Raw genomic sequence first — 71,137 nt, 5'->3', positions numbered from 1 at the left:
TCCTTTGTGTATAAGTGGGCAAAAAACATCACTTTAATCCAAATGTCACGCTATGTGAAGAAACCAACACTGGACGTGTAATGGGAAATGTTTCCTTTTGGTGGATGCCAATAATGTTAATGGTACGGATGTATATGTGGTCTGCAAATTGTCATATTTTTTTATGTGGAGGAAAGAATTTATGTTATAAACAATACTTGATTGCCCAAAGTTTTCAATTTTTGCCATCTCATCATAATCCAATTCATGAAATAAAAAATTAGTAGTAAAATATAAGGGAAAACTGAAAAGAAGCTCCTACCAAAACGGTTCCTAAAATGGATTCAGGATTGTTACTGGTTTACATAAAAACAATTCAGAACAAGTATTTTAGCCAAAAATGTAATCTTTCAAAAGACGAGTTAAGTAAAGAAATCACAATCTTGCAGTTTAGACCCCTTACTGATCTTTATGACTCAAAATAGTTGTTACTTGTTACCCAACCCTTGTAATTTATACAAAATAACATAAATGGTTGTAACAGATTATATTCTTTGTTACTGATAAATGATGTCATTGATATCATCCCAATCTCTTATACATGGATTGCAGGTTTTGCTTCGGCTTCAACACATAATATCTATCATGATCTTTCATATCATAACTCTACCACATTGTTTCGAGCACCACAGGAACAAATCCACGAGCAAATAAGGGACCGGGAGTAGTTTTCTGTTCTGTTATTTAGGAAACACCTTCTTATCTATACACAAACATTGCCTCATGCATAATAAACCAACCAATTGAGCTTTTTCTTACAAGTGTTAAGAGTAACAAAACATTCTGCATATTTATGGAATTGTTAGGTACTTAAAGCATTACTGTTTTTTACACATAAGTCATTTCGCTCTACTCAAACAATTACAGTTCATTATTTCCAAAATTCCTTTAAATATACCTCTCAAGTTTCATTTTTTTCTCCACTTAAAAGAAATTATTCATTAATGTAATTTCTTATAAAGACTTATTGATTAATGACATTCTATTTCTAACAAAAATAAATTAACTTAGATTTTTTTTAAAACTGCTTAGAATTATCCCCATATTCTCTTTCCCAGAGAGATCATATCTAAATGATTTATAAAGTAAATTACAATAATTTTGACTCTTTATTAACAATATATTTACAAGTATAAAACTCTTAAGATCCGACACTGATAAATAGCTAGATTTCTCAAATATGTTGACTAGGAGATTTCATTAATACATACAAAATAAATAAATAAATAACTCTCAAGAAGTGAGAAGAAACTAAAGGGAAGCAGACGTGACAATGCACTTCTTTTTTCTTTGCATGAGTTATCTTGATCTTTGCAAAATGTTTCTGACTTTGTAGTTTCAAGAGCTCCTTTGATTTTGTTATAGTTATTGGAGTATTGTCAACTAAATACAATTTTTATAAGTAGTTGGCTGAGAAGCACATGTGTATTTTCTATAGTGCTCTTATTTTATATATATCGCACACAGAATGTCAGAATAAAATATTATCCTCCACAAAGCTTTATTAATATTAATATCACAAGCATATTGTTATAATATACTACACATGATGTATCAAATTGGATTGTTTTTGCATGAATTAGGACACCAAAAATAAAATAAAGCTTAATGGTATTTACCTGCTGATTCCATTGTCTTTTAACTTGATTTAAATTCACTTGAATTCTCTTGAATGTTTTTTCTCCTTCCTCAAACATGATTGGAAAGTGTGCAATCTGACAAAAGTTTGTGTTATGTTTCAAGACATATATTTATAGAGAAAGTGAGGAGGAACTTACCCTTTCATAAAGGATACAATGGCTCATTTATATCCCTTCACGAAGAATCCAGTCTATTCAAATCATACTTTTTTCCCGAAAAGTTACAACAGTTTCATCCATCATGAATCTATTTAGTTTTAGGTTAACCATTTTCTTTTTAAAGGCATTAAACATGTAATGCTTAATATTCATTGATCATATAAAATCAATATCCCAAGACATATCAAAATAATATTTAACCAATGTTTAAATAACCCAATAAAAGACCAACACTTCTCATAAAATAAAATTTTCTAACAAGAATTTTTCAACTTTCCTCAATTTATTAACTTTCAACGATACCTTCTAAATTACGCGCAAGACTCTCTACCACTTCCATATTAGACCAACTAATTGAGCTTCTCTTACTAGAGTGTAAATGTTAAAAGCGGCAAAGCATTCTACATTTCCCACACAACGGAACAAATTCAACAAAATTTAAAAATGCTTGGTCAGGCATAAGTTTCAAAGACTATCACAGATGACTTCCAACACAATAATAACATGAGCACCTTAAGTGGACCAAAATTATTGAAGATAGTGCATATGCCGTTGTCATCATCTATGTCATAATTACATAGTTTCCCGAACAGGTGTCTCTCTCATCAAACTCCCAAGAGAACCACCGCGATCAGCAGGTCTTAAAATGGGACTATTCTTTTCCTTCTCATTCTCACTAAAACAATACAGAGGAGCCTGCCAATGTGGATCCTCAAGCACTGCACCAACCTCAAATGTCATCACGTGAGCAGTGTATCCTGCACGCACAAAATGTGAATCGGGTTCACCATCATATCAATGCTTACTAACTTCAACAAATGCCCAAGGAAATGTGTAGATATAATAATATGACTAACAAAAGTATCAATTAACTGACAATACTAATAACTATCAAATATCTAATTGATATAACCAAAAATAGTATTTATAAGTAGGGAGAAAACTCTCACTTCATGAGAACTTTTGGATAAGTTAAACTCAAATTCTAATAACATGTTTGGTCCTACATTTTGAAATTTTGGATGTGATTTTTCACATCACCAATGATTTACGGAAGCTAATAGTTATAGCTCCCACATTGGAGTGTACCGGGAGTTATCACACACATACACATGTCTCCATATTGGTGAGATATTGTCCGCTTTGGGCCCAACTCTCACGGTTTTACTTTTGGACATCACCCAAAAGGTCTTTCAACCAATGGAGACAACTGTGTGTATATAAACATATGTCCATTCTCTTATTTAAACGATGTAGGACACATCCCAAACATGATTCATTCATTCTTAACGAGTTTCCAAATACATTGTAAGATGGCAGTAGTTGTTGTCTATTAGCCTACCCATTTTAGAGCCGAGTTATACTCAAATCCGAAGATAATATCAAAAGTTATTTTAGTGATAGTCATGAAGTCTATTAGCCTCTCCTATTAATTATGAATCATTATCATATTACTTATAAATGTTTAGTCATACAAATTTTATGGATATATATTAACTAATAATATAACTAAAATAGTATAGGAAAATAAAGTTAACTTTTGAAGTTGAGTTAAACCTAAATATTGACTCAGAGAATAAGTATTAAGTAACAATTAACAATAGTAGTATCCCAGTAATTGTTGTTGAGTGTTGAGTCTATCACTCTATCCACATAGCATTATTAGTAGAAAAAATGTGTTGAAGATCCTTTCTTGCCTAAAATAGTTAGTAGCGTGAAAGGTAGCTTTTGGGTTAACTTAGACATATAGCAAGAGTAAGTAAGAATTAAATTAAGCATAGGCATAGAGGGTTGTGTACCTGTGTAGAAGATCCACTTAACAGGTACACGAGTGACGACATCCTCGTAGTAGGTAATGAAATCAACCTTGTCCCAGACGTTGCAGAGGAAATTATCAACGCGTTGCTGACCCAAATAGGTGGCGCCGTCGAGCCAATTGGGGCGGAGAATACCGACATCTAGGTGCAGGACTTGGCACTTAGAGTGGGAGGGGTCGAGCGTGTAGATGAAGGAGGTTCCGTTGTTCCATTCGAGGTCGTAGGTGACGAGGTGGTCGAGCTGATTCTGGATGATGTTGAAGTTGCGGCCGTTGGGCCAGTCGTACCAGAGGTCCAGTTTCTGCAGAGTTCCGGTTCGGTTCATGAACATTACCGAGTGGAACTGCTGCGGCCAATCAGCGGCTTTTGGCTCCTCTCTTATGGCCGTTGATTTTGAAGGCCGGAATAGAAGGAGGAAAGCCACCAAATACATTTGTTCTCTTGCACTTGCACTTGCACTTGCACTGCCCATTGCACCGAAGAAGATAAGAGGCACTGTCACGTCCAAACTCTAATTCCCAACATCGAATATAATGTATGAAAAATATTTTCTATTATCTCTCTCATTCTGGATCCATTCCTTTTTAATAGTAGCTTTAAGACATTTATATACAAATTAAAAAATACAATAAATTTTTTATTTTTATTCTATAGTAAATAAGTATTAATTGTCAATGTATAAATTAATAAGTAAGAATGTAACTGACAAAAAATAAATAATATTATCTTAAATTTAAAAATGATAAATAAATAAATAAACGAATTTCTACTTAAAAAAAGACAATTAAAAATGCGGAAATAGTACATCTTATACTTCTATTTCTTTTCTAATTATCAAAATTATTATATAATCTATTATAGAAACATCATCTCTATTTGCTTTTTATCTTATCATCTTGTTTCCGGGAGCATATTGAATAGAACTTATTTTAAGAAAAATGAGAAGTTTGAGGAAACACCTATATGTACCTATAAGATTATTATTATTATGATTATTATTATTATTATTATTATTTTATTATTTTATTATTATTATTATATTTAAGTTTCCAATTTTTAACTTCGTTATACAATTTAAATATTTTATTATACTTAGTTATTAATTTTGTTAATTTTTAAACAAAATTAACAAAACAAGTGATCTTAATTTTTTTTTTCTAACTACAGATTTAGTATTATAAACCTTATATTATTGAATTTGTCATTTAATAAAATTAGTGATCATTCTGAAAGATCTTAAACAAAGAAGAATTTTTTTTCATAATAATGGTTCTCTTTATGGCTGTCAAATACAAAAATGAATAAAAGATAAGAAATAAATTATTTAAATGTCACTTTAATTATTTTTAAACCAAATTAAAAATTAAATTTTATCCTATTATGAGATTAACACAATTAATAACTACGAATTAAGATGTATAACGAAGCTAAAATAAAAACTTGGATGATATAAAAAAAAATAAAAAAATCTTTTTATAGACCAATCAATCACTGTCATTTTGTGTTTCCTTGAAAAAGTTATTTTGTTTCCATTTAAAATTTTCACTTTTAATTTACAAAATTGTAATCTCCTTTTTAATTCGTTTTTTGTTTCCAAATATTTGTACAAGAGACAGTACGTGAAAACTATATATATATATCCTATGTAAATCTTTGAAAACAAAAAACAAAATTAAAAAGATGAAAATTTTGTAAACTAAAAGTGCGATACAGAAGTAAACATACCATTTGCTACAAGCCTACTAGAAACAAATAATTCTAAATACGAGATCAATAAAATTTTAAAAAGACACAATCATTTACACTTGAAATTCATTCTATTTTACCATCTAAACAAAATTCTTCTAAATTTATTTTTAATATCATTTCCAAACACATACCAATTTTTTAATCATCATGTCCTTTCAAATTATTTCTAATCCAAATTAACACCACATAAATGATATCTATACTTAATAGATATAAAACAGATGAAGAGGGAACATTCCAAGAAAGTCATAACTCACATCCAGTTTAGACCCCTTTTACTGATTTCTAGCAGCTAATACAAACCTTTTAAGTTGCAGTTCCCCAGCCCTTATTTAGTTATTTATAATTACAAAATGGTGGACCAGATTTCGTTCATTGAAACATATGATAAGATCATTCAATGTCAACCTACTGATTTCCAGAAACAGGACCATCTCGCCCTTTCTTAATATCATCCCAGCCTCTTACCCATGGTTGGCCAGGTGTTGCTCTTGCTTCAGGAGCAGAATGGCTATCAAGGTTTTTCATAACTCTTTCCTTCACTGCAGCAAAGACCTATAAGCAATAGATGACTGACTGACATGAGAATTGTACCCAAAGGGAAAACAAAATCAATCAAATGATCATATTTCATTGTTCACTTATTAAAATAAAACTCACCGGGTTTGCACTAACTGATTCTGGGGGTTGTTCCTGCCCTGATATCCACTTCCATAAATCTGGATTCTCCTGCAGAGAAGGAATAGAATTTTGAAGTGACTCAAGTCAATCAACACAACTGCCTCAAATTGTTAGCACCTGGTTGCTATCCCATTGTCATTTTCCATCAAAACTTAGCAAAGTAAGTGTGCGAGTTAAAGTTAACTTTTGAAACCAACGTTTTAAAAGAAAAAGGAAGAAACCTCTTACTTTTGATTCAACTGAAGTTTCTTTGTAACTCACTCAACAAAACATAAAAGAAAAATGTCAAACATGCAAGTATCGCATTCGAGATCAGCTAAATTTGGTTACAAGATGAAAACATGTAACCAAACATAGTCTAAACCCTTTAACAAAACCAATACAAAGAGTCACAGACATGATTTCTCAATTCTCACCCACCCTTCTAAATTTACATGCTCAAATCTAGTTGTGACCGCAAAGGAGCAAAAATTGAGAAGCTCAAGTCCCACTAAATGTGATGTCACTATCAAGAACTACCAATGGTGCAAATCATCATTACATTTACATCTTTTTGTTGTGTACAAAAGAGAAGAGTGGAAGATGCTGACACTTTCCATTCAATCATTCTAAATATTGAAATTAATCTGATTTCAAGTAGTGCCGTCGAAAAAATTTTCTGGACCTTACACGAATGAACATATCAATGAAATCCTTTTCACGAAACAGAACAGGAAGTTGCATCTAAAACGTCTAAATTCCTGTAGCCAGGCTTTGTCCTACAGGTGAACTCAAGATTATGATATTATGGATTAGGCTTATATTGTTAAAGGCCATTGATAGTCTTATTAAGAGTCTATTTGGATAAACTTCTCTGTAAGCACTAAGAATTTGATAAGACAAACTTCTTTATTTTATAAGAACTTGTATGAGAAGAAATAAGAAAAATAAATAAAATAAACTTCTCCATAAACCAAAATTAATTTATACATAAGCAAAAAAAATATTTTGAAGAAATTGATTTAAGAGAACTTTAACAATTAGCTTATGTATAAGTTAATTTTAACTTTTAAAAAATTATTTCTTTTTTTCCTATTTATTTTATTCTCTTAGAAGTATTTTTAGAGAAATTTATCCAAACATATCCTAAATATCAAGTTGTCCTAAACCAAACAACTCTTGTTTTCACTTAAAACTTCCATCTCTTATGCCAGTTAACTGAATTTGGATCATCCTCTAGTCTCAACCAAGAAAAGATAGTTCAACAAAATATCATATCACTGACAGAAACAAACTTCTCTAACTGATAAAAAAGGAAATAAGATCTTAAGCAACCTGTATCAAATCTGTCATATAACATTTTTTGATTAATTTTTTTTTATCATAAAACCCCTTTACAGAGAATTTTCATTCGAGTAACGGTAAGACAGTACAAATGCTTTATGAAATATGCTAGTCCAAATAACTCAACATACAGGAATCAGGATAGATCATAGAGGCATTCAAATTCCTCAATAACATTAAAAAAAAAATCCAGAAGGAGCAATTCTAACAACTTAATTTTTCAAAATTAATATGAACCCAAATCAATGCAATAAATGATTATCACGCGAAGATGAACATAAATAAAGTACCAGGTCGAGAACATAAATGAGATCCCTCATTCGATTTTCATCCAAGGAGTGAATGTTGTCCTCAACCCATTTCCCTAGTACCAAATCGAGTTCCAGGAACCCTCGTTGTTTGCTTCTATATACCAGCCTGTTGAGAAATCAAACAATAAAAAAGAACTTTAAAAATATAGCAACAGTTTTAGCATAGAAAGCAAAAAGGGTAAAGCTTAAACAAAAGCGAACCGATTAAACAGGCGTCTTTTGCTTTCTTCGTTAGACAAATCGATTTGCAGGGATTGAGTTTGAGAGTGGGACGAGAAAGGGGTAAAGATGGAATAAGAAAAAAGAGGCCTGCAGAAAACGATAAGGTTGGTTAATAAAAGGGAGAATGAAGAAGCGAAGGTGTAATTGAAGGGTACCTGAGAGTCTGAAGGGGGTTTGTGGAGGCAGCGACGGTGGCTTTGTTGGAATTGATGACTCTGAAGACGTTGATGGCAGCTTTTCTGAAATTCGCCATTGGAAGCAGAAGTGGAATTTAAATTTGAGTTTATTTGATATGTCTAGTGGGATTGGGAACACTGATGCGTGAAGACGATGATGCTCCACCGTTTTGGGCTGTGGTTTTAATTAATAACTCGCCACTGCCCAAACATCAAAAGTATAAAACCGGATGCATTTTCACCATCCAACTTTAATTTTTTTTTATAAAAAAAAAATACTGTTTAAATATTTATATTTTTAAAATTTTTAAATTTATGTTATTAATTTTATTATAATGTATTTTCGCATAAGTGATATAAACTTATTAAAATTATATAATAATAATGTATTTTATTTTCTAGATAATGATGTATTACTTAACGATTTTCTATACGGTCAATAACAATTTCATTATTGATCTACATTTTATTTAGTCCATAAAATTATATAGATTCTTCACTATTAGCAGGTAATTATTAGTAATTTGATCACTCATATAGATCACATTCAGTCATAATAAATATCGATTATTTACAAAATTATCCAAATTTTTCATTTCTTTTTTCTTCTAAATCAGACTCTTCACTTTTACTATAGAGTCATTAACAATTTGATCATTCATCTAAATCATATCCTTGGCTATTCACAAAATCATCAAAACTTTTTATTTTTTTTTTTCTCAAACCATTAAGTAATATATCATTGTCTAGAAAACTAAATACATTACGACAGTGTAAATTTAATAAATTCATGTCACATATACGAAAATGATATTACAAAAATATTAATGATAAAGATTAAAAAATGTAATATATAAACTTAAAAAGTCTAATTTTTAACCATAAACTATAAAATATAATTTTATATAATAAAATCATATGAACTAAAAATATATTTTAATTTTTTTTTAATAGATCTAGTAAGGAATGAAGTTGAGTTAACATATGCATGATTTTGAGTTTGAATTATGTTTTCTTATAAATAAAAAAAATATTTTTATGTTAATATTTAAAAAAAATACTAATTAAAATATATTTGAATAACTTTTATAAATACTCTTAGATTAAAAAAATAAGGAAAAGTTTAATAAGTTTTTCTATAATTTAGATAAATATATTTTCAGAGAAACTAATATGAAAGAATACCTATTAATTAACTTTTTATAAGTTAATTTTTAAAAAATATATATATTATTTTTTTATAAAATATTAATGGAGAAATCTATCTGTACCGATTTCTAATGTATTTTTTTTACACATTTATAGGAAACCACTTTATTTTCACATTGTAGTATGGCTTGTAACAATATATTTGATTTTTACATAATATATTTATAAATAAAAAAAAAAGAGTTTTGAGCATAAAGAATTAATTTCATATTGATATTTGTAAAGAGTATTTAAGAAAAAAAAAAGTGAAATGAATAGAAGAGAATTCATTAAGAAATAGAGTAAAAATATAAGTTATGTCCGAGAATCATAATTGATTTCTATGAATGATTAACATTTGTTTGATTACTTAAGAATCAAATTTTTTTATTACATTAAATATGAAAACTATTTTGGTAAAATGTTTATAAATGTTACCTGCATAATATGACATTTTATTGAACACTTTTCATTTAACTTATGAATGTTAGATTTACTTTCCTTTTTATGGGAACAATTTCGTGAAAATATAAGAAAAAATTATTCTAAAAAAATAATATTTTCCTATGAATACTATTTTTTTTAATTAGTAAACCAAATATGGAAAAATAATTTTTATAACTTCACATTTTTGGAAAAATTAAATGAATCTTTGTAACAAACACCCCCTAAAGATAGTTAATTAGGTTATTTGACTGAAATTAATTATCCACAAAATATACTAATAATATGATTATAAAAAATAATATTTTTTAACGCGACTTTCTTCCTATAATATATATATATATATATATATATATATATATATATATTTATATATTTTTAGTGTGCAACTCACTAAATTTTTCTTTACTTTTTTTATTTTATATAATGGTGTAATTTTATTTTTCATTTCTCTTTCTTTATCCTTCATGTATTCCAAACAAAGTGTAAATCTCTACTTTGTGGGTGATTAGTTTCCTAACAAACTATCATTAAAAAAACACCATCTTTAAATGATTTACCAATGTAATTCATCGGCTATCCCGATCCAACCTTATGACAAAACCTTTAAATAAGTTAAAACATTCGCAAAAGAACTCCCAATTCTAGGAAAGCAAGATAGTAGGTTTTGACAAACATGCATCAACTTCGTTAGAAAATAATCAAAATATTGTAAAAACACGGATAAAAACATACTTTTGTTTGTCCTAGAGAAAGTCCAATGATGACCTTACCACTGAAAATAAAAAGAAATTAAAAAAAATGTCTTACAACATGATATATTTATGATAGGGGGAAAACTTTAAATTGCTGGTGATGAAATTATCCTTGATGACATGAATTTGTTCATCAAACTGGTCTCAAATACCATTAATTCTAATGTCACAGATTAAATCATGATGCACTGGCCATCTATCAATAACAAAGACTCTCTTAATGTGTTGTTTGCTCTTAACACAAACCATAAGTTACCAAACTTATAATTTTCCTTTCTTTAATAACCCTTTGTGCTTAAAAGTGAATCTCCCTTCTTTCTGCAAAAAACTTGCCTGTAATTGCCTGTTCAGGAAGAAGGGAAAGCCAAACTCCAGTATCAGCCCCTTCCTCAACTGTGACACTTCCTGAATAACCTGTTAGAGCAGTTTTCACCCAACCAGGGCAATAACAATTTATGTAAATTTTTTGACCCTCTTCCCTTTCAGAAAGCTTCCTTGCCATGTACCTTGTATAAACATTAACTGCCAATTTTGACACTGCATAGTCAGTGAACGTTTGAGGCCACCCATGTGATTTCCAGCTTCCATCTTCTACTTGTTGTAAAAAAGTAGATAAGAATTCATCAATCATTTCCTCTGACAAGGATTCATCATCACTTAGTTTCTCCCTCAACTCGTCATTTTCTATTCTCTGTTACATAGCCAACTTATATATATTCAGTTTTACATCTACAAGAAATTATATACACAAGATTTAACTACACTACTTGTCATCAATTTTTGAAATTGCACATTTTGTTACCCTATTATTAGTTGACAACTAACATGACATATTAACTACTAACATGTTACGTTGATTGCTAATATAAATTAATAATATGACATAAAGTGTCAAGTTGACAGTTAACATTACTTTAACAGTTAATTAACAGTGTTAGAGAGTCCACTAACATGATGATAAAAGTGTAAAATTTTGAAAGTTAAAAAACAAAATGCATAATTTTTAAAATTTGGAGATAAAATTTACAAAATCACAAAACAAAACATAAGTGAGAAAAGATACAAGTAAGTCTATATGAAGAACCAATGGCTCCATTTATTTAATAACAACATATATATAGAGTATTTTACTTACATGTCGTTTGCCATTCATCCGACCTACACGTGAGCTCACACTTACAATACGAGCACCAGCAGCGGATGGCTTCATCAATGGAATCATTGCTTCAACCATTCTCTTGGTGCCATAATAATTTGTTTCAATAACCTTGCGAGCATTTTCAACAGTCAAATCAGACCCTTGATTGAAATTAACACCAGCGTTATTTACCTGCAGATAACAATATTATTGCTTATAAGCATATCATAAAATCAATATCAAATTATTTATATTTTTTTAGAGTTCAAATATATTTTCATAATTTAATTAGTGTTGATCACCAATTAAAGTGAAGTAAGATTGCAAGGAAGTAATTACGTTTTAGAAACTGACCAGAATGTCTAAACCACCATAATTTTCCTTCAACCACTCAGCAAATTGGTTGACAGATTCAGAATCCAATATATCAAGTTGATGACAAGCCACTTCTGCGAAACCACCTTCTTGCAAGACCTTGACAGATTCAACACCAACGCCAGTGTCTCTTGATGTCAGTATAACAGTCACTCCATGATCAGCAAGTTGTCTACAAATCTCAAACCCAATTCCTCTGTTTCCACCAGTAACCACCGCAATGGTTTCCTTAGACCACCACCTATCATATGATCAATACCCAATTACACGCTAAATATATTACAAGCAGGGACCCATCTAGAATTCTATGGAAAAAAAATGATAAAGAATATTAGATGCATTTAAGTTTTTTTTGTTGTAACTTTTTTAAACTGATTGAATTAGAGACTATGCTAGTGTGAAAAGTTTTCACACATAGTAGGAATCGAAAGCACCTCACTAAATAGATTGTTTCTACAATGTATGAATGTAGAATGTGTAATTAATATATCAACCTTTGGGGTTATGGTTGAGTTGAGGGGAGCCATTCTTTCAAATCATAAAACCCTTTATCAATAGAATTTGTATAAAAAATTTCAACGATTTTCCTCTTAATAAAAATAATCAAACAATTTATCTTAACGTTACAATTAAGTCTAATTGTACAAAAGTAAATTAATATAGACATAGAACTATGAGATGGGGTAGATAGCTTGGACAATACATCAAACCTTTGGTGATCAGAATAAGGAATGGTTCTCAAGAGAGAGATTTGTTGCAATCTCTTGTCTTTACCCTTTGATTTTTCTTTGTGCCCCATCTCTCTATTTCTTTGTTGATTTAGCAGCAATGAAGTTAAATTGAATGTTGGATGTTGTTGGAGTCTGGGATGGGACGTGGTTGAAGTTGAAAGAGATGTAGTTTGTTAGCATGTTTTTGGATTCCTGTCCAAAACAGTGGATGCAAAAGCAATATATACCTTCTTCTGCGTATTTGTCTCGCTTTTGACGTGGTTTTGAAAAAAATATGTGAATCTTAGACGCTGTTCCAAACACTTTCTGTAACACATACGTTCTCCGCATGCAAAGGAGCAAATTGTAGCCCTTGCATGCCACGTTGTTGGTCCAAGCACCTATGTTGGCCTTTGGTCAATGCATAGAACAAGACTTTAGGTAAAGAGATCAACCCATTTTTGCTCCACATTCTAAGGGCCATTTTCCAATTTTCGACTAATTATTTGTCAGAACAGAAATTTTAACAACAAATTGTTGGTTTTTAAGGATTTGTTGAAAAACAGTATTAACTAGTGGAAGCTAAGTGTATGTATGTTTTCTTTCTTTCAATGGTTGATTTCAAACTTTTGAAAAATAATATTCAATTTAAACCAACAAAATTTTAATTTAGTCATTTTTTTTGTATTAGTTGTCTTTTATAATCAGACATTATTTATCCAATTTCACACCAATAGCATGATTATCAAAAAATTCTATTTATCTTTTTAGTTAATCTTCACAAGTGTATCATTCAAAATATTGGATGATTTATTTCAAAGTATCATATTTCACTTCAAAAATTGATATTCTCAAATATTTTAATTGATAGTTCAATCATGAATAATTATAAAATTATTTTATACATTAATTTAAATTAATTAAATGAAGTATTAAATGATTTTCAATTTTTTTTTAAATTTACAGATTTAATCTATACATTAAGAATTTTAAATTCAACGGTTGGATCGTTGAGATTTGATATAGAGCATGAGTTATTAAACAAAATAAATCTAAATAGACTTACTTTAAATAGATCTCTTCTCATATGAAAATTGAATATTACCGCATTTGAGTTATAAAATTTGCTAGTAAAAACTAAAAACTAAAAATTTATATTTACACATGCAAGACTCATGTGCTCCATTTTATTTTTTATTTTTTTGTTGCTGAAAAAAAATATAATAACTATTAAAAGTTTATTAAAAAATTTTAAAATCTTTTTAAGATAAGATTTTTTTTTATAAAAAAAATAAGAAAACTATATCACTTGTCTTTTGGATTTAATATCATAGATTGCCAGGGTAAAAAGTTTTATATTACCAAATGATTGAAAATCACCATTAATGTAACTTCTAAGTAGTTATTCTAAAAGTCAGCAACTTATTATAAATGGTAAGTTGTAATTAGAAGACAATATAAATTTCTAAACAAATTTTCAATAAAATTTTCAAAACACTTTCTATATTTCATATGAACCAAATTATAGGTTTCCAACAAACCACATGCCTTATATATTCTAGAGGTGACAAAACTAGTTAATTCAAATTGATGAATGTAATTCTTTTTTTTTTAAACAATTAAAAAATTTAATTAAAAGACCTATAATATGAATTTATCTTTCAACTTTAATAATACAATACAAAAATATTACATTACAAATTATTAAAAATCTTTCTTTTTGGGTCAAAATAATCTTTCAATAATACAAAATTTAATAGCTGATATATTACAATACAAATATTAGTAGTCCTTTAAAAATAAAATTACACCTCAACATAGTCTACAAAATAAGCATAAACTAAACTATAATATCATCAAATGAATTACAAAATAAATTAAAAATAATATTTAAAAATTATATAAGCTAGTGGAAAAACTCGCCCCACCTACATTTGACCCGATGTGCTGACAAGTCTGGTGTATCACAACCTACTTTACCACCCTATACAAACATTTCTGGTTAATGGTGCACCAAAGCACTTTATTCATGCAAACAATACTCCGATCATTTATAGTGTGTTTGTATTATCATGAAGTGATATTCAATGCCAAAGCTACGTGAGAGACAAATTACGTTGAACGTGCTTTGGAATTCAGAAATATAGGAAAATAAACAAGCATTTAGCCCAAACAAATTGGTTGATACCATCCTATTTTATAAAGTAACTTATTTATTTTCATATCATAATTTTTAAACCCACGTTACATTATATTTCTTTATCTTTTTATTTTTTTTCATCTCATTGCTCCTCACACATGTATTTTCATTTTCTTCCAAGAGTATCACTCTTAATTATTCCTAATTTGTAAATCATAATAAAAAAAGTCCTAATAATAATCTTTCTATATCGTATATGTTACATTTCTTATTTAATAATTATCTCTTCTAGTTTTATAATTTTAAATAAATTTTAATCAATAAAAAAGTGTATTTGAAATAGTGTGTTAGAAAAAGTATGTGATTAATACTTCTATAAAAAAAAATCTATAAAATGTCCGATGCTTTGTCTAATAACATATTTTTTTATTATTGTCATTATTTACCGACCTTACTTACTTCTTTGTCACTTTTTTTATAGGATATTTTTTATTTTAATTTTATCTAAAGCAAAAGAATAATAATATTCTTCTTGATGATGGAGATAAGCATATCTTCCTAACAAATTACTTTTTGAGGGGAGGGGGACCATTTGAAAATGGAAATGTGTGTGTGTGTGTGTGTTTTTTTCCATCTTTGTTGATACGTAATCTCTTTAGTCGGCCTTCAAATTCCCTGCGTTATCTTCAAAATTGAAGGAATTTCATCAAAGAATCTTTGTATTTGGAGAGGATTTATATGCTTGAATGATAGCAGTTAGCCAACCTCACACCTCACCCGTAAGCCAAGCAAAGGAACAAAAGCAAGGTATGGAGAAAGGAGAAAATGAAGCTGATGATATAACTAAATCCAATCATGGCAAACTATGCTACTCTCTTCTTCCCTGATTTGAAGAGATGTACAACAAGGCAAGTCATAAAGGCAAAGGGAAGGTGACGCCTTTCTTCCGGGTTCCATTCATCGAGTTGCATGTGTGCTGGTAATTTACTTAAGTTGTCTTACAACTTACAACACATAGTTCGCACTTTAATATATAATAAAAAGTGTGTCTTTTCCTTTTCTGATACACAATAAATCTGTGTTGATTGCTATCTACGGTGATCATTTATGTAATTTTGAACATTTGACTCGAACTGATATAAACTAAAAATTTCTCGTAGATGATTTAAGTGAGACTGAAGAACGCAACCTATACTACTCGTCAAAGCTGAGGTAGCAATTTTGTCTAAAGTGATGAAAAAATTAGGTGAATGGCTAGTTACTTTCTCAAATTTATGGCATAGTAAGGGTATGTTTCGATTATAGCGCACAGAGCATAAAAAAATGCTAAATTACGAGTTTAAATATGAATGAATACGAACGGGATGAGATATTTCACTCTTATGATCCAGTTCGTCCAAAACTGCAGGTCATCAATTCGTGATATTGTGTACAGGATCTATCTTTCATATCATATGGCAAAGTTCATAAAATTGTAAATCGAGACACCATATTTTAATTAAAAAAATCGTTTTCATATATGATACATCTGTTTGTACTACAAACAACGGCACCCTTTTTAAGCAACATAACTTCGAATCCAAGTTTGTATTACTTGACACAGCTTTCAGGCTTCACGTGAGTCCATAATGAAAAGGATGGCTCCTCGTTGCTTGTTATTTTTCCATCTAAGAATGCTACACTTTAGTTGCTCAACATTTAGTTCAGATAAGCATGGGGAAATACTGAGCCTCTGACTACAAAATCGTTTTCCTCGGAATGAATGATTTTCTAATATAACCTCTTATCGCAACCATCAGCAATTCATGACTCACTAAAGTATCATCAACCCAATTGCTTGAGGAATTTTATATAATACTCAACCATGAGGTATGACCTACTGAGTTAAAGAATTTTACCTACAATGTGAATGCTCACAAATCTGGAAGTACCTTGTGCCTAGGGCTAACCTGGTACTTAAAATGGCTTTTTGGTTGTCTGGAAACACCTTGTGATAGTACCCCCGAATATAAACTCTAATCCAGATCCAGATTCTTCTTCATTTTTTCGTAAACCACGTAAGTAATGCTTGCAGCTGGCACAACTTTGAGGAGATTTGGAAAGAGTCCCTTGTAGAGACCTGTAAAGCCTTCAAGCTTGAAAGTTCTCCAAAAGGCGTCAAACATCCCCTTGTAAGCATCGGAAGTGTTGAAAGGTTGTGCCTGCAGTCTGAGAAGGATGGTAATGCAATATTGTCAGAAAAGAACGACCATAACATAACAAAATCAGATTCAGAGAACACAAATGATACCATCCTTCACTCCAATATTCTTTTGGGGGAGGACAGAGAAACAACAGTATTACTGACAACATTATACCTTGTTCGAATAACCTGCAGTGGATAGACACAAGTAGCTCCAACAGCCCCAGAAATTGTCCCACATCCTAGTTGTACTAGAGGACCAGGTTCTAGGAAGGAGAAAAAAGAGTAAAAGGCCTCACTTCGAGGAAGACAAATTTAAGAGTCAATATCTACTGTAATTGAAGCTGTTAGAACAAATAAAATCAGCAAGTTCAGGAGATAATGTGGCGGCAGTAATAACATACCATTATCATGAAGAATATATCTCTTGGACATATCTTTCAAGGTATCATAAGCAGTGAGATCAATGGCTGCATAAGGAATCATGCCAAGCAGAGATGGAACAAGCCCTCTGTAGAAAGCTCGAGGTCCCTCTTGAACCCATATATTCTTTGTAAGTGTTCCTAGCTTAGGGCCTCTTCCACCTTCAGAGGCACAAGTCTGTAATCTAGTTTTAATAAGATCCAGTGGATAGATAGCAGCCTGTGCGACTGCACCAGCCATACCTCCTGCAAAAAGCCTCCCAGCAGTACCAATATCTGACTTGTTGCCTTGAGCCTCTCTAATTATATTTTTCAACGTTTCAAAAGCATAAAATTTTATGGCACTTTCTGGCGCTACCTTCACAACATTCAATCCATTTCCTCGGAAAAATCCTGACAGACCATCTTGCGTCCATATCTTCCTTACTGCTGGCATAATAGCAGCACGTGCAGTTTGAACTTGTAAGACCACCTTTAGACGATCAAGAGGAGCAGTTGCTGTCCGAGAAATACCTCCTGCTATTCCCCCGGCAATAAAATATTTGCTCCGGTTCACATGCTTGCTGATGCCTTCAGGAATAACAGCTTGCTCTCCAATGTCAACAAGGCACACCCTCTCCCAATGATGATATATATTTTCAATAGTTGCTTCATGAGGGTAAAGTAGAAGAAAATCTCTCCATTCTTCAAAAGTGATAATTCCATTATTATCCTTATCAACATGCTCCACAAAGTGAGCAAGCTCCTCGTCATCCAATTCAATCCCTGCAGCATTGAAACTGCACAAGCTTATGATAAATACTATCTGGAAAAACAAAAACCATAACATGGAAGGAGCTTCCGCAAAAGGCATAAAGGAATGTCATCTTCAAAATCCACTAAAGGGTACAGACCACAGCAGATTATTGCACACAAAAAACTATGCAAGCAAATAAGTAACAAACACATTACAGAATCCATCATCAAAGATTGAAGTAGCCTTCCCAAATCTCACGCATCATGCAGATCCAAAGAATGACCCCAAACGAAAAAATACAAAACAAATCCACCGTATATCAGTTAAAAGAGACATATCAAAGAGAGCTCGCCAAAATTGTGAAGGAATATAAACATTGCAATTTGCAAGTCTCCCAACATTGTTCGAGCATAATCGTAATGATTGGCAACAAATGTCCAATAAAAAGGAACAAAGCAAAACCACTTCCCTGTCATAGAATCCACAAATCTGTTTCCTACTAAAAACAATCTTACCTTATATTATATTCGCTGAAATATTGTTATTAGCCAGCCAAAACATCAAAAGCCAATGTCTTACCTTATAGCTCTGTTTGGATGGGTGCTCCCAAACTTGATTTTAAATGACCTTGATTTTGTAAATTTAAATTTGAAACAAAGTGATTTATGTTCAAAAGTAAGTGATCCATGCTTTCATGAAAGTTTGTGGTCAAATTTAGCATAAAATTCTCAACCAAATAGAAAAGGTACATTTTTTCCACTTTTACTCATGCGAACTGTTAGGAATGTATTCTTAGTTTATTTTAGTGACTCAAGGTATCTGACCAAGACTAATTCCTCGAGACACAAAATCTATTTAAAATATTAACCTCTCCCTATAGATGCTCGACCATACATACAGACTGCGGACTGCGGATTAAACCAAGACTGTACACTCTTAAGGAACATGATTAGCAAGAACATATACTTCATTCTAAGAAACATAAACCAAACAATTAATTTTTGCAAAATCCTATTGGACTCCATTAAAAGCAAGTTTCAGGACATGAATGGCTCCTCCAACCTGCCATAAGTAAGTTCCGATAATCATGTCATATTTTACATTTAAAAGGTCTTGTAATAAACAAAGATTAATTGTTTAAAAAGCATAGCAATTTGTCCCTAAGCAGGGAGAGTTTGTGCAATCTCAATTAATTTAGTTTTAATAAAAGAAAAGCATTACAAAGTAACAGAGAAGACATAGCAATACCAGCTTTGCAAAGAGCATCATAGAGCTCTTCAGGGAGAATGTTGCCATTGTGTTCGACATCGATGGCTTGGAAGATGCGGTAAAGCTCCAATTCCTTATCGTCCATGTAACGGCGGAACTCGTGGTACTCCACCCTGCCGTCGCTGTTGGCGTCGCAAACCTGGCAGAGTTCCCTGGCGTACTTATACTCGGGCGGAATCTGCAGCGCCGATAAGCCCGCCTCTATCTGAGCGAAGTCCAAATAACCGTTATTCTTGGCGTCGAAGAAATTGAAGAGGCTCCGAATCCGAACCTCCCTCTCCTCCTTGGTCTCGCCCAGAGCCACGAGCACGTGATCCATCGAAACGACACCGCCCCCACTCATACGACCATTTCAATTCAGATCTGAGTCCCAAACTGGGTGTCGTGAGAGAGCGATACTAATCACAAGTTAGTTGAACAGTGCGCTGGGGATCGAGAAACGACAGGTGGACGAGTGCTTAACGAGTAATTCTGACGGTTTTGGCTTCGGATTTTTATGCCACGGAACGTGTTACGTGTGTGTCATTGGTATTTTCCTCGCGAGGAATGAGCGAGCCAGGAGACAGGAGTTGGGGAAAAGGAGAATTTTATTGGATATTCCTCTCCAACGTTTCTGCCTTGCCTCCTCTTTCTCTATGTTTCTGCTTTCTTTTTATTTTTATTATTATATTATGCTTTTGCTTTTCATTATCCCCTTTACTCAAGGTATTTTTCTTCTCGATAAACTTTTAATTTGATTAGTGAGAGTGTAAGGCAATTATTATTCAAAACTTGAAAGATGATAAGTTAATAAAAGAAAATTTCCATTGACGCATTTTTAAATGATATATACCATTTTTTTTATTTTTAAGTGAACATCAATATGTTTTATTTATTTATCTTAATGACATATATAATCTCTTATATAAAATAATAGTATTTATATGTTGTTAAGAAATAACAAATTATTAATGTAAGTGCTAACAATTGAATGAAACTTGATCTCTTATTCATTTCAAACTCATAAAAATATTATGTGTGTTATGATTTAAATAATATATCAATTTCAATAAACAATTTCAAAAAATGAGTTGATAAATTGTTATTTTCAAAATTAAATAACAATAAAAAAAATTTCATAAAGTAAATAAGAACGGTGTATATAATTCAAAAACTAAAGATAGACATGTATATAATTGAAATAATATAAATTGACTTTTATTTTTTTTTTCTCCTTCTATCACTTTAACTACTAATGTTATTTTAAGGGAAGTGAGCGATTTTTTAAAATTAAAGAAGACATGTGTACCTCAAAAATAATGAGCGCAACTTTTTCATTAAAAAAATCCTTAAAAATTACTTCCATCAGTCAAGTTAGACTCTAAGTAGATGCATTAAGTAATCGCATTAATGGAGATAAGGTGACAAGTTAAGTACCATATTAGATATTATCGTTCACATTACATAATTGTCATGTCATAAGAACCAATCTGAAGTGATGCCACGTTGGCAAGGACAATTATGAAGTATTTATGAAAAGTATCTTCTAAATTGTCAATAATCAAATTAAAAAGTTAGGAAGAACATATGAATAGTGTATGGGAAATGTCAGCAATGAACTTTATAAGACATTCTTTTAAACACATTTTCACTAATTAGTTGAAAGTTATTGGAAAATACATAATTTGGCAGGCCTCACATTTTATTTAATGACTCTCTTTCCTAATATTGTAATTTTCAATAAATTCTAATCAATAAGAGTGAGTGTGTTATATGGTGTGTTGCTAGCACTTTTATATGAGATGAAATTGAATCTAAAAAGGGGGAACTCATGAACATCATCTCTTTCACCTCCATCATCTATAACCACCTCATGTTAGGGGAATTTGTGAGAAGGATTAGGTTACTTATGGGTTGATTATTTTTGGGTACTTGAGTTACGGGTTCGAAGCCATATATATTTTTTAATAGGTGAAAAATCTTTGATTAAATACATGGAATGTTGCGATTTTTGGTCTTGTTTAGAATAAAGAGTTTAAAAGGGTCTTTGATTTGGTACCAAAAATAAAAATAGTGTGCTAATTTTATGTTGCCATGTTTGTTGGTGTTCTTCCTTTATTTTTAATAGTTCTCAAACCTTAAAGAAGTGAAATAGATGCATGCTTATGCAATCAGGAAAAATTATGCGCAAAATGTGTATGTTTCAACTTCCATTATTAATGTTTTTATGCAAATTTGGGACATATTTGTAGAACGCAATGTGTTTTCGAACTATCACAAAGTATGAGCCTATAATTTGGACAACAATTATATCTACTTATGTTGCTCATGGTGTTACTAGTTTGCCACTTAATCTCTAAGCTCATATATTAGATAAAGGAATTCAACTTGAAGCAATGACATTAACTTTTGTATTAACAACTCTTCCTCATTTGAATTTATTGATGAAGCTTGGAATATCTTCAATTTTATGCCCTCAAAATGTGGCATTCAACCCTTGGTGGGTCACTATGCTTGCATGGTATATGTTATTAGTTGAGTTAGGAAACTCTCAAAAACAGCAAGATTCATTTATGAAATAACAGTTGAACCAAGTGCCAAAGTTTGGGGTGCTTTGTTACATGAGCCTTTTATTTTATGGTGATGTTGATGTGGACAAGTTTTTTTAATCATTTGTTTGAGAAGGTTTTTGTTGTGCACCAGAGGGCTTTCTTACACACACACATCTCCGCAATATAAGATATTGTCCTCTTTGGGCCTAAGTCCTCACAATTTTGCTTTAATTATTGCCCAAAAAGCCTTTTACCAATGGAAACAAATGTCTGTATATATAAACTCATGTTCATCTTCTTATTTAAACGATATGAAATTTTGCTTGCATCCCAACAATCCTCTCCTTAAACAAAGAATTATGGTTTACCCTCCCTTACAGTGAAAGTTATCAGTCCACAAGTATATTTGATGGTGACTCATAAAATTTAGTCACGCTCTAAGTACTTGCATAGTCGCTCCATCGTGTTAACTCACGATAGTGGGACACACCTCCTAACCCTCATGTTATTAGGAAGACTATCTTCCACACATGAACCCACCGTTGGGAAGACTTTTGATACTAGGGATCTTATACCCAGGTCAACCTGCCAACTACATCATACTTGTTGAGTTGATCACCTAGTCAAACCAATGTCTCTAATACCACTTGTTGTGCATTGGGGGCGACCACACACACATGTCTCCATAATGGTAAGATATTGTTTGCTTTGTGCCTAAACCCTCACAGTTTTGCTTTTGGTCAACACCTAAAAGACTTCTTACCAATAGAGACATATGTGTATATAAACTCATGTTTATCCCTATATTTTAAGGATGTGAGACATTATTTGTATCTCAACAATACTCCCTTCAAAAAAATGATCATAGTTTATGCTTATGGCGAAAACTATCAGTCCACAAGTATATCAACCCATAGAGTTCTGTCACACTCTAAGTACTTGCATTGCTGCTCCATCATGAACTCATAGTAGCGGGGCATGTTTCCTAACCTCCAAGTTATTAGGAAGACTCTCTTATATACATGGACTCACTATTAGGAAGACTTTCGATACAAAGGATCTTATGCCTAAATCCAACTGCTAGTTTCATTATACTTGTCGAGTCGAGCTAATCTCCTAGTCAACCATCGACTTTGAAATGTGTATGTTGATTGTTACTGGATAAAGACAAATATGAAAGTTATGATTAACTTTTAGTGACCAAGATAAATTTAATTGAATTAGTGCACAAATCAATTTCAAAGTTTCTAAGCATTTATAAAAGGTATAAGAAGAAGGGTAAAATACTATTTGAGTTTTTGAAATTGTACATTGCTGACAATTTAGTCCTTGAAAATAAGAAAAATTTGAATAAGTATGAAAGTTCTAGTTTCATTTAAATCTCCAAAAGTAACTACTTATTGTTATTTAAATTTCTAAATATACATTAATATTATCATTTAAATCACGTGTTTTTTCTAAATTTGGAATAAAATAAGTAACATTTTATATTTTTAAGATTTTATTTTTATTTTTATACTTTCAAGGATCAAAGTATTAACGACATACATTTTTAGAGACCTAAATGGTATCTTATCCATAAATTAAAAATATCATTTGAACATAATTATTCAATTTGGTCTTATCAGGAGTCAATTTTTTCAATTTATTTCCTAGGATGTGACAACACTTCAAATTGCTCCTAAGGATGTGCCATGCCAAGTGGGACAAACATTGCTTGTTGGTGTGACACTTAATGTGCACCGTCAACTCCATTAATAACATCAACTATCGACCATCCACTCAATGACCATCTTAAATATGGAAGTAACTTTCAAGGACTTTTTTAAGTTTATCATCTTAAAAGGGTCTAAATTATAACTACCACACACTTTTAGGACCAAACTAGGGGTTTAACATTTTGTTTCTAACATCAATTTAAACACCATAAATGTTTCTGAAAATGCATGCCATTGACACTTTGATTCCAAAAAGCAAGGAAATTCATAAGAAGACACTTAAAGTTCTAGTTATTTCATTTAAGTTCCTAAAGGTGATCACTAATTGTCATTTTTAATCCCTAAATATACACTAATATATTATCATTTAAGTCACATGCTTTTTTGAATCTTGAATTAAAGTGAATAATGTTTTACACTTTCAAGAACTTTTTTTTTTGTGGAACTTTTGTACTTTCAAGGTTCAAAGTGTCAACAACATACTATTTCAGAAACTCAAATGGTGTTTTACCCCTTCAACATTCTTCAGTACAACGTTAATTCAGACTTCATATAACACTCTCTTAATATGATATTAGAGTCTATTCTAGCAATTATTGATTGTTAATAGGCTTATCGTGACATCCACTATCGAGTCATTATCAGATTTATTCATAAATGTATTATCCTATAAATTTCATACTTAAGATATCTAGTCCTTGATATGAGGAAATGTATCAAAGATCACACATCAACTAGTGATATTTCTATAATAGTATGTACAAGTGAGGGAGAATACTTTATATTATAAACCAACTTTGTAGTGATGAGTTAGACACTAAATTTGTCTTCTTAATAAGAAAATGGTTAAAACCCTATTTTAGTCCCTTATAATTTTTTTTTGTTTCAATTTAGTCCCTCATTAATTTTTGGTCTCAATTTGGTCTCAATTTGGTCCCAAACTAATTAATTGGTTTCAATTTAGTCCTAAATTAATTAATTGGTTTCAATGTGGGACTTTCTGTCCAAATTACTTTAACGGTGTTAACTTTTGGCCACGTGGATGCCACGTAGATGCATACGTGGCATCCACGTGGATGAGAATTTTTTTGAAAACACCTGGACCCAGAACGGCCCGTTCTGAAACCAGAACGGGCCGTTCTGGGTGCACTTTTGGTGTGTTAATTTTGCATCCGGAACGGCCCGTTCCAAGTGCAAAATTAACACACCAAAAATGCACCAGAACGGCCCGTTCCAGTTTCAGAACGGGCCGTTCCGGTTTTATTTTATTTTTTTATATATAAAATATTAATAATTTTATAAAATATATATTATTAATTATATTTTATATATGTTATTATATCCAATAAAATAAATATATTAATATTTTTTATATATTTTATTTTATTATGTTTATCTTATTAATTTTTATCATTTTATTCCTTTAATCTTAAATAAGTTGCAAAAAATTATAAAGTGATATTCCTTTTATCTTATTAATTATTATATTTTTTAATAAAATTAATTAAGAATATTGGTTTAATTGCATTTTTTATCCCTCAAGTATTACAATTGTGCAGTTTTGTGATCTCTAAGATTTTAATTGCATAATTTTAGTCCTTAAAGAATTGCAATTGCGCGATTTTTGTCCTTCAATTTTTAATTGAACAATTTTAGTCCCTCAAATATCATAATAGTGTGATTTTTGTTTCTCCCATTAAAAATTAATAATTTTAATATATATATATATATATATATATAATGTTTTAAAATTAAATAATTATTTATCTATTCAAATTAACGTATATTATAATTTTCGATATTATATCAATAATATTATTAATATATTTATAGATAAACTAATAATTTGATAAATATAACTTGTTATATATTAATATACTTTTACAAAAATATAAGTATATTAATTAGAAATATATATTTGATCTTATATATTTATATTTTTGTAAAAGTATATTAATATATATTAAGTTATATTTATCAAATTATTAGTTTATTTATAAAAAGGGTAAAAATATTATTGATATTAATTTATCAGTAATATTAAAATACTAATAATATATAAATTTTATTTATTTAGTAATAGTAAATATATATCATTTGATACATTAAAAAAAAAATATACGTTAATTTAAATAAACAAACAATTATATAGTTTTAAAACATTATATATATATATATATATATATATATTAAAATTTTAAAATTATTAAATTTTTAATGAGAAAGACTAAAATTCCACAATTATGATATTTGAGAGATTAAAATTGTTCAATTAAAAATTGTGAGACTAAAATTACACAATTATAATCTTTTAAGGACTGAAATTACTCAATTAAAATCTTAGAGATCAAAATTGCATAATTATAATATTAAAAACACAATTAAGTAAAGAATATTTTATTCACAGTTCTGGAACGGGCCGTTCTGAAACCAGAACGGCCCGTTCTGATTTCAGAACGGTCCGTTTTAAAAGCAGAACGGCTCGTTCTGCTTCACTGGTGGTGTTTTAATTTTGCAACCAGAACGGCCCGTTCCGGTTTCAGAACGGGCCGTTTCGGGTCCAGGTGTATTAAAAAGAATTTTCTCATCCACGTGGATGCCACGTATGCATCTACGTGGCATCCACGTGACCAAAAGTTAACTTCGTGTAAATAATTTGGACGGAAGTCCTACATTGAAACTAATTAATTAATTTGGGACTAAATTGAAATCAATTAATTAATTTGGGACCAATTTGAGACCAAAAATTAATGAAAGACTAAATTGAAACAAAAAAAGATTATAAGGGACAAAAATAAGGTTTTAGCCTAAGAAAATTATAAAGGAAAAATTAAATAAGTTTCTATATAAATTAAAATTAGCTTAAATAGGAGTTAATTTGTAAAAGATCTCTTATATTTTCTTATCTTTTTTTTTTTTAATTTATGCGTAAATTAATTTAAATTTATAGAAAAAATTATTTTAATTTTTTTATCCCCATTAAATATTTGTGGAGAAGCTTATTCAAATAGACATTTTTTTTAATTGAAAAAATGCGATAAGTTTAAGAGAAGAAAAATATAAAAATGAAAATTAAACTCATAGAATTTTAAATGTAATAAATGTAAACTAATAATGTTTATGAAAAAAAATAAATTAATGTAATGACTAGATTTTAAGAAAACTAGGTGGAAAGTATATTAAGGAGAAGTTACTGATATTATATTTTTAAGAAATGATGGATAAACAAAACAATGATATATACACCATACATGCATTGATTTAAAACATTAAAATAACTATAAGTATAGAAAAAAATGCATCGAGCAAACAAAAGGTGGACGTGCCGGAGTGGTTATCGGGCATGACTAGAAATCATGTGGGCTCTGCCCGCGCAGGTTCGAATCCTGCCGTTCACGTTTTAGTTGACACATTTTTCTTAAAATTAAGGATCGAAAATTTAACTTTTGTCATCAATTAAATAATTTATAGTGATAGTTCCTTTTCTATTCATTAAATATATCCTCTATAAACTTCATAAAATATCTTTATAAAAAAATCATGTTATACTCGTTCAAAATCTACAATCTATTTACATCTATTATAAAGTGATTATATTATAATTTATTTTTAGATGATTTGAACTCAAGATTTTGAAATCTAAGATCAAATATAACATGAGTTGATTCAATAAATATTAATTTTTAAATATTTTTATTAAATAAACATAATTGTATGGAGTATCTGGACTAAATTAGTAAAATGTAGAAATACAAAATGTGATAATCTTACTGTTATATATTAATTTTGATATTTGATGCTTATACTTTTATTTGTCAGAGGGTTGATGATATATGCACCTCCTTTTTTCTATAAGTACACTTCTTTTTTTTTAAAAAAGTAATTAAATTTTTAAAATATTTTATAATTTCAAATTTTATATCCATAACATTTAATTTAGTACTTTTTTTTACACATCTTTCCTCTTTTTTTCAATTTTTATATGCACCTCCTTACCTTTCCTTCACCCTACTTATTTTGGTAGCATGTGAAAATTAAAAGAGAAAAAAAATGTATGTGAAAAAGAAGAAAAAAGTAACAAATTAAAAGTTGGAAATGTAAAATTAGAAAAATTTAAAAAAAAAAAACTACAATATTTTATAATTTAAAAATAAAGGAGGTATACTTATAAAAAAAGGAAGTGTATATATCATGAGCCTTGTCAGAGTTCATGAATAGGGGGCCTATGGCCCATGGGCCTGAAAAAAAGCCCAGTCAACTCCTCCACGATGTTCGAATTGAGAAAAAAAAAAAAAAATGAAGGCGCTATGACTAGGAGAACGAATTTTATTGCACGAAGTGGGATTTAATGCGGTGGAGTAGAGGGAAATGACGCGAGAGTGTTACGTGGCGTCCGCTCATTGGCCCATTTCACGTGGCAGTTAATATGATTGGTTGAGACATGTAGAAAGAAAAAAGCAAGAAAGCGCAAGCGCTGTGTCACATTCTCACTCCCTCTCGTTGGAAGAGCGAAATATATCTATTTAGATCTCATCTCAGAACAGAGTTTCATTTCAATTCAGACTTAGGGTTTGGCCTTCGAGAGAGCGAGAGATGGGAGAACGAAAAGGAATCCCAATGGCTTTGGGGCTCTTGGCGATGCTCCTCTTCCTCATTGCTTCCTCTTCCTTTCACTTCGTTTGCGCTTCCGATGACGCTGACGACGCGGTAATTCGGAGATACCTTCACATTCATTTCCTCATTGTTTATTGTTGTCATTACTATTATTGTTGGATCTCTGATCGCGGAATGTTTGTGTCGTTTAGATCTTCTACGAGTCGTTCGACGAGGATTTCGACGGACGCTGGATTGTATCCGGCAAGGACGAATACCAAGGTAAATTAGCTTCTCTGCGTAGATCGGTGCTGTATTTTTAATAGAGATTGTTTCCTTTATCAACTCTGTGTTTCGTTTACTTGAACATTGGTATTGACTAATGCTGTACATTTCATTCAAATCGGTTTTAGCTGCTACGAGTGTAGAAATTCCTTTGCAGATTCCAAAATAAGGTTAAACTTAAATTAGTGGTGTTTGGGTCCACCTCCACGTGCACTTTTTGAGGTTTCATGAGTTCACACTCTGATGAGAACATTTCATTTCTGTGAGAAATGGGAACGGTGAATAGAATTCATTAGATCTTGATTAAACGGTCATGATTTAAAGATAAATGCAGATCATTTTTTACGTGGTCATAAATAAGGGAAATAAATCAAATAACTTCATCTATGTGTTGTTGTATGGTCTAGATTTATCTCATTATAAATGTTTCCATTATGCACGCACTCTCAAATGAGAAGTTATTTGAGTTAATTCTAGTCAGATTTTTATGGACGGTCACAGATCAAAATAATTTTGACCATCCATGTATAATTGTATGAATAAGATTAATTTTTATTGTACTATCACCTGACACGTATCCTCTCACTCTTTATATGCATGAATAAATAACTTTTTTTTTTTGTAAAGTTCAACGTTTGACTCCTCTGTTCCAGCAGCAGGGATTCATTTTGCAAAAGGGTTGTATGCCCTCAACCCATGAATATGTTATCGGTCATTGACTTGGATTTAGTTTGCAATGATTGTGAGTTGATTCCCCAAAGTATTATTCTGTTGGTCTCCAATCATTATGTAGAGAAATTGATAAATCTCATAGATAAATTTTCCAGTTGTCTGTACTATGATATGATGAAATGTCAAAATATGCTTCACTTATTTATATTTTTAGATTTATGTGTCTGATCATGCTGTCCTTAAAGTTGGCTTATAAATATTTTTCCTCTATGCTTTATTTATATTTTTTCCTTCATTTTGAGTACATATTTGAAGCAAAGAAGTATATATGTTTTTCTATTATTTTTCTGGTACAAAAGCCTTGGAGGTTTTAACTTAACACCTCTTGCAAACTACTCCAATCCTGTTATGGTGGTTTGATAATATATGGTACGATCAACCGAATTTTAAATGTATAATTTTATTTTGTATTTTGGGTTCTAGGTGTCTGGAAGCATGCTAAGAGTGAAGGGCATGATGATTATGGACTTCTTGTTAGTGAACAAGCCAGGAAATATGCTATAGTCAAAGAACTTGATGAGCCTGTCAGTCTTAAGGATGGAACAGTTGTTCTTCAGTTTGAGACTCGCCTTCAGAATGGCCTTGAATGTGGTGGTGCATATATTAAATATCTTCGACCCCAGGAGAGTGGATGGAAACCAAAGGAATTTAACAACGAATCTCCGTATTCTATCATGTTTGGTCCTGATAAGTGTGGGGCTACAAACAAGGTGCACTTCATTTTGAAGCACAAGAATCCAAAGAATGGGGAGTATGTTGAACATCATCTCAAGTATCCCCCTTCTGTCCCATCTGACAAACTATCTCATGTATACACCGCAATTCTGAAGCCTGATAATGAATTACAAATTTTGATTGATGGGGAGGAGAAGAAAAAGGCAAATTTCTTATCTTCTGAGGATTTTGAGCCTCCTCTTATCCCCTCCAAGACAATCTCTGATCCTGATGATAAGAAACCCGAGGACTGGGATGAAAGAGCCAAAATTCCAGACCCAAGTGCTGTGAAACCAGATGACTGGGATGAGGATGCACCCATGGAAATTGTTGATGATGAGGCGGAAAAACCCGAAGGATGGTTAGATGATGAGCCAGAGGAAATAGAAGACCCAGAGGCAACAAAACCAGAAGATTGGGATGATGAGGAGGATGGTGAATGGGAAGCCCCAAAGATTGATAACCCGAAGTGTGAGGCTGCCCCTGGTTGTGGTGAATGGAAAAAACCAATGAAGAGGAATCCAGCTTATAAAGGGAAGTGGAGTGCCCCTAACATTGATAACCCCGATTACAAGGGCATATGGAAGCCTAGGGATATTCCAAACCCTGACTACTTTGACCTCGCAAAACCTAATTTTGAGCCTATTGCTGCTATTGGCATTGAGATTTGGACAATGCAAGATGGCATACTATTTGACAATATTCTGATAGCCAACGATGATAAAATTGCAGAATCCTATCGGGAGACTACATGGAAGCCCAAGTTCACCATTGAGAAAGAAAAACAGAAAGCTGAAGAGGCGGAAACCAGTTCAGATGGTATTTCAGGCCTCAAGGTAACGAAAGAATTCTGTGTTTTTTTTTTCTCTTTCTCTTTTTAGTCTCCTCAAGCACCCAATTATCTTATTATGATGTTCTTTTCTGACCTTGCAGAAGAAGGTATTCGACCTCTTATACAAGATTGCAGACATTCCCTTCTTGAGCGATCACAAAGATAAGATATATGTAAGTACCGAAGTATAGAATAATCAAACTAACATTTTCCTTCACTTTTTGGTACCGATTGTGTTTCTTTTATTGGAATATGAACTATGCTTAATGCTTCTCCGCAGGATCTCATCGAGAAAGCCGAGAAGCAGCCAAATATCACTATTGGAATTATTGTAGCCGTTGTGGTTGTCTTCGTGTCAATTTTCTTCAGGATCATATTTGGTGGCAAGAAGAAACCTGTGAGTAGTAGTGAAATTTTCTCCCAAATTCTTATTTCTTTCGCGGAGTTATTCATTATGATTGTTTAAATCTCATGATCAAGTCCCTTGCGCAGGCAAAGGTGGAGAAGAAGAACACAGAACGAACAGAAGCTTCCAATAAAGAAGCTGGTTCCAATAAAGAAGCTGGTGGAGAGAATGAAGAAAACAAAGAGAAAGAGGAAGCATCTAATGCTCCACGTCGGAGGACAAGGCGAGAAAATTGAAATGGTTGACTCTTAGAAGGGACAGCTGTCAAGTACCATCATCCGATAAATTTTGGGTTTAGTTTCATTTTAGGTGCACTCTGGTTTCATTCTTCTACTTTTTTTTTTGGGAAAAAAAATCTTAAAGGAGTGTAGATCTTCTCCTTTTGAAGAATGAGTGTTTTAGCACATTGAAGTTGTACAATTATTTTTTGTCTATGTTTTTCTCTAGTAATGGATTCTCTTTTAAAGCAAAAGATTAGGATACTTAACCTTCCCACAGAACAAAATTCAAATTCAATGCAGTGGATTAATTATCACTTTCATAGATAATAGTAAAAAAATAAAAATTGTTATGTAACTAATATTTATTACTACACATTATAAACTTTTTAAAATGTTTTAATATAAATTTCAAATATGAAGTTTACATCAAATGGAATTTTGTCAAATTGTGTTGGAGGATTGTGAAATTATTAAAGGAATATTTATCTGTTATAGATTCAATTAACTGAATTAGAAATTCCCGAATTACGAGATACTTTAATAGAAAAAAAAAAAAAATATATATATATATAGTTTTGTTCCTTGAATGGTTTCGAGCCTTGCCTACTATTGACCATAATTGGATGTGGATGATTGGATCGCCCCTCTTAAAAGAACTGGCCAATGACAGGAATTCTGAAGTTACCCCTTAAATGATTACTCGCAAGATAATAGATACAATTTCTAAACGGGGTGATGGTATGATAGTAATTATTCTTATGGGTATGCATTATGTAATATTATTTAATTATAATTAAGCTATTTTTTTTAATCTTTATAAGTTTATGAAGCGATAAAAATACTACTTTCAAATGAATTAGGAACGCAAGCCTAAAATTATTTCAACAGTTAAATACAGACTCAAAATCGGTTTTTACATATTCTTTATTTTTAATTTTTAGAATATTTAACAAGTATCTATAGTATGCATAAAGGATATAACTTCTTCCCTCTAAAACATGTATTCAGCAATTCCCTCTAATAAAATAAATTACTATTGAAAATAGTTAAAAAATATATATATCAAAATTGCTACTGAAAATAATTAAAAACAAACAAATATATCAAAATAAAAGAAAAAATTAAATATTATATAGTATTTATATATTATATCAAAATAAAAGTGTTCCGGCCAAGGGGAGCATTAGGGTTTTTTCCTAGGTCAAACCTCAAAGCCAGAGCATTCAAAAGTGTAATCTGCCTTCTTAGCCTTAGGGTTTTAGGTTTTATAGTTTGTTGTCCATGGGCCTCATGGGCCCCGAGAACGTAGGGATTTCCTTAACTGCTTTTATTCGGGGAGCGTCCTGGAGACTTCGTATCGGGATACGACCGACCAAAACTAGCCTGAGGGGGCCTGGTCGCGTGATGACCGAGAGTGCCTCCTCTGACCGGAGAGATCGGTATTGGGACGACCTCCCCTATGTCAATGGGCCAAGTCGGTTAAGGACCGAGTAGCCCTTTATGAGGTCGGTCGAGGTAATACTCGGCCTGTCACAAGTAGAGAGATCAGGTCGGATCCCGACCTGGACGGTCCACATGCCCTTCAGCCCTGAGTCTATAAGGCGAAAGGGCTAAAATGCCTGCTCCTTTGAGGTATCTCGGGAAACAACCGAGACACGTGTCAGACATATTCCGACCTGGACGGTCCACATGCCCTTCAGCCCTGAGCTTATAAGGCGAAAGGGCTAAAATGCCTGCTCTTGTGAGGTATCTCGAGAAACGACCGAGACACGTGTCAGACATATTCCGACCTGGACGGATTCCTACTGAGCTCGCTTGGACTGGGAGGGTACGTTTGATTGATCGTTTCGGAGAGGGAGCTTTGAACCCTAGCAATCCTTCGTTTGGGTCCCCCTAGTACGTTGTCTTTTCCCCTTCTTGAAAAAGTGAGAGAGGCATTTATTACAACGCCGCCATGGCGGGGCATTAAATGACTCCTCCTCCACGTGTCATAAACGTATGGAGGGGGTTAATCCCAGGGTCCTTTTAATGTCAGAAGGTGTAACGTTCCACGCGCGCGCCGCTTGGGTTTTAATGTACCCTCTCTCTCGAGACGCAGCGTTTTGGTGTGGCTTCTCATATACACTTCTTGCTGCCTATAAATATAGGCATGCCGGGGGTGTAAGACGTTTGCTTTTTCCCTCCCATTTCTCTCTTGTGGCGTCTTGTCTCAGTGGTGCGTCTTTGTCCGTCTATCTACTCCGGTGGTTCGCGGCGGTCTACGGCGTTCCGGTAGCGTTTGTTGAGTGGGGAAAGGTTGTTTTTGGCTTTAGGTACGCCCATCTAAACCATTTGGCCCTTTCTGTTTATAGAGAAAATTTGCTTCCCCCTTAAGTTAGAGATATTTGCTAAAATGGCGTTAGTAAATTATGGAGAAACCTATAAGTGGGCTAGGGACGATGTGCTCCGCTGTGAGTCTTCCATAAATTCTTGGGCCGCCATGGATAGTTTTTGTAGGGAACATGTAGTTTGTGGTGTAGATAATGTTATCATTTGTGAGCCTTGCGTAGACCATGAGCCTGTGTGTATTAGGGGGGGTCCTAGCGAGCGTTTCACCTTTTGCTACGCTACTTTAATTTCCAAACTGAAAGTGAGGTGGCCCTTGTCCGATTGCGAGAGAGGGGTACTTCAATCGTTGAATGTGGCCCCGACTCAGCTTCACCCAAATAGTTGGGCCTTTGTGCGTGGGTTTGAGGTTTTGTGTAAAGGTCTAGGCCTGATTCCGACCTCTGAGAAATTCTTTTACTTCTTTGAGAGTCGTGTAAGCAAACGCAGTAGTTGGGTCTCGGTCCATGGGGTTGCTGGTCGGGGAATCCTAACGTTATTTCAATCGTCCTATAAGGACTTTAAGAAGTCTTATTTCCGAGTGCGTTGTACCCCGGGTAATGAGAGCGTGTTTGAAGGATACCCCTTATATTGGAGTCAACAAATAGTGAGCTATGGTGGACTCCCAGCTGAGAAATTTTCCGTGATAGATCAAGAGGAGATTAAAAAACTCGAGGATCTCAAAACTATTTTCAACACTATCAAACTCTTCGACTTAGAAAATAGGCCTAATGAACTGAGAGTCTATATAGGTATTCGGTCCCTCGCCGATCACCTTATAAATTGCCTAATTCACACTGTTTATATTCGTTTATCACTAATGTGTATTTTGATGCAGCGAATATGGCCAGCATGAGCAATCGGGAATTGAGGAAACTTTGGAAATTGCAAGAGGCCTCTAAAGAGGTCGGGACAGCTGTGGTCAGGGAAAAGGCGAGAGATACTGGCGTCTCGCTCTCGAAGGGCGTGGTCGGCGAGGCCCCCTTAAGCGCCGTCGGGAGGCCGAGGCACCTGTTACCCTCGTGAACTTGGAAACTGAGATCGGGGGAGATGATGCCGAGAAGGAATTAGAGGTTCAATCGGCGGAACGAACCATTAGCATGTGCATAGGCGAGAATTGGGAGCCCGTGGATCATGGGAATGAGCAGGGGAGAGTCCCGTCTTTTTGGGATGAGAAATTCAACCATTCCTCCCACATCCGTCAAACCGACCTGCTGGAAGGGGACAAGGGCGACTTGGAGAAAATGAGTGCCTTTTCTATTGCCAAAGGTGTGGAGTCTTTAACAAATCGCCTCTCGGCCTTGTCCCTCATTAACGAGGACAAAATTCGTGGTATGGCCAGGGAAATCAAGCTGCAAGGGAAGAAGATCAGCACCCTTGAAGAGAGTGTGAGTAAAGGTAAGGCTGATATGAAGTGGATCGCCAATGAGCGGGATAAGTTGCTAGAAGGCCGACGTGCGTTTGAGGATGAACGGAAAGCCTAGGCGACCGAGAAGTCAGTGATGGAGAGGGATCTTGAAGAAGCTCGCCTAGCGCGAGATAAAAATGCTGATGCCGCTCAAGTCTTTGAGAGTGACGTGGCAACAATGAAGGCAAAGATTGATAAGTTGCGATCCGATCTCCATGCTGTCAAGATGGATTCGCTGAAGAAGTTTACGCAAGGTTTTGACGCTGCCACTTCCCAAGTGAAGTTTCTCCATGGCGATATTGATCTTGGCAGAGTCGGCTATTTCAAAGAAATCATAGATGGCGAGCTCGTGGATCCCCCCGAAGATGACTGAATTTGTTTTTAGGAACTATGCCTTCCTTTATGTGTTTTTGATTGTTGTTTGTATTTTCGTTGTAAACTTTGTTCGTACGATCTTGTGGTATTCATGAAGTATGTTTTTTTGGTCTTTATCATGGCTTGTTGTTGTTGTTCAAATTCCGGCTAGTATAGAAGTGAGAATTTTCTAAGTTAAAACATGATTTTGCAAAACTAATCGTCCAAATTCTGACTAGAATAAAATGAGTTTTTTCCAAGTTAAAACTTGATTTTGCAAAACTAATCGGCCAATTTCCGACTAGAATAAATGAGATTTTTTCCAAGTTAAAACTTGGTTTTACAAAACAAATCGGCCAAACTCCGACTAGAATAAAATGAGTTTTTTCCAAGTTAAAACTTGGTTTTCCAAAACAAATCAGTAAAATTCCGATTTAGAATAAAGTAAGATTTTTTCAAGTGAAAACTTGGTTTTCCAAAATGAATCGGTCAAATTCCGATTAGAATAAAGTAAGATATTTCCAAGTTAAAACTTGGTTTTCTAAAACAAATCAGTAAAATTCCGATTTAGAATAAAGTAATATTTTTCCAAGTGAAAACTTGGTTTTCCAAAATGAATCGGTCAAATTCCGATTAGAATGAAGTGAGATTTTTCCAAGTTAAAACTTGGTTTTCCAAAACAATTCGGCCAAACTCCGACTAGAATAAAGTGAGATTTGTGCCATGTTAAAACATGATTTTGCAAAACTAATCGGCCAAACTCCGACTAGAATAAAGTGAGATTTTTTCCAAGTTAAAACATGATTTTGCAAAACTAATCATCCAAATTCCGACTAGAATAAAATGAGTTTTTTCCAAGTTAAAACTTGATTTTGCAAAACTAATCGTCCAAATTCCGACTAGAATAAAATGAGTTTTTTCCAAGTTAAAACTTGATTTTGCAAAACTAATCGGCCAATTTCCGACTAGAATAAATGAGATTTTTTCCAAGTTAAAGCTTGGTTTTACAAAACAAATCGGACAAACTCCGACTAGAATAAAATGAGTTTTTTCCAAGTTAAAACTTGGTTTTCCAAAACAAATCGGTAAAATTTCGATTTAGAATAAAGTAAGATTTTTCCAAGTTAAAACTTGGTTTTCTAAACAAATCGGTAAAATTCCGATTTAGAATAAAGTAAGATTTTTTCAAGTGAAAACTTGGTTTTCCAAAATGAGGAACTAAGATAAACGTTTAAGTTTTTGCAACAACAAGCAATCGCCTTAATGCCGATCTCAACGAAACCAAAAATATTCTAAGTTTAAAACTTCAAGTTTTTAAACCAAAGTTCCGATTGCCAAAAACATTCTAAGTTAAAAATCAGGGTTTTTAAACCACAGAAGCCGTTCGAATGCCGAGTTCAACCATGAGACAATGATTCTGATAAGACGGTGTTGAACTATGTGATCATTTAAAATCCGACGTCACGGGAGGATTAAAATTAAACCTATTTGAAAACTCACTTCCATAAAGGAATCGTAAAAAATTCGACCTCTTTTTGGAGATTAAAGAATATGCTGTTGAAAACCACAGCCTTTCGCGATATTATCGCCCAAATGCCGATGGAAGTAACTAATGAGACAATAATCCGAGTTTTGGACTTGAAATGCAAAAGGTCGTCCATACGCCGACTTGCGCTACCATTGAGAAATAATCCAAGTTAAAAAATTCAACATCATGAGGAATGATCGCCCCCAATCTGACTCTTTTTGGTGAGGAAAATGACCAAGTTACAACGTCTAATGAGTTATTTATACTCGCCCAGTCAGATTTTTACCGATCAATCACGAGTTTGTCTTCAAGTTATTTATACTCGCCCAGTCGGATTTTTACCGATCAATCACGAGTTTGTCTTCGAGTTATTTATACTCGCCCAGTCGGATTTTTACCAATCAATCATGAGTTTGTCTTCGAGTTATTTATACTTGCCCAGTCGGATTTTTACCGATAAATCACGAGTTTGTTTTTCTTCTGTATAAAAAATGTCAAAAAATAATATGAGGGATAAGAGTATTCATTGATTAAACAAATTATTGGATTGCGGTGCCTCGTTAAAAACCTTCTCAGCAAAAAACCCTCTTATTTTTTATGGGGAAAAAATACTGAGTTAGGAAAAAAGTGCACCTTCTACAAATGAAAAAATTAACTGTAATAGAAACGTAAATTGGCCGCGTTCCAAGTTCTCGGTATCCTCCCTCCATCCAAGGTCCTCAGTCGGTACGCTCCTTTGCCGACCACATCATCAATTTTATAAGGGCCGACCCACTTAGGTGACAGTTTGTTTCTCATCTGAGTTAGTTGAGCGCGTTTCAACACGAGGTCTCCTACAACGAAATCTCTTGGGATGACTTTCGTATTGTACTTGAAGGCCGCTCCTCTCTGGGCTGCTACTTGACTTATCCTTGCTCTCTCTCTTGTTTCTGAGATCAAGTCCAGATCCACTCGTCTTCCCTGGTCGGATTCCCCCTCAGAAAAAGCTGTGGTACGTACTGACGGCTCTGCAATTTCAATTGGGATCATGGCATCTGTGCCATATACCAGATTGAACGGAGTGTCCTGGGTCGACGAATGAACAGTCGTGTGGTATGACCATAGCACTCGGGGAAGCTCCTCCACCCATGAAGCACCTGAATCTTGGACGCGCTTTTTCAGTCCTGAGAGTATGACTTTGTTAGCCGACTCCGCCTGGCTGTTAGATTGGGGGTGCTCGACGGAGGTGAACGTCATTCGGATGCCGATCCCTTGACAGAAATCGCGGACTCTTGTACTCCAAACTGGGTCCCATTATCATAAACAAGCACTTGCGGAACGCCATATCTGCACACAATATTCCTCCACAGAAACGCCCTAACCTTCTCTGCTGAAATGGTTGCAACTGGCTCCGCCTCGATCCACTTGCTGAAATAGTCTACAGCTACTATCAAGAATTTCAGTTGTCTTACGGCTATCGTAAATGGGCCGAGAATGTCAATGCCCCACTTGTGGAAGGGCCAGGGAGACAAAATTGAATGAAGACGCTCAGTTGGCGAATGGTGCAACGTTGCGTGTCTTTGGCATCCATCACACTTTTGGACCCAATTGACGCAGTCGTTCCTCAAAGATGGCCAAAAGTACCCTGCTCGGGCAACTTTGTACACTAGAGCTCGGCCTCCGATATGACTTCCACACATTTCGCTATGTACTTCATCCATCACTCTCTGTGCTTGCGACATGGTCAAACACCTTAAGAGAGGAGAGCTAAAACCCCTTCGGTACAACCTTTCATTGATGACTACGAACCTGACCGACTCCCTTTGCACCAACGATGCCTCTCTTTTGTCTTCCGGTAATTCCCCCCGAGTGAGATATGCGATGTACGGTCCCATCCACAAATCAAGCTCTTCCTGGATGAACAGGACATTCCCTTGCGCTTCGTTTATACTCGGCTGTGTTAACGTCTCTTGGATGACCGGCCGAGTAGCCCCTGGCTTCTTTGTACTTGCTAGTTTGGACAACAGATCGACTCGTGAATTTTGCTTCCTAGGGACATGATTCAGCGAAAACTTGGTAAAGCCAGCCGACAGGACTTTAACCTTTTCCAGATACCGAGCTAATTGGGGATCCTTCGCTTGGAAAGTTCCCGCTACCTGCCCCGTCACAAGTTGTGAATCGCTCCTGGCCGAAAGGCTTGTTGCACCCATTTCTTTTGCCAAGGCTATCCCTGCCAATAGCGCTTCGTATTCTGCCTGATTGTTGCTAGCCCGAAACTCAAATCGTAGCGACTGTTCCAAAAGTATACACCCTAGGTCCTCAAGGACGATCCCTACTCCACTGCCACCTAAGTTCGAGGCTCCGTCGACTGATAGGATCCACTTACTTTCTTCGAAAGAGTCCTCCTCAGCCGATGGGGTCAGCTCTACCAAGAAATCGGCCAACACTTGAGCTCTAATGGCTCCTCTTGGTTCGTACCTGATCGCAAACTCAGACAACTCGATCGACCACTTCATCATTCTGCCAGCAAGGTCGGGCTTTTGCAACACCTGTCGGATAGGGTGATCTGTTCGGATTACCATTTCGTAGCTATGAAAATAGTGTCTGAGCTTCCATGCGATTATCACTATGGTAAGTGCCAACTTCTCGATCTTTTGGTAATGAACCTCCGCTCCTTGCAACACTCTGCTAACAAAATAAATAGGCAGTTGGGAGTTACCTCTTTCTTGCACTAAGACCGTACTGACGGCGCTCTCGGACGCCGACAAATATACCAGCAAAGGGAGATCGGTTTGTGGTTTGGTGAGGATTGGCGGTGAGGTGAGAGCCTGCTTGAGTTCGCCAAATGCTTTTTCACATTCCTCTGTCCATGCGAACCGATCGTTCTTCCTCAAGCATTGGAACAAGGGCAACGACTTGTCAGCTGCCTTTGAGAGGAACCGAGAGAGGGAGGCCATCCTCCCTGTCAACTGCTGGGCTTCTTTTATCATCGCGGGACTTCTCATATTGATTATCGCGGAGCACTTATCGGGATTTGCCTCAATACCGCGATGAGTCAATAGGAACCTGAGGAACTTTCCTGCTTGGACGCCGAAAGAGCACTTTGCGGGGTTCAACTTGAGCTGGTAGCGTGCTAGGGTGTCGAACGACTCTTGCAAGTCAGAAAAATGCCGAGACACGCTAGGCGACTTGACAACCATGTCGTCCACGTATGCCTCCACATTTCTTCCTAGCTGATCGGCCAGCACCTTGTCCATAAGTCTCTGGTACGTCGCCCCCGCGTTCTTCAAACCGAAAGGCATCACCTTGTAACAGTAGGTGGCTTGGTCAGCTATGAACGCTGTTTTATCTTCATCGGCAGGGTGCATCATGATCTGATTGTACCCCGAGTACGCATCCATGAAGCTCAATAATTCATACCTCGATGCGTTGTCGACTAGACAATCTATGTTGGGCAGCGGGTATGAATCTTTTGGACAAGCTTTGTTTAAATTGGTGAAGTCCGTGCACATCCTCCAGTTCCCATTGCTCTTGCGTACCATTACGACGTCCGCTAGCCACGTCGGGTATTGGATTTCCCGAATGTGACCAGCTACCAACAACTTCTTCGTCTCCTCAGCTATGGCTTTCCTCTTATCCTCCCCAAACTTTCGTCGTTTTTGAATCACCGGCTTGGCATTGGGGTCGACCATGAGACGGTGGCACAGAAAGTCGGGGTCGATACCTGGCATGTCGCTGGCACTCCATGCAAAAGCCGATACGTTGCTCTTCAACACAGTCAGCAACCCTTCCTTGTCTTCTTTAGCCAGAGATACACCAATCTTGACCGTTTTGCCTTCGGCCAATCTAACTTCCTTCACATCCTCCGCCGGGGCTGGTCGGGAATCGAAGTGAATCATCCTCGGATCTAACTCGATCGATTGAACACCTCGATCAATCTGCGTCACATACAGGTGCCTCCTCGCCCTCAAACTGTCCTCATAGCATTTCCTCGCGACTTCTTGATCGACACATAGGACCCCGACCTTTCCGCTTGGCAAAGGATACTTCAGCTTCAAGTGAGGTGTGGAGACGACTGCTCCCAACTTATTCAGCGTGGGTTGGCCTAATAGTATGCTGTAGGACGACTGGGCGTTCACCACCAGGTATTGGACGGTGATAGTCTTCATGTCGTCTCCTTTGCCAAAGGTTGTCTCCAAGTCGGTGTACCCCCTGGCCGTTACCTGATCACTTGCAAAACCAACTAACGTACCTGCATATGGCATAAGGCGATCGGTCGGAATTTTCATTCCGACGAAGGCCTCCCAGAACATGATGTCTGCCGAGCTACCTTGATCCACCAACACTCGTTTCACATTGTACCCCATGACTATCGCCGAAACGACTATAGGATCGTCCTCATGGGGAGACACACCCTCAAAGTCGGCGTCCGAGAATGTGATGGCTGGCCGAGTAGGTCGCGCCCAATCTGAGACCGACAGCACTGACCGAGAGTATCTCTTCCGAGCTGCTGATGTCGGACCTCCCCCAGCAAATCCCCCCGCTATGGTGTTGAAGTCTCCATGGACAACTTGCTGGTGAGTCTCTGTACTTTTTTCCGAAAGATCTCTCGGGGAAGACCTCCCTTCGCGCCTTCCTCTTCTTGTGTCTTCTCCTTCACGCCTGCGTCGCCTATCAGATGAGCCCTCATCCTGCTTCCCTGCAATGAATTTTTTCAAACGGCCCTCCTTGATAAGGCCCTCAATCTGCCTACCGAGAACGAAGCAATTCTCCGTAGTGTGTCCATGGGTATGATGGAATTCACACCAGTCGGTTTTGTAGGGTCCCAACTGGCGGTCAGTCGCCGCTGGGAACTCGAAAAGTGACGCGCTATTAACGTCATGCAGTATGTGCCGCTTGGGAACGTTGAGTGGAGTGAACTTCTCTTCTTCCTTGCTGCGTGTCCACTCGCCCCTCGGGCGACCAGCATGATCGGCCTGTCGGTAGTTGCTCTCCTTCATGTTGTAACGGTCGCGTCGCTTATTCCAATCCGACCGCGGTCGGAGATGCTTGTTGGCCTCCTTATTGTTGCCTCCTATTTCTCGGCTCTCCGCTGCTCTCTTGCTGATCTGCCCTTCCTCCGTCTTAATGTGGCTCAGCGCGAAGGCTCTCACCTCCGACATCGTCTAGCAATTGGCCTTTTCCAGCGCGATGTCGAAAGCTCCGGACCTCAGGCCTTTCTGGAATGCGATGACGGCCATCCTTTCATCCAAAGACGTTATCCTCAAGGCGACCTCGTTGAACCTTTGTAGGAAATCCTTCAAGGACTCCTCACGCTGCTGTTTGAGGTCGAATAGGTCCGATGTGATCGGGGGTTTCTTCTTGTTAGCAGCGAATTGTGCCATGAAAAGCCGACTAAAAACATCGAAGTCGATGATTGACCGGTCGGGGAGACCACTAAACCAATCAAGCGCTGCCTTTTTGAGCGTGCCCATGAATAGCTTGCAGCGGACTTCCATGCTCCCTCCGCAAATCAACATCTGAGCTCAGAAATCCGTCAAGTGCTGGCTAGGGTCCTGCGTTCCATCAAAGGAGTCGACTTGGGGAATCCTATGATCCCTGGGGATGATCTCGGCTTTTATGGCTTCCGAGAAGGGTCAGAAATCCCTGGGGACTTCCATCATGGCGTCCTCCTCCACTGTCCTGGTGTTGGCCGCTATTCTGGCCTGCATCTCGTCTGCGCGCCTCCTGATCTCTTCGTTTTCACGTTGGATGGCCTCCTCTTTCTCCCTGGATCGCGCATTCTCCTCCCTTAAGCCATTGATCATGGCCATCATCTCCTCCATGGTAGGGGGTTGTGAGTTGTTGTTGTTATTGCCGCCTCTCGCCATGGTAAAGTGTAGGTTTCTGGTATTTCTTGGGGCGTAGGAAAAGTTTCACCGTAGCCCCACGGTGGGCGCCAAAATGTTCCGGCCAAGGGGAGGACTAGGGTTTTTTCCTAGGTCAAGCCTCAAAGCCAGAGCATTCAAAAGTGTAATCTGCCTTCCTAGCCTTAGGGTTTTAGGTTTTATAGTTTGTTGTCCATGGGCCTCATGGGCCCCGAGAACGTAGGGATTTCCTTAACTGCTTTTATTCGGGGAGCGTCCTGGAGACTTCGTATCGGGATACGACCGACCAAAACCAGCCTAAGAGGGCCTGGTCGCGTGATGATCGAGAGTGCCTCCTCTGACCGGAGAGATCGGTATTGGGACGACCTCCCCTATGTCAATGGGCCAAGTTGGTTAAGGACCGAGTATCCCTTTATGAGGTCGGTCGAGGTAATACTCGGCCTATCACAAGTAGAGAGATCAGGTCGGATCCCGACCTGGACGGTCCACATGCCCTTCAACCCTGAGCCTATAAGGCGAAAGGGTTAAAATGCCTGCTCCTTTGAGGTATCTCGGGAAACGACCGAGACACGTGTCAGACATATTCCGACCTGGACGGTCCAAAAAGAAAAAATTGGATAAAAATATTTTAATAATTACTAATCATTTATACAATATTATAAAATAAACTGCTGAAAATAATTAAAATAAATAAATAAAAGGAAAATTTTGGATAATAAAAATATTTTAATAATTATTAAATTTCCTGAATATAATAAATATATCAAAATAAAAAAAAGATAAAAATATTTTAATAATTACTAATCATTATTACATTTTCACAATATTATAAAATAAAGTGTTATTGAAAATAATTAAAAATATATATATCAAAACAAGACATAAAATTTGGATAATTTTTTTAATAATTACTAATCATTATTAGATTTTCAAAATATTATAAAATAAAATGCCACTAAAAATAATTTTTAAAAAGTAAATATATCAAAACAAATATATTAATATAAAAGATAAAATTTGAATAAAAATATTTTAATAATTACTAAACATTATTAGAGTTTAATAATATTATAAAATAAATTGCTACTAAATAAACAAATATATCAAAATAAAAAGAACAATTTAAATAAAAAAATTAATATTTATTCATCATTAATATAAAAACAAATAATTAAATAATTTATAATCATTATAACCCGGACAAAACAAATAAAAGAAAAAAACTATTATATTCATTATCAAAATAAATAAAGTTTTTCACTAATGTCTGAACTAACATTCCACCCCAAATTTTTGTAGAAAAAGCTCTAGTTTCTCTCTTTGCTAATTTTATCCACAAAGCTAGAGCAAAACAATTCCAAGATAAAAGAAATAACTTGAGCTTGCTCCAATGGTGCCTCATAAAATAAAATGAGGTCATCTACAAAGGATAGGTGGGACAACTTTGAACCCCTCCTTCCCATTTTGATAGGTTTCCAAATATGTTGTTCCACAATTAAAAAACCCAGTTGGCTTAAACATTCCATACAAAGAACGAAGATATAAAGGGAGATAGGGTCCCCTTATCCAATGTCTCTAGATGGGTTGAACTATTCTAAAGTTTTCTTATTCCACAACATGAGATCAATAGTATATGACATACACCACCAAACCATATCAACAAAACATTAGGGGAGCCCAATATCCTGGAGAGTATTCCTCATAAAATTCCATTTTAGTCAATCGTGCACATTATCTAAATTGATCTTTATAGCCATCCACCCTTTACTCTTTTCTTCGTCTTTATTAAATGGACGACTTCTTAAGTAATGATGATATTATCTCTACTCTACTTGTTAGAAACAAAGTTGCGCTGCATAGGCCCAACTAAATTTTCAATAATAGATCTCAACTAGCTAGCTAACACCTTGGTTAAAGCCTTATATGAAACGTTGCAGAGGCTTATGGGTCTAAACTAGGATAGTGAGGCTACATCATCAACCTTAGGAATAAGGACAATATTGGTTTTGTTAACCTTGTCCACATCCGTCAGGTTGCTGAAGAACTTCTTAATCATACTACACTAATGAAACCTCAGACAAGTAGTTTTATGAAGTTAAAGAAAACACACATGTAAGACAGAAAGACTCCACAAGACCCCCATCTTTGAACAAATTCTTGTTGAATTTTGTAACCATAGTTTCAATAATACATGTTCATGGATTAAGGTTCTCGAAATCATTCTACAAGCAATGTTATTAAACTTGGACCGGATTGACCAGTCCAACTAGGACCCAAAACCATGATCATTGGTTTGATCTGCTCATCTTTTCATATCAGACTTGCATTTAACTTGGAAATGACAACATCAACCTAGTACCATGTATCAGGCTATAGTTGAATTTGTGACTAATATCCCCCACCCCTGTTTCATGCACACATGACCTCTGCTTGAATGCACGTTGTTTTAAGCACCCCCACCACATCCATGTAACTTTGAGTGCATGTTGCCTGCTCTAGCATTTTGTTCCATGTTCATTGCCCACAAACAAAGTGTAAAGACAAAATAATTTAACAAAAAATATGAAGAGGTTTGTTGTTGCAACGACTAGAACACAAGTACTTTCTAGAAATAAGAGACAACAAGCCACTAATCTAGGATGCCACTGTGTAATATATATGTGAAAATTAATTCTTAAACTATGTTGCTAATCTCAAATTTTATATTGATAATATATCTTCATGTGGTTCAACTAGAGACCACTAACCTTGTGCCTTAACCAAGATGATCACCAATCCAATTTTCAAAACACTATTTGCAAGTAAACTATCTCATTCCTCTTCCTTCTCGTTATGATAGAACAATGGAAAATTTTGATGTTACAATCTTCAAACTTTAGCCATTTAAACCTTGATTTCTAGAACCACAATATTTCTTCTTGGGGAAGAGACTCTTTTGAATCTCCCCATAATTTAACTTAAAGCTGAGTGAGGTAAGAATTACTCTCATTTTGGGGGCTATGATCAATTTCTCCCAATCTCCTCTACACTTCTTTTTTTCTGTTTCAGAATGTTGCCATACACATGTTTGTTCTACCATATAAGGTTTTCATGAAAATTCTACATGTGTTGTCTCCACCCATTCACAACAGTCTAATTCTCCCAAACCACTCTAGATAAATCCTCATATGTAAGCCATGAAGCCATAAAATGCAAAGGCCTCCCCTTTTGTTCAAAGGTTGCCCTAAATCCAAGCGCAACTACAATGACCTATGATCAGATTGTAGATTAGGGAGACAATACACCAAAGCTAAGGGATAGAGGGTAGCTCAATCCTAATTCATGGAGATTTTATCAAAACACTATCAGATTCCCCTTTTGCCAAGTGAAGTTGGGTTCTTCATACCATACATTAATTAAACTACAACAATGAATAAGTGCATTAAAACCTTCAAACTTATTTGCTCGTGTTGGCTACAAACAAAATTAAAATCTCCATCAAAGTCCATATCTCATTGAATGAATCAGCTAAACCTTTTAAATAGGTCACAGACTAGTACAAAGTGCTAAAGTCAAACTCCCAGCTACTGTGATCATCCAAGCTTATCCTCTTAAGCCAATGACACAAAAATGAACAAATTTTCTATCTTAAGCCAACAGACACACTACAACAATTTGAGCTCCAAAGCATCTAAATTTCCCCTAATCGACCTTGTGATTCAAGGACATGTGATGAATAAATTAGACCTCCTAATAATTTTAGCCACCTTCTATTTGGAAGCATGAGTTTCCAAGAGGATGTAGATCGCTCAAATCATATTCCTTCCGTAATATCTTTAACAAATTCAAGAACTCCTTGTGGCCAATACCACGACTATTCCAGCACATAATGTTATTAGAGATGATGTATTAATGTGAACTTCCAAGGGCCCTTGTTACTCCATGATCATGTTCTTGTTTTATCCCTGGCCATCGCCAAGTTCCATGCGAACATGATTTCCACCACCCATGCCATCATTGTCTATGCTCAGCTCTTCCCCTTGCCGGTTCAATATGGCATGACCAAACTTTATCCTAACTTTCTTTTGAACCATGGTGTTATTCACTTTCAAGAGCTCATCAAAAAGAGAACAATTTTACATCTAGTCAACCAACTTCACCTCACAAAGCACATCAAGGTCTTTCTTCCCACCCTTATCCAGAACTTGTTCCTCAAGCTAGTGTTAGCACCAAAAAAGCTAGGTAATTGCTAACAACTAGGGATAAGATGCAACTTGGGCTAGAATGAGTTAATCACAAGACTAGTATTTGACCTTCAGCTATAGGTTTCTCTTTGGCCTTTGAAGTTGAGCCTACTTGCTTTCCTTTTTTGGCCTTCTTATTATGGGGCTGTTTCTTTTTCCCCCTAAGAGATTTTGCCCACACATCCCTTGGTGTTTAGGAATCATTCTAGGTTTGTTGGACAAATGGGTCCCACTAATTTACACCTTTACTTCCTCTATTGTAGCATGTGAATTTTGCATCTTCACTGCATACTCTACGTCGACTTGGGGCAACACCATGAAGCACCCATTTGTTCCTATTATTTTATTCTCAATTACACTTGTGTTTCTCATGTTTGCCACCTATCTCCTCCTAATAGGGTGCTTCATTAACATCCATTGCTCATAAGGCAATTTCTCCTTACCACATCCATTTTCGAGTCCATATCCCCAATATTTTTTGACTTATTCCCTTTCTCTAACACGTCAGCATTTTCCAACATCACCAAAGCTAATGGAATTTTCATCACTAGTGTCACCTCCCTCGAAAAATTCTTCCAATGTGACCTTCTCTTTACTCTTCTCTTTGTTCTCCGCATCTTTGTTCACGTAGTTGCCTACTTATGGCCATATCTATAACAACGAAAATAGATAACATGTAGGCCCTCATATTTTAAATGAATATAGGATGTACCCTCACCTTGATATGAAAAGCCAGTCATTTCTCTAGGAGAAACTCAACATAGATCTCGACTAGTTTACCTCTCAAATGAATTGACCTTAACTAGTTGACCTTCAACATAGTGAGTGCCCAAAGTTGAGCCAACATACCATAAGAATTTGTAACTGTACAATTCAATGGGAAGTGCAAATCCAAACCGTCACCTTTCTATTTTTCTCTACATTCATCGAAAATAATGACCTCCATCGTTGGACAATAATATAATGGTCATACACCCCCCCCCCCTTCATGTCCCTTTACATAGCATGAATTGATAGTCTTTATTTGACGTGAATCATCCCCCTTATATAATTTGTTCTCCAACATATCATTATCACATACTTCCTACTTGGGTGGGGTTTCATGAACAAACTCATCTCCGACCGACAAGAGTTTATCCTTATACGACATATTGGCTCCCACCACATGTTGTTCCTCCATAACAACATCACCTAGTTCTCTATCTCAACCACCATAAAATCCATGTTTTCCTTCATGTTAACCTTTTTCATGCTCCAACTAAACAAGTCCTTCTCTAGGCTTGACGACATCTCTAAAACCTTTCAAGCCCTAAAAGAGCTCATAATGTCCTTTCTAGACTCTTCTAATCACGAATCCCAAAATGAAATGAAACCATTGTTAGCCTCTCAACTCTCAAAACACATTTAACAACTTCACCTTGCTTAGGTAATTTTTTTATCCATCAAAATTACATCCACGACACCAAATTTGAAACCTAAAATCATATGGATACTACTTTAAACCTCCACCACTAAACACCTTGCTTACATGATGAAAACATTGTGTATTATATATATATATATTTCGTGCACTTTCCCTTTTGAGAAAAGTTGTATACCATGCATCCACAAATATTTTTACACTTCCACTCACTCTTCATACCAAATAACACTATTTTTTTAACTTCCTTACACTTTTGGGTTATTCTCTCCGGTTCACCTCTATTTATTAGTTACCCGAAACATCAAAGAACCAAATCCCTTCTTCCTTTCCAACTCTCTACTTTCCCTTTCAGATCTTTTATACTAACTTCCATGAATGTTTTAATAGCAAAACTCAAAAAGTCTATTCTCAAGAAAAGAATGAGCCATTTTAAAGGTCCTTTTATTTATTTTTTTTAAAATAAGTCTTTTGTTTTTCGTACATTCTCACTGCAGATAAGGTTCGCATAAAAAAAATAAAACTAATATTTTTTTTCATTCATAAAAATAGAGACATTAACTTAAAAACTAGGAATTGTAATTTAAAAATATCAAATATCATTCATGAGTGTTTTGTATAAAGGATCTCTAACGAGAGTTGTTCATAAATTACTTCATAAAATATTATTTTGATATGTTACTTGTGATTTTGAGTTTTTTAAAATTAACGAGAATTTTTTATATAAGAGGGTCACAACATAGTTTCTCCCACCCTTTAGAATTTCTAGCGTATTGTCCTTCCTTCTCCTTATTCATATATCTCCTATATTTCAATATGAAGAAACACATATCGCTCTTATTGTCCACGTGGAATCTGAAATGGGATGGCCAACCCAGCCGATATAATTCAATTGAGGCTGACAAATTTGTGTTATTGCGTGAAACGCAGGGTAAAACATGCTGACCAATAAGAAACAAAGAAAGAACAAGAACCTAATATTCTCTTTCTCTTAAGTTTGATAGGAAATAAGAGAATGGAACACAGTCCATTGGTGGTCTGTCGACAAATATCAGAGATCAGAGAATTAGTTGAACGCAATTCATAAGTTAAATATAAAAGGTGACCAATCTACCACTGAAACGGACATGTGAGATACGATCTACTTCGTAATTGTTCTCAACCTGGCATATCTAAGTTTGATATGGGATTCATCAATTAGCTCTTAGTTTACTTGGCCTAGTTTTATAATCAACGACCAAGCCCGTGTTTGGCTAACATTAATAATCAATTCCTCCCGCGATAATACACACTCAAATGAGCACATTCCAATTACGTTCCAACATTTTCTATCAAAACCAGCCTAAGCTGAAACCAAACCACGGAAGAAAAAGGAAGACAATGACTTAAAAGACTAGAAGTCAAACAAACAACAAGTTTTAAACTACTTTGTTGTCCTCATGGTAACAAAGAACCTTGCCGCATGTACCTTATTAAGACGTCTATAGAAAACAATAGTCCCACCAACCTAAAGGCAAAATTTAAAACGAATAATAAAATAAAAACAAAACTTACAAAGGAATCCGCACGGCATTTTCTTTTTTTCTCTCTAACTCAGAAACAAAAAATGTTCAAGCCTATAACCTTAAATCATTTTCTCTCAAGATGTCTTCTATTATATAATTTACCTCCGTTACACTTATTTACGGCCACCGGCCTTTCTAGGAGGAGGAGCAGTGTCCTCGTCATCTGACTGAATATCTCCATACTGCCACATTCCACGCCTGCTCGTCTTTGCTTCTTCCTGAAACATTTCCAAATTGTCAAGAGCAGTCTGTCTTTCTTTTCTGTCCCACCTATTTCTTTTTTCTGTTCTACCAAGTCCTTCCTGCAAATTCCACACACAAAAGAAACATTATTCAATGGGCTATTATTCCTGTGTGAGCATGGAGAACCACACCAGAAGAGTTTGAAAGCACTTCAAGCACCTGTAGCATGGCAGCATTAACGCTGATCTCAGCATCCACAGCAACAAGAGTTACAGCAATAATTGTCCCAGTTCCTTGTCCTTTCACTTTTCCACCTGAAGTATCTTTCTCCTCAACCTTGGCCCTGAACTCTTTTCCACTGCTCAAAGTGAGCTCACTCAAATATTCAGCTGCTTCTTGGCCAAAATCCTCTTCCAAGTTAGGAATCTTGACGTAGGCAAGGCTACACAGTTGAGCAAGACCAGGTGCAGCAGACACAGATGGATCAACAGGCCGTAGCTGACTGAAGGGTACTGCTTCTTGATTTCCATAATCAATGTAGAATACTTCAAACATGTCGTTAGGGGATTCAACTGGTCCTCGAGGTGTGTTGACAACCTACACAATTCAATTATGAATAAACAGTATCAGTATAAGAAATAAAAGAATGTGGTACCTGAAACCATTTTATGAGGAAAAGAGAAATTGAGTGAAAATAGACATGATACAAGCTTTCAACTGACTATTTAGCATCTCATCAACTCTGAAAAATTACAGAACATTGCAAAATATGGTAAATAACGGGTGCATAAAGTTTTGGCCATATGATGAAATATTAGGTTACATAATCTGTCAAATATACTATAAAAGGAAAAAATTTGAGTACAAGAAAAATCTAGTGTACTGAGATGAAACCACTGAATATTAATATTCTGAACTTGAAATTCTAGCAGCTTGCTTTAATAGTGCAAGACAAATTATAAACAGGATGGTGATATAAATATACATCATATTAATGGAATATCAAAAACTATATGCTTGTCAATATACCTAGATAACAAATATAACAAAGGGGGGTAGGGGGAAGCAACCAAAGGATCTACTATAAAAGAAACATGTGGAACAAATGGGTCTCATGCCCAATCATGAAGTGAATTGAGTGATATATTTTTCATCAACCCAACATAATGGTCACATTTTTAAGCTATAGAATTGCAATGCCTAGATTCGTTGGGGGGAAGGGGGGAAAATCTCATGTTGGAACTTACCATTGCCCGGTACCAAGACTTGTCAGCGTGAAAGTAACAAAGGACTATGTCACCCTTCTTAGGATTGAAAGCACCAAGCACAGGAGCATCCTTCAGGTTCAAAGAAGCAAGCTGTTGTTGAATGGATGCAATCTTCTGATCTCCAACTGTCTGGACATAGAATTTACCACCGCCCAAGACTTCCGTAACAATTACCTACCAATGTAAAACAACCGGATAAGTGATTCACCAATTTTAAACACAGAAAGGGACATTAGCGAAAAAGTATCCTGATTCCTGAGCACCTTAAGCACTTCTTGCTGTTTGTTTTCAACTGGTGCACCGTTGGACACTTCCTCTCCTTCAACAAAATTCTCCCAGATCTGCAAAACAAGTCACTTTAGAATTGTTACCAGGGAAAGAATAGTGGGAATATAAACATTATTGGGGACCCATTCTTACTTTCAGCTTTTGCCTCTTAGCAGATTGCTCAGCTTGATCCAGAAGATGAAAATCAGGAATTCTATCACTGCCAAAGGATGTTTGGAGTTTTGCAAGACCAGCTTCTAGCAGTGTAGCTGCCACGTTGTTCCTCGACTCCCATAAGGATCCCAAGAAAGTTCCAGTTCTGTCAACAGTTTCAACCTCTATCTGTAAACAATAAAAAATATTTAACAAAAATTAGCAAGAAACAGGAACCTTATGTTCTGGAAGAAATTGATTTACCTCAACATCTCTTTGCATTATCTTTCTCCTCATCAAAGCAATTGCTTCATCTGAATAAGGTTCATCTCGACCTGGACACCTGACTCCAGAAAAAGAGAAAGCAATGCTGCAAGTTTCTTTTGGAATCAACAATTTGAAACGATGGCCACTGAGCACATATTCCACAACAGCAGGAACTCTTCTACTTCGGTGCAGGAAAGGCAAGAAGTCTCTGGCTTTCTTAGCTGATGCCTATGAGTCAAAAGGAAACAGTTGCATATTTGAGTTATATTTATAAGCTTTGGTGTAGAAACAAAAGTTTGTATGACTATATTCTTTTTTACCGTGGTCAAGTCAGTTATGTGCATCACTGGAGGATCCTTGGCAGAGTGGATGCCTTTCCTTCCAGAAGTGGCACGTGATTCAGCAGAAAGAAGAGCATCATAATAGTTAGATCTCTCTTCAAAGTCGCGATGTCTAATGACAGTTCCAAAGCCACGGCTAACTATCAATTCAGCAATATTCATCCCATTTGGTTGACTTCCAGCAGGTGGAGCCGGTGACACAGCATCATCACTGTCAACCTTTGCAGTGGACAATAGGAAGACTGATCCAAAATCCATTACTCTGGAATCAGAACCTGCTGATGGAACTACAGATCCATCTGTGGGAACCTTCCTAGAATATTCCATTTGAACATTCACCTGAAAAAATAGTAGTCAATTACAATTTACAACTGAATTTTCAGTTGTGATATTAAAAGAAGGTATAATAAAATATTTTCATACTTGACGACCAATGAGTCGTGTTCTCAAGAACTCCTTTGCTTCACGGGCATAGGGAGCTGGTTTTTCATCTCTTCGAGGATTGCCCATTTTTGGACACCTAATACTTGAAAGGTTAACTCGCCTCTCAGCTAGTGGACTACCATACGGAATGGAATCATCAGCAACAATAACACAATCTCCACTCACAACCTCAACCACCTGTAGAACTCAAGATAAAATGTTATATGCTTATATAAATGAAGATTGACTGTTTGGCATAAATACATGATTGAGCAATATTTACCTTGCCAGAAAAATTCTGGTTATGAATTGCCTTTGAATTTGAAGGTGGTGGTACATAGTTTGTCCACATTCTTATCCTATTTTTCTTAGCCTGCAGCTCGGCAGTCTTCAGCTTTCGCTTTGCTTCGTCATCCATCATATTTGCACTCCATTCAACATATTTTGCATAACCCTGTGTGATTGTAAATTTGAAACAAGAAACATATTCAGTATATGAGTAATATTTCATCAGATTCAGATTAAAAGACATTGGCAAGCATTCTAAGACAATAATAAAATTAACAAAATTTGATGACCGGTAAAACATTCATAGATCATGTTTGCTTTTTTTTATCAAGTGGGGTAAAAAATCACACATGTATAACCATAGTCCGCGCAACCAAGCAAATAAAGCCAGCAATCATAGCAAGTACATTGTTTCCCTTTTCAAATCCTTCTAGTTAGTTAAACACTAAATTGGAATTTCAATTCAATGTTAGAGATTATGTAAAATAAAAATATTGTCATTAAGGATATTATGATATATCATGAGCTATATGTAATTATGTAAACTTGGGTAATCTTTAATCACAATATTTATGACCAGTTACAGATAAGAGCTTTCACTTCTGCTGCGTAAATTAGACAAAAAAATTCATTCTTTGTCTCGTTTTTTCTTTTTCCTCAACATGCATTTTGTATCATACTCATCATACATATAATACACCTCAACAAGAAATGACTAAGTACAGATATAAGAGTCAAGAGGATAAAAGCTATTATTTCAGTCTCAAATAAACCAATGAAGTAATGCTATTGTTCAAAATCATGGCAGGAAACACATCAGGTCCAACATGAACTGATTTAGAGAAAATAAATCATGATTAAATCAACCCACACAAGTGAATCACATACGTTTTCTACAAGCTCCAATGCCAGGTCCTTTGCTGATTCACCATCTGGATAATACACTGACCCGATTAAATTGCTGAACTTATCGAAGCCTTCCAGGACAACCCGAACCTACATACCATCTGGATTAGAAAATTTTCAGAAATGGAAAAGCAATATAATTTAGACAAACACATTACTTACGTCTCGATTCAATACACGCATCTCTGTGTAAAATTTAGCCTCGTATGCAAAAGGATCAGCAGCACTTTCGGCAGCAGATGTTGATACTGCAAGTCGTTGTGCAGATGTAAGTGGAGCCTGAGGTTCCCCAGGAACATCTCCATTGGTGTCATCAGATGTCAACTCTGATTCAACAACACTTTCAGGTGCAGCTCTCCTTCCCATTTGGGGGGCCTGGGGTAAAGGGAAAAAATTAGTTGCATGTGTGCATGATAAAGATGGTAGCAAATAGCAACAGCATTTAACACATACCTGAATCCCAGCAACAAAAACTTGAACAAACTGAAACCCTGGGAGCAAATAGACTCGGAGAGTACTGCCATCTCTAACCTGCTCAACAATTGCCTCCATGGGCAACCCCTTATTTGCAGATAACAAACCCATAGCATCCAAGTTACTAGGGTCACCCATGGCGGAAGGTGGTAGATTTCTGATTGATGCCTCAGCAGCACCAGGAACCTGCAATCAACATAAAACCATATTACGTACATGGATTGGGATTAGAATAAATTAAACAGGGATATTCACTAGAAATCTCAAACTTCCATCCCATTTTAGCATCATCCTGTTTTGTCAATTTAAATGACAATGAAAGATGACTTCTACGAAACAGATTGGATAACAAAGCATAAACTCGCTCTGTAATCAAATTTGGGTTTAAAACAAGAACATGCAAATAATCATTTCCACAATACAGAGGTAAACTTACAAGCAATATGAAATTAAGTCAATTTCGAGATAATGACAGCAGTAGTAAACACTTGTTTTACATCAGCAAAGATTCCCAACACAGTCTACTTCGGTTTCCAAGCAAACCAAGTTGCCAGGACATCAACGAATACATATCTAACTTTTAATGTGTGGCAATTAATTACACTTTTTTTTTTAAAAAAAATATTTTTTTGTAAAGAGGAAAACCCAAACAAACCTTGCTCCAACGGCCAAGGCCTTCTTGTTTAGCTTGTTCTTCCAAGCGTAACAATTCTGCCAGGTATGGACTCGCTTCTCCTTTCTGCTGCCCCTGTTCCCTGATCTGCATGCACAAGACCACAATTCATCAACGGGTAAGTAAAACATTCCACACGTGACATATCCAGTCACAACACAAAGCACACGGTTTTCAAGTTACAACCTTGACCCATCCTTGAGAAACAACCAGCATGGCAACATTCTTGTCCCCGAGAAATACGGTTCCAAAGTCTCGATTGATAGACGGCACGTTGTAATCCACTCTGAAGGTCACCTCCTGTTCCAACAAACACGTCCCATCAAACACATAGCACGCTTAATCAAAATAAGACAAAACCACAACACTCAATTAGATCAATGTAACAACTGAATGAATCATCTCTATTTCCACCCACCTTCCCTATGCAGAGCTTCCTCAGAAACTCTCTACTTTCCCATGCAAACGGCTCGTCCACACCGCCTCTACGCGCCTAGCGAAATTAACACTAAAGCAATCAGTACAAAGCAGCATTAAATTATTTAATCAATTGTTCAATTAATCCAATGAAAAAGTCAAATAGGTAAAAATACCAATCTAGGTGCAATAAGAGACGATAGAGTAATGGTCTTTTCAGGCAAAGGACCAGGTTTGGTGCTGGCAATTGCCACAATGACCAAACAATCCCCAGAAGGAACAGCCTTCACTCTTCCCCTGTACCATCCCGTGGCCCCAGTCGCAGCTGATGCCATTCTTCAACGATCTGCAACAAACCAAAACGACTTTCAGCGACCTTCAAAGCAATTTAAAGCCACAAAAAAAAGAAAAAACGGAACACAACGTCATGTCATTTATCATGCAACGGATTCAATTAATTCCGCAAAACAAAAACAAAAATAAAAGCTTAGATCCGGAGACCGAACACGCCAGTGATCAGCGGCGGCACGGGGAAATCGAGAAACGAGACGGATCGGACAATTGAAAAGGAAATGCTATATCGGCGGCGATACCTTGAAATGGTTCACGCTTCGGATCTACGAAATCCGAAAGTGGTGAGGCGAAGTAGAAGCGGAAAATGATTGATTAAGCGAATTATTAGGGATTTTTGGCGACGGGAAACAGATCCGAAGCGGAAAGAGGAGCGCGGCAAAACAAGAGTTTCAGGCGGAGGATCCGGTGAGAGTACACAGAATACGAGAGAAATGTGGGTTTAGATGAGAGTGGTTTATATATATACAAAGAGCATGAGGAAAATGCGAGAAGCTTTTCTAAAGTGCCCCTGCTTTTGTGATTAATTACCAGAATTGCCCCTCAGAATCCTTGCGAAAACTACATAGATATCCTAATACATCATCATCTCCATCGGACCATCTCTAGATATACATATTCGGAGAGAGAGATGGCAGCCTCCTTAATTATAGCTGTCTGTTTTTTTGTTTTTTTTTCCAAAACAATTTCTTATTTGCATGATTATAATTATGATTTGATGGAAAATTTAAACAACTTTTTAAATCATTTTACATAAAAATTTTATTTTTAAAGCTAACGATTTTAAAATAATAATAAAATATTGATAATTTGACAAGTTTAAAAAATATTTTTTTTAAAAAAAGTAGTTTTGAAGGTGATTTTACCGTTTTACTTGTTGTGGTGAAATATCCACTTCAAAGGTTTAGAAACGACCAATTTAATTTGAGAAGGTGATTTGTACGATATAGAGTTTAATTAGTTAAAAAAATTATATATATTAATGTCTAAAAGACATTTTCTACTGATGAGAATTTTGTTTAAAAAATAAAAATAAATGATAAAATAATTAGATTTAAATATATATAAATGGTCAATAATTATACAATTTTAAAAGTGATTTTAAGTAATTATTTTAAAAAAATAAAAGATTGAATCTATATATGAAAAAAGCATATTATCTTTATTAATAAAACTAATATAAAAAGGTACTTTGTATAATTTAAAAAAAAATAGTAATTAATAATATTTTTTTTAAAATTAATCTAGTTGTAAGCATAATTTTTTAAAAATGCTGAAGCGAAAGAGTAGTTTAAAGCATATTGTCTTTAATGATAAAACTAATGTAAAAGGGTATTTTTATAATTTAAAAAAAATAGTATTAATGATAGATTTTTAAATTAATCTAGTTGTGAGCATAATTTCTAAAAAAAATAGTGAAGAGAAAGAGTAGTTTAAAAAATATAATTTAAGAGGTAGTTATAAAAATAAAATATAAAAAAAATATGTAAACAAATAAGATAATCTCTTTTTTAATAATATAGAAAATAACATATAGATAAAGATGCATCTTATGCTACATAAGTTTAGTAACTACTATTCAATTAGAATTAATTTGTTAAAAAAATTATTAGCTTATCACTTGGGTGACAATTCACATATTTGAAGGAAGGTTAATATAGTCTGTCTACACAATACGAAGTAGGTGGCCAGTAGGTGTGTCTATAAATGGAGATTACATTTCCTGTGTATTTAAGAATTGGAAACCAAACTCAGATTTGAAGTATATCAAATTTCGCAAACGAAATAAAAAAATAAAAAAAAAATACACACAAGAAAACATGTTTTTTTTAATGGTTAAAACATATTTTTTTTAATTATTTGTAGTTTTACTCGCTTTACTTTTTAGTGTTTATAATTTAAAATAATTTTTTTAATTTTTATACTCATCATTTTTTGTCTTATAGTTTAACATAGATATTTTTATCTCTATATTTGTATTTTTTTAGTCTTTATTATTATTTTTTTATAACATTAACTATTTTGTATTAAAATACTAGACATTTAATTTTGAGAAGGTAAAAAAATATATCTCAATAATGACGTTACAAGATAACAAAAAATATTTTAATAATGATATTACACATGAATGTACAAAAGAGATACGAAAATATTGAAAAATTTAATTTAAATTAAACAAATAATTTTGACATTAAACAAAAAAAGTTAAATTTATATTTTTATTATGTCAACATAAAAAAGAGAATATTAAAAAAATCATAATAGAGACTAAAAAATTAAAAATTATAAGTATAAAAATTAAAAATATTTATCTTAAATTATAAAGACTAAAATAATTAAAAAAATAAATATAGAAATTTAAAAGTTCTATTTTAAATTATAAAAATTAAAAGATAAAATAAATGAAATTATATAAAGTTAAAAAAAAAGGTATTTTTAATTAGCTACAAGGTTTCACAGTTAGAAATGTTACAATTACAAGAGTTGGAAGCTCAAAACTAGGAATGGCAATGGGATCCCGTGAGAGTGGGTAATAGTAGACCTGCCCCTGTCCCGCTAGATGAAATTTGGTCTCATACTTATCCCATATCCGCGCGGTTATCTATTAAGCGGATGTCTATGAATTTCTTGAATACTCATGAATATCCATGGATATTTATAAATTTTTTAAGAAATTAAAAAAATTATTACAAATAATTTTAATTTATATTTGATGTCATTGAAATATCAAAAATAAAAATAACAATTAATATGTATTTATTAGAAAATAAAAAAGAAAGAGAGTATAATAAAAAATATCAAATATATCTTATAAAATTAAAAGAAATTATTACATTTTTTTATTTGCATATAAACGATCTTAAATGAGTATTAAAGAAGAATGGAGGTGATAATAAGCATAGTCCCATGTTTCTCTTAACGTTGGAAAATTAAAAGATCCCTCGAGGAATCTCATGGTATTTTTGAACAACATTGTCAAATTTAAAGACCATGCAGATAAAGATAAAGGAAGTTGGGTAGTTTATACATAAAGAAACAAATGAAAACAGGTTAGGGATAGTTTATAATAGGGTCATGAAGTTGATTACATTTTGCTATGGACAAGTTATTTATTAGTAATTTGAAAGTATCCCACGTGGTGTTACTCTTATAACATGTCTCTACTAATCATTTCATAAAGAAGCTTCTCTACCTTATCATTCTCATATTTTTAAACAGAGGAGAAATAATTATTTCAAAAGTTATAGCATTAGGGGTGCAACCATTATCTTCCATTTCTTTCTTACTCATTTTACAAGACTATTACTTAAAAAATTTAAAACCAATATTTTTATATTTGGTCCTGTGCACAAGGATAAAACTTTGAGAAAAAAGACTAAACCCTAAAGTAAAAAAGTTTTACACCGTGATCAATTCTAAACAATCATTTATTTATTGACTTTAATAATAATTAATTCAAAAATTATATTAATATTGGTTTGAAACATACACTTAGGTGATCTCACAGTTTTTGAAAAGCTTCCGGTTTGAGTTGTTTTGTCATCAAATCAGCTACTTGATCTTTGGTTCCACAGTGCACAACCTCAAGTACACCATCTCGAATTAATTTATAAAGACTATATAAGTTCTTTGAAATTGAACATCCATTTCAAGGGGAAATATGAATCAAAATCCTTACACATGGAGACCGATATTGTTTTGTTTGATAGGCGAAACAATCAAGAAGGCTTAAGTCAAGTCTAATTGTTATCCACGGGGACAAATTTAAAAATGAAAACTTGGGAACTAACCGTGAGAAAATCATTGTGGTAAAATATGTCAATTAATCGTAAGAGGTTAGACATAGAACTAGGCATTCACCAGTTCAGAATCCTCTTAAGTGATCACTTACCAAGAAGTCTGTGTTACCCGGGTCAGCAAAAAGCATCAATTTCACCACGAGGTACCTTGCAAATGACAGTCATAGTCAATATTTGCTTTCCAATGAATCAAATATCTTCATATCATAATATTCTGGCCACTTGTACTTTGATGTGTCTCCACAATCTCTATAGCTTTTGCAGCAATACAAGATTTATCCAACTTTATGCAAGTAACTGTGAGCAACAATAAGCATATTTTGCGTTAAAGCCTTGATTTTAAATTTGTATCTTGCAATGTTTACATGAAGAAGCCAGCTACGCTACAAAAAGGGTTCCTGCACGAGCATGAAATAAACGGCTGGAGGGATGGCAGGCCCAGGTCAGACCAATTGATAAGGTACTGCTATGGTCTAACAAATATCTAAAACTATTCTAGAATAGGCTAAGGATTGATTATCTTTTCGGTCCATTCATTCCCAATCATTGGTACTATATAACCAGTACAATGAGTCAATATGTGGCTTTCCACAAAATGCTGTAACAAAAAAGAATATAAAGTGTAGTAACAGAGGAATATAATAACAAAATGCAATAAAACAACACAAATGCAGAAATTATATAGCTATTATCCTATTTGATACTCCTCATGATATTAGATATGTAGTCTTGCAATTTCATGGACCGCTTAGTTTCTCTTTTGGGTCTGGACTCATAGGTTGTGTTGCTAACATCTACACTGGCATGACTTATGTTGGCCAAGCATTACTATAATATATTAATTTGACACAATACTGAACTCAATGTTTATTAAACCTACTGACTGTAATTCTAGAAATGAAGGCCTTTTCAACTGTATACTTGTATATACCACGGCTAGAAATAAGGGTTTGTGTATATGAAACCTAAGTGTATATACAGCATTATTTATGCACTTCATTTTACAAATAAGATATCTTCGGGCAACATTTAACAGTATAAAAAGAATGGCTCTTCAGTTAAAAAAAACTTTACCTTACTGGCAAGATAACTGTAGTTTAATGTAGAGGCAGCAAAACCAAAAGATTCCATCAGGTGACAGAGATTCTAGCAGCCATCTTTGCAAAAATTGAATATTTGACAACTGAATCCAGGCTCAAGAGCCACCCTATCCCTACTTAAGAGATTTAACTTGAATGTTATGCCATCTACAATTCCAGCAGACTCATGACCCTAGACCATGGGTTTTTTGACAATGCAATCAGCACCTTTCATTGCCTAACAACAAAGGTAGCTTACACAAACCAGGAAAATAACAAAAACCAAAGAGCTAATAAGTCATAAGCACTCCCCACACAGAAGAACAGAGTGAAGCACAGCCTTCTGGTTTCTGTCTAGATTGATATTTGCATGGCCACAACAAGCTTGTCTCCAACAAGTAGTTCAATCATAGCCCTTTCCTCCAAATTCACAAAGCCAGGTAGCTTAAAGCACAAATTGGCATGATGCATTCCATGGTAATTGAAATGAAAAATCACTTGCAAAATGGAAAATTTACTGAAATTCAATACAATCATTTTGATTGTTAGATGAAAAAAATCTACTGGTTATTGAATATATGCAAAATCTAACCATCAAATCTTCAATGTTAGGCTACTGGCTTTTATTGACAAGAACAAACACTAGTGATTTTTGCTAATTAACCTATCCGCATCTACTATAGATATTGCCTTAGTGCAGCTGCTCCTTAGAATCCAACTATCTCCTGCATAAACAGAAATAAATTATTTACCCCACATTGTTAACATGGACAAATTAACTACCCTGTGAGGAATGTAATGGTAGTTCTATAAGATATTGTCAAAATAATACAGTTTTAGTTTTTATCCTATCAGTGGTAGAGTGTGCAAAAAAAAAAAAAAATCCGTCCTTTAAAAAGCTTTAACAATTTCATTGAGAAAAATGTAAAACACAACAGAATGATAGAAAAATATCCTAGTAAAATAAGAGACGAAACTAAACTGACTGAAAAATTTCACCCTAAACCTCAGATGGAACACAGATCAGTCAAAATTGGATTGAAAATACTTAACATAATGACCATCAGTAGATTAAAGAAGCTGATTCATTGGAACACAAATGCATATATAAACAATTGAAAGTAGGTTAGGGATAGTAAATACAAATAAAGAGAATGAATGATTGACTACTTTTTGCTTTCAATGAGTTATTTATTAGTAACAAGAAAGCATCTCACCGAGTTTAACTCTTACAATAAGCCTCTAGCAATCATTTCTCACCAAGTTTAACTCTTACAATAAGCCTCTAGCAATCATTTCTCGGAGCAGTTTCTCAGCCTTATCGTTCTCATCTTTTTCAAATAGAGCAGAAATAATTATTTCAAAAGTTATAGCATCAGGGATGCAACCTTTCTCTTCCATTTTTGACCGCAAGGCTAATGCTTCATCAAACAACCCCACTTTACAGAGTCCATTGATCATAACATTATATGTCCAGACATTCAGATGATGGCCCTTAATCAAAAGATACCGAAAAACTTCTTGCGCTTTCTCAAGTCTTCCACCTTTGCACAGTCCGTCAATAAGTATTGTGTATGTATACTTATCTGGCTGAATTCTACGACTATTCATTTTCTTGAATAATGCAATTGCTCTGTCTAGATGACCATTTTTGCATAAAGCATCCAATAAGGAATTGTAGGTAATTATATTGGCTGGTTGACCTCTATCATGCATCTCATTAACAAGATTCCAAACATCAGTTATCCTTCCCGATTTGCACAAACCATCAATAAGTGAATTATAAGTTATTGTACCAGGAATCATATTTTTGCGTTGCATGTCTTCAAAAAGATTGATGGCTTCATCTATCATTTTCTTCTTACATAATCCATCAATCATGATATTATAGCTATAAACATCATGTGCCACTCCTATTTGGGACATAGAGTTGAATACATGCTTTGCTTTTTTCACTTCATTAACTGTGCGATATCCGTCCATTAATGTATTATAAGTAATAACATCAGGTTCCACATCTGTTTTTACCATTGCAGCTATCAAAATTTTAGCTTCTTTTATGTTTCCTTCCTTACATGACGCATCAACCAATATGTTGAAGGTAACAATATCTGGGTTGATGTTTTTCAATTTCATTCCATTTAACAATGTAATTGCTTCTTTGAAATGACCCATAACACAAAAGCCATACATTAAACTACTGAAAGTGACAACATTCGGAGAAATCTTTTTGACAAGCATTTCAGAATACAAATTACAGGCATCAGCAACAAGTTTATTTTTGCATAAGCTGTCGATGATTGTGCTGTACATTACCACATTAGGTTTAATTGAATGCCCTTCAATCCTTTTGAGCAACTGTATGGCAGCCTTTGTTTCTCCTGATTTACAAAGACCATTGATCAAAGTCCCATAACTAACATGGTTCAACTGAAATCCTTGAGCTAAAGCGTCATCATGAAAGTGCAGTGCTTTCCTAAGCTGACCACAAAAACATAAACCTTTGATGAGTGTTGTGAGGGTTATTGCATCTGGCTTATATCCCATTTTGAGAATTTTGGCAAACACAGAAAAGGCAAAATTGATGTGACCGAGGTGGCAGAAGCAATTGATGAGGATGCTCAATGTAACAAGGTCTGGTGTAATTGCTTTGAATTCCAATTGTTTAGAGAGGGAAATAGCAGTTGGGTAATGCTTCATCTTGACAAGGGATCCTAAAATGTGGCCAAAATGGAAGATGGGCGGGGAAGGATGCATATCGAGCATGCGATTGAATGAGGCAACGGCATTGTCGTGATTAAGAGGCTGAGATTGGGAATGGAGGTTTGCATTTTGATAAGAAGGAAGAAACCTTCGAAAAATAGAGATAAAGGGTAAAAACCTGGATCTTAATATTAACAAAGACATTGCTACTCAAATCTGTTACTGCACCAAAAAGTAAGTACAAAAACAAAATAAGAAATTTTGCTGTAATTAGAAGAAACTTTGGAAAGAGAGAGATAGAGAGAAAGGGAGAAAACCTGAATCTTTGTAATGACATTGTTCTCCAAAAATAAGTATGGTTTAAGGGTTCCGACCGCGCTGAATGATTTTAGAAGGAAAAAAAGGAATTGTTGTGTTGGGTTAATATAGGTATGACAATGACTCGATGCTAGCGGGTAATTTAAACTCATCCTTATCGTGCCGGATGAAAATTCATCACATATTCACTCTATGAAATTTTTTTTAATATCTATGGATATTTATAAATATTTATAAATTTTTTTAAAAATTAAAAAATTATATTATAAATAATTTTAAATTTATATTTAATATTATCAAAATATTAAAAATAAAAATTTAATATTAATTTTGAACTTGTATTTAACGTTAATTTTGTTAAAATAATAATAAAAATACAAGATAATTAATAACTTAAAATATATCAATTTCACAAGTAAGTTAAAGTCTCATCACAAAGTTACAATAATTCAATCTCTTAATTTTATATGAAAGTAAACAACTTAAAATATATAAATTTTATTGGTTCAATCAAAACTAGAAAATTAATCAAATTACATCCAACATAATTCTATAACATGTTTAATACATGTTGGTAACTTCATCAACCTCACTTTTGTAAGAAAAAAAATGAGAGAGTGTAGTTTTATGGTTATATGGTACAAGAATAATTAGGATATTTTAAAAATATTATTAAACGGGTACCCCGCGGGTATGGATATTAGCATATCCGCTCCTGCCCTATTTATAAACGGGTAAAAATTTATTCATCTCCATTATCTGCGGGCACCTAATTAGTCTATCTATTTATTATCCATAGCGGATTTTATCGACAGATACCCGCGGGTGCGGGTATTTTTGTCATCTCTACTCAAAACCTTGTTTGGATTTTTCTTTGGAAAAAAGGCTTTTCAAATAAAGTCCCAATTTATGTGTGTTTGATTTTAGAAAACATTTTTTATTTTAATTTTCTATTTTTATTTTTAGAAAATAATTTTTATTTTCTAGTTTTAAAATTTAGAAAACATGTTTGGTTTGATTATTTTCAATATAACTTTATGAAAGATTTTTTTTTATAAAATTTTCAATCAAAATTGCTCTCTAATTAGAATAATATTTTATTTTGTAAATATTTTACTTTTTTTACTCTATCTTATATTTATTCTCATTTTAATCCTTTCTTTTTATAATAGTTGGATTTTACTCTAAAAACGTGCAAATATTTATTATATTTTTTTATCAAATGAATAATTTATTATCTAACAAGTAGTAATTATATATTAAAATAATATATATATATATATGTATATATATATATTATCTTTATAAACAATATATATAATTAATACTTGTCTTGAAATATATCAACCAAAACTTAATCATATTAAATCTTAATTATATTTAATAAATAATATTTAATAAAAATTATTAAATAATATAAATAACATATGTAATTAAAATTCTATAGGATAATTATGTATAATAAGTATTATAATATTAATATATAATACATATGCAAACATCAAACAACTTTTCTATACACAAAAAAAAAATATAAGATAAATTGATTGAATCACATGGATAAAATTTTTTTAAGTCTATTAAATTATGTGTGTGACTACAAGTTTAGAAGCAAGTTCATAAATTTTTTTTAATAATTACCCTTACATGTCACTGCGTTTTCAAAAGTGTAAAAAAATAGTAAAAATGACATTTTTTTTTCATTTTCAATTTTAGATTTCTTTTAAAAATATTTTCTAAAATTAAAAATAAATATATTTTCGTACTTATTTTTATTTTCTTTAAAAATGAAAATAAAAAACTGTGAAAATCCTAAATTATCAGTATAATTAAATCTATCTACTTGTTGACGAGCTTGTTTTCTTTGGAAATAGATCTTTTACAGTGAGGCAAAAAATATGAGAGGGTAAAGTTCACGATTTCATTGTTTATTAGTAGGGATTTCATGCGGGGATAATGATAATGTAACTAAAAAAACTCATTTTCATTTTCTTTATCTTAAGAAATGTAAGATTTTATCAACTAGAGATCCTTCTATCTATGGTGGAGGATGCACGTTGTCCTTAACTAAATTCCCTTTAAACTAAAAAAAAATAGAAGAAAAGGATGAATATAGAGGAAAAAAAGTTTACAAATTGAATAAGAAGATAAGAAATAGACTTTAAGTTCATGTTCACTTGAACATGAGAGGGACTTCCGATCGTTTAACACATTGCATTGATGATCAAGCTTGTTGCTGATAAAAATGTTGGTTATTAGGTCACAAGAGATTAATTAGAATCTCTTTGAAAATCAATAGTGGAGATGAGAAGCATTAACAAATTATATGGTGAAAATTGATCCTAAGGCTAATAGCATGAAAGTTATAGGAGGAAGGTAAGGATGTTTGACCACTATCTCATAGTTCAAATTTAAACTACATGATTTGTTTCTCCTATTGTACAATTCAAGTACACTTTAGTTTGGGTATGTTTGCCAACTTCAAACTTAGTTTATTACATAGTGTCTTAATGGCTGTAACTTTAATTATGTCAAAGATGAGACCAATATTCGTAATTTTTAAATAAGGCTAATTTGCTGGAATTTGTATATAAAGGTTGATCTTATAAAATTCATTGTAGAAAAATGATGACTAAAAAGACACTAAAACAAGGTAAAATATGAGGGTTTACACATTATACGTTATATGTGCGTGTGGCTGTTGTGGTCATGTCATGAGACTATTAAATAAAAAATTATCATTAAGTTGAAATTACTCCAATAATTTAAGTGGAGTTTGGTCAAGAAAAATGGAAGATGACAAAGTGTTATCAATGGAAAAGATACTTAGAATATTGTCAAATCTACGAGCGTTACATTTACTTTCATTGTTATGAGTTTAATGAAAAAGTTACATTCCATGGAGATTGGTTAGTAGTTCTGAGAAGAAAACAAAAACAACAATAAAGATAAGAACAAAACTCAACATAACAATACGTGGAAAATCAAGCAGAATAAAATAATTTTAACAAGTTAATTAAATATTAAATTTGAATTTAAAACATTTGAATAAATAAAACAATGATAAGAGAACAAATAGATATACTTGGAGTTACCCCCGACAAGATTGTTCTTGTGGTTGTTTCTACATCGCAAAGTCAAACTACGTGAGGTCATTAACTAAACACACCAAAAAAGGAATTTTTTTTTCTTTCCCAAATAGAGTAACAACTAGAGTAATATTTAAACTCATAAAAATTATAATTTACATTTTTCTCTCCAACTCTCAAAATAAAAAATAACAAATGACTAAATATATATATATATATATATATATATATATATATATATATATATATATATATATTATCATTGTCATATCACTTTACATTCAAAGTTGTATTTTAGCCTTACAATACACAAGTTAAGTGTTTATTATATATAATTACATTGTACAACTCTATTTTTAATCAAATAGGCTAAGTATATAGATTCTTCGTTCTTTATTCCTTAAGTCTAGGGAACTGTGTATTGTTTCAACTTAACTTTCAACCAATCAGATCAAATGTGTAAACTCTTCACACTTTTATCCTTGAGCCTGAAAGGCTTTGTATCCTACAATTCTATTTTCGACTGAATAGGTCGAGTGCACATGCTCTTTGTACTCCACTCCTCAAGCTTGAAGAGTTATCTACCATCTCAATTCAACTTTCAACCGAGCATATAGTTAGTACTAGACAATGCCATGATTTTCACAAATAGGTTTGAGAACAATTATAAATGTAATTTATGGATTCATTATAAATAGTAAAGATAGTGCACATTTTATAGGATCGTGATTAGAAGTAACTAATTCCCACCTTCAATACGACATCATATGCAAAGGTGTTAAGGGTTTGGAATAAGGCAAAAAATACTCTCAAAATGTGATGGGCTTAGATAACAACTAGTTTCTAGTGGTTATCCTTCACACCAGAGTAATAACTAAAAGTCTTAAATATGTTTTTGGTCTTTTGCAAAAAACTTTATTTGTTTTTCATTACCATAAAATTAAAAATTTTATTTTATTATATATGTGATATTTGTTAATTACTTTTGTATTTATCACATGGTCAAGTGATTATTTCTAATGACACCTACAACTATATTAGGGCTTTTTTACCCAACAAGGGTCAATATGAAAACTTATTATAGAAATTGGACTGTTTTGAAACTTTTTCTCACTTTGGGGTGGTCAACGTAGGTGTCGTTGGTTAACACAATGTCATCTCAACCCACATATTTTTTATAAAAAAAAAGGCTAGAAATTAACACATGGTGCCTTACTGGTAAAGTCGAGCTTCGTGCACTAATAGTGATTTTACACACAACTTCAACGACACTTATTCTAACTAAATTAAAACAAGTATTGCTACCCCTAAGTGGAGGATCAATATATTTTTTTATAATAATTTGTGTCATTATCTCCCAATAGAGGACTAACTTTTTTTATTTATTTTTTGTTCTTTTAGTGTTGTTGTCGTCAAATGGGAGATTTTTTTTAATTGATGCTGTTATCCCTCAATGGAGTACTTGCTTTTATTTATTTTGTCGAAATCCTCAAATAGAGGAACTTATTTATTTATTTATTTATTTATTTATTTTAGGTGTCATTATCTCCTAATGTAGGACTTCTTTAAAAAAAATTTATTAAAGGAGAGTTGTTGTTGTGTCCCATTAATGGGAATTTTTATTTATTTATTCACGTTGTCTTTAAGTAAGGGATTTTTTTTTCTTCTAATTGACGTTGTCTTACTTCTTTATATATGTTTTCCACCACACTAAGGTGTGTGTGTTTATTTCTAAATTTGAGTGGTAAGAGTGTCATAATTTTTTTAAAATTAATTATTGTTGATAATTTTAATTTTTTTACTGTTGTTCTTTTTATTTTGTAGATACATTATTAGGATATTATGGATTAAATTGTAGCTTTTATTTATATCAAAATATTTGAAGGTCTAGAAGGTGTTATATTTAATGATCCAAAGAAAATAGTATAATAAACGTATCTTTGGAGGTTTTGAAAAAAAAATATTTGTAACAAATTTTGTCTTAAAGATGATCAAGTCATATTATTTGTAAATATTAATTTTTTAACTAGAAATAAATATGAAACCATGAAATTGAGCAATGATGATGACATTCAATGCATGATAAACATGTTTCATAACCAAACAATTATGTTAATAATGAAATTATGCTTCAAAATTAGCGTCGAAGGTACATCTTCAACTTCATTACAAAATCTAGTGCTTTGCCTAGTTAATGAGCAAATTCAATGTTTGGCAAATATGTCAAGAGAAGAAGACGAAGATGATGAGGACGATAAAAACTATCATGTTTCACTTTTCATTTCAAAGTTGAGATGAATCAAGTGAAGATCAAATAGATGATTATATATCATCTTATGACAATGTTGTTGAACCTATTTTTATGGTTCATTCTCAGAAAGATAATGTATAAAAAATTATGATAAATAAAAATTAAATTAAATATAAATTTAAAAGAATATAAAAAATTATCTCGTCAAAGAAAAATTCCTAAAAGTATACTCTCGCATAAAATAATAGTTCGCATTTTATATATGAGTTAATTGGTTACAAGTATGGGAGTTAATAAGCCCTCTGTTTCAAACTTCATGGATGTAGTTATGACTCAATTGCATAAGATGGCTAAAAGTTATATCACTCCTATGCAAATAGTATTATGTATAAAAATAAATTATATGATTTTAGCCCTCAATAACAATGATGGTGGGAGAGGGAAAAGTGTGGGGGCCTTATCTATGAAATATAACAATAATTAGTTATCATGAAATTGAGAGAACAATATGGAGTGATATAAGCAATTGTACATTCATATGAAATATAACAATTATTCACAAGAGATTAATATATTTATAACAACATGGAGATTCAAGTTGTCATGAAAACCATCATTTTTGTAGGAGGTTGATGTTGGATTATTACCGATAAAGGTTAACCTAACTAGTAGGGGGATTCAACTTAAATAATAGGAATAAATATGTCCATTCTATTAAAGGGAGATAGAATCATGTTCTCATTTCTCATTTGTACCTTAAGTTTAAAGTGATGGTTGACATTTAGAACATGTGTAATAGTTGGATAAACATAAACATCGTTTTGTTAGTGTTAGCAATACAACATTTTTGACAACATGAAGTTACATGAGAATTGACATATAATAATAAGGTATGAAAATTTGTGTGGATAACTATTTACTATTGTGTGTTGTATTTGTATGATTATTTGTGTGTGAATACAATAAACAAATGTACATTTAGGGGTGGAAATTTTGATGGGAGGAGAAGTGTTGCAGAATATAATATACACATGTTGGTCATGTAGTGAGATGTTCATTTATTTATTTATTTTTTCTATTGTGTGGTGACTTAAGAGTGAGGGTTTGATTTGGATTTATAATGAGTTTAATACAATATAGAGTGACCAAGAGAATATTCTTAATTATAAAATATATATTAAGATTCTATCTAGTAGGATTTTTTGTTGTTGGAATTAAGATGGTAGTATAATTTTTTTTCCATATATATAGCACTTGGACAATTATAAAATATATATTAAGATCCTATCTAGTAGGAATTTTTGTTTTTGGAATTAAGATGGTAGTATAAATTTTTTCATATATGCGTATATAGCACTTGTACTTAGTATATATTAGTATAATATATATTAATATAATAATTTACTTTTTTAATAAAAATAAGATTGAGAGAAAGCCAATTGGTAGATGCATGTGTCTCACCAATCACTATATTTAGATAGTCAGGATGATAGTATCACTATTTTTTATAGTCAAGAAGGTAGCATCAAGTAGCTTGAATTCTAAATCAACTCATATGATAACTAAAATGGGTGTGCTACCTCATTTATGAATAATAAGTTTGTGATCATATGAAAAATTGAAAACTTTCTTATAAGGTGGATTTTATCATGAATCGTCATTTTGTGTTT

At 33.8% G+C, this 71,137-nt stretch overlaps 8 protein-coding genes, 1 long non-coding RNA gene and 1 other non-coding gene across 12 annotated transcripts; 3 read left to right on the top strand and 7 right to left on the bottom strand.

The window, feature by feature from the left end:
- Positions 1–2,179: 2,179 nt before the first annotated feature.
- Positions 2,180–4,221, bottom strand: LOC109806385 (uncharacterized protein At4g14100). Its single transcript, XM_020368774.3, has 2 exons — positions 3,638–4,221; positions 2,180–2,596 (listed from the first exon to the last, which is right to left on the bottom strand). The coding sequence occupies exons 1-2, from the start codon at positions 4,125–4,127 to the stop codon at positions 2,412–2,414; spliced, it is 675 nt and encodes a 224-aa protein (XP_020224363.1). The 5' UTR covers positions 4,128–4,221; the 3' UTR covers positions 2,180–2,411.
- Positions 4,222–5,580: 1,359 nt separating this feature from the next.
- Positions 5,581–8,314, bottom strand: SDHAF2 (succinate dehydrogenase assembly factor). Its single transcript, XM_020368198.3, has 5 exons — positions 8,097–8,314; positions 7,921–8,028; positions 7,699–7,825; positions 6,065–6,133; positions 5,581–5,959 (listed from the first exon to the last, which is right to left on the bottom strand). Exons 1-5 carry the CDS (start codon positions 8,192–8,194, stop codon positions 5,813–5,815), a joined length of 549 nt encoding a protein of 182 aa, XP_020223787.1. The 5' UTR covers positions 8,195–8,314; the 3' UTR covers positions 5,581–5,812.
- A 2,121-nt stretch (positions 8,315–10,435) lies between these two features.
- On the bottom strand, positions 10,436–13,000 carry LOC109805547 (short-chain dehydrogenase/reductase 1). The gene is made up of 4 exons (XM_020367670.3): positions 12,728–13,000; positions 11,997–12,258; positions 11,640–11,834; positions 10,436–11,195 (listed from the first exon to the last, which is right to left on the bottom strand). Exons 1-4 carry the CDS (start codon positions 12,814–12,816, stop codon positions 10,800–10,802), a joined length of 942 nt encoding a protein of 313 aa, XP_020223259.1. The 5' UTR covers positions 12,817–13,000; the 3' UTR covers positions 10,436–10,799.
- A 2,354-nt stretch (positions 13,001–15,354) lies between these two features.
- Positions 15,355–16,250, top strand: LOC114916356 (uncharacterized). The gene is made up of 2 exons (XR_003804766.2): positions 15,355–15,846; positions 16,028–16,250. It is a non-coding gene; the product is annotated as an uncharacterized LOC114916356 (long non-coding RNA).
- Positions 16,251–16,359: 109 nt separating this feature from the next.
- On the bottom strand, positions 16,360–20,119 carry LOC109805804 (calcium-dependent mitochondrial ATP-magnesium/phosphate carrier protein 2). Of its 3 annotated transcripts, none has more exons than XM_020368008.3 (4): positions 19,456–20,117; positions 17,454–18,236; positions 17,225–17,315; positions 16,360–17,075 (listed from the first exon to the last, which is right to left on the bottom strand). In XM_020368008.3, the coding sequence occupies exons 1-4, from the start codon at positions 19,817–19,819 to the stop codon at positions 16,883–16,885; spliced, it is 1,431 nt and encodes a 476-aa protein (XP_020223597.1). In that variant the 5' UTR covers positions 19,820–20,117; the 3' UTR covers positions 16,360–16,882. The 3 variants fall into 3 exon arrangements, 2 of the variants coding, with proteins under 2 accessions (XP_020223597.1, XP_020223599.1); XM_020368010.3 differs by having other exon boundaries at positions 17,454–19,269; positions 19,456–19,595; XR_003804765.2 differs by having other exon boundaries at positions 17,016–17,075; positions 17,225–17,347; positions 19,456–20,119.
- Positions 20,120–27,041: 6,922 nt separating this feature from the next.
- On the top strand, positions 27,042–27,123 carry TRNAS-AGA (transfer RNA serine (anticodon AGA)). Its single transcript has one exon. It is a non-coding gene; the product is annotated as a tRNA-Ser (tRNA).
- Positions 27,124–28,216: 1,093 nt separating this feature from the next.
- Positions 28,217–31,759, top strand: CNX1 (calnexin 1). Its single transcript, XM_020368383.3, has 6 exons — positions 28,217–28,432; positions 28,531–28,600; positions 29,759–30,885; positions 30,983–31,054; positions 31,162–31,278; positions 31,374–31,759. Exons 1-6 carry the CDS (start codon positions 28,319–28,321, stop codon positions 31,521–31,523), a joined length of 1,650 nt encoding a protein of 549 aa, XP_020223972.1. The 5' UTR covers positions 28,217–28,318; the 3' UTR covers positions 31,524–31,759.
- Positions 31,760–38,394: 6,635 nt separating this feature from the next.
- Positions 38,395–42,303, bottom strand: LOC109806279 (uncharacterized). The gene has a single exon (XM_020368651.2). The coding sequence runs from the start codon at positions 42,301–42,303 to the stop codon at positions 38,395–38,397; it is 3,909 nt and encodes a 1,302-aa protein (XP_020224240.2).
- Positions 42,304–50,051: 7,748 nt separating this feature from the next.
- On the bottom strand, positions 50,052–56,674 carry LOC109805699 (ribonuclease TUDOR 1). Its single transcript, XM_020367874.3, has 17 exons — positions 56,470–56,674; positions 56,053–56,222; positions 55,878–55,952; positions 55,646–55,759; positions 55,442–55,546; positions 54,766–54,972; positions 54,475–54,687; positions 54,295–54,402; positions 53,402–53,572; positions 53,119–53,316; positions 52,675–53,034; positions 52,352–52,582; positions 52,088–52,276; positions 51,931–52,008; positions 51,647–51,841; positions 50,619–50,996; positions 50,052–50,518 (listed from the first exon to the last, which is right to left on the bottom strand). Exons 2-17 carry the CDS (start codon positions 56,209–56,211, stop codon positions 50,330–50,332), a joined length of 2,970 nt encoding a protein of 989 aa, XP_020223463.1. The 5' UTR covers positions 56,212–56,222; positions 56,470–56,674; the 3' UTR covers positions 50,052–50,329.
- A 4,703-nt stretch (positions 56,675–61,377) lies between these two features.
- On the bottom strand, positions 61,378–65,703 carry LOC109806278 (uncharacterized). The gene is made up of 2 exons (XM_083076558.1): positions 62,367–65,703; positions 61,378–61,831 (listed from the first exon to the last, which is right to left on the bottom strand). Exon 1 carries the CDS (start codon positions 64,011–64,013, stop codon positions 62,379–62,381), a length of 1,635 nt encoding a protein of 544 aa, XP_082932684.1. The 5' UTR covers positions 64,014–65,703; the 3' UTR covers positions 61,378–61,831; positions 62,367–62,378.
- Between the last annotated feature and the right edge of the window lie 5,434 nt (positions 65,704–71,137).

Source organism: Cajanus cajan, chromosome 6, assembly GCF_000230855.2.
Source record: "Cajanus cajan strain Asha chromosome 6, NIPB_CcT2T_4, whole genome shotgun sequence".
Lineage (NCBI taxonomy): Eukaryota > Viridiplantae > Streptophyta > Magnoliopsida > Fabales > Fabaceae > Cajanus > Cajanus cajan.
This window is presented reverse-complemented; position numbering and strand designations above follow the sequence as displayed.

Coding starts and splice junctions, on each gene's coding strand:
- CNX1 (XM_020368383.3), top strand. CDS start 28,319: ATGGGAGAACGAAAAGGAATCCCAATGGCTTTGGGGCTCTTGGCGATG. Junction 28,433..28,530: donor CCGATGACGCTGACGACGCG/GTAATTCGGAGA, acceptor TGTGTCGTTTAG/ATCTTCTACGAGTCGTTCGA. Junction 31,055..31,161: donor ATCACAAAGATAAGATATAT/GTAAGTACCGAA, acceptor GCTTCTCCGCAG/GATCTCATCGAGAAAGCCGA.
- LOC109806279 (XM_020368651.2), bottom strand. CDS start 42,303: ATGTCGGAGGTGAGAGCCTTCGCGCTGAGCCACATTAAGACGGAGGAA.
- LOC109805547 (XM_020367670.3), bottom strand. CDS start 12,816: ATGGGGCACAAAGAAAAATCAAAGGGTAAAGACAAGAGATTGCAACAA. Junction 11,835..11,996: donor ATGGTGGTTTAGACATTCTG/GTCAGTTTCTAA, acceptor TGTTATCTGCAG/GTAAATAACGCTGGTGTTAA. Junction 11,196..11,639: donor GGATGAATGGCAAACGACAT/GTAAGTAAAATA, acceptor GCTATGTAACAG/AGAATAGAAAATGACGAGTT.
- SDHAF2 (XM_020368198.3), bottom strand. CDS start 8,194: ATGGCGAATTTCAGAAAAGCTGCCATCAACGTCTTCAGAGTCATCAAT. Junction 6,134..7,698: donor TCATTTATGTTCTCGACCTG/GTACTTTATTTA, acceptor CCTTCTCTGCAG/GAGAATCCAGATTTATGGAA. Junction 5,960..6,064: donor AATCAGTTAGTGCAAACCCG/GTGAGTTTTATT, acceptor TATTGCTTATAG/GTCTTTGCTGCAGTGAAGGA.
- LOC109805699 (XM_020367874.3), bottom strand. CDS start 56,211: ATGGCATCAGCTGCGACTGGGGCCACGGGATGGTACAGGGGAAGAGTG. Junction 51,842..51,930: donor AACAGCAAGAAGTGCTTAAG/GTGCTCAGGAAT, acceptor TTACATTGGTAG/GTAATTGTTACGGAAGTCTT. Junction 50,997..51,646: donor AGTCTTGGTACCGGGCAATG/GTAAGTTCCAAC, acceptor TGAATTGTGTAG/GTTGTCAACACACCTCGAGG.
- LOC109806278 (XM_083076558.1), bottom strand. CDS start 64,013: ATGTCTTTGTTAATATTAAGATCCAGGTTTTTACCCTTTATCTCTATT.
- LOC109806385 (XM_020368774.3), bottom strand. CDS start 4,127: ATGGGCAGTGCAAGTGCAAGTGCAAGTGCAAGAGAACAAATGTATTTG. Junction 2,597..3,637: donor TAAGTGGATCTTCTACACAG/GTACACAACCCT, acceptor TTGTGCGTGCAG/GATACACTGCTCACGTGATG.
- LOC109805804 (XM_020368008.3), bottom strand. CDS start 19,819: ATGAGTGGGGGCGGTGTCGTTTCGATGGATCACGTGCTCGTGGCTCTG. Junction 18,237..19,455: donor TGATGCTCTTTGCAAAGCTG/GTATTGCTATGT, acceptor TCAATGCTGCAG/GGATTGAATTGGATGACGAG. Junction 17,076..17,224: donor CTGCAGGTTATTCGAACAAG/GTATAATGTTGT, acceptor CATCCTTCTCAG/ACTGCAGGCACAACCTTTCA.